This window comes from Gymnogyps californianus, unplaced genomic scaffold, assembly GCF_018139145.2.
Source record: "Gymnogyps californianus isolate 813 unplaced genomic scaffold, ASM1813914v2 HiC_scaffold_46, whole genome shotgun sequence".
Lineage (NCBI taxonomy): Eukaryota > Metazoa > Chordata > Aves > Accipitriformes > Cathartidae > Gymnogyps > Gymnogyps californianus.
In genome coordinates this window covers 326,416-398,504 of record NW_026114356.1, presented here as the reverse complement: position 1 = coordinate 398,504, position 72,089 = coordinate 326,416, and the positions used below count along the sequence as shown (strand labels likewise).

At 43.0% G+C, this 72,089-nt stretch overlaps 1 protein-coding gene across 2 annotated transcripts; it reads left to right on the top strand.

Annotated features, from left to right (window-relative positions):
* The first annotated feature begins 32,561 nt into the window (after nucleotides 1-32,561).
* LOC127028870 (nuclear factor interleukin-3-regulated protein-like) lies at nucleotides 32,562-52,967 on the top strand. 2 transcript variants are annotated; one of them, XM_050914526.1, is made up of 2 exons: nucleotides 32,562-32,620; nucleotides 50,949-52,967. In XM_050914526.1, the coding sequence occupies exon 2, from the start codon at nucleotides 51,134-51,136 to the stop codon at nucleotides 52,511-52,513; it is 1,380 nt and encodes a 459-aa protein (XP_050770483.1). In that variant the 5' UTR covers nucleotides 32,562-32,620; nucleotides 50,949-51,133; the 3' UTR covers nucleotides 52,514-52,967. The 2 variants fall into 2 exon arrangements, with proteins under 2 accessions (XP_050770483.1, XP_050770484.1); XM_050914527.1 differs by lacking the exon at nucleotides 32,562-32,620 and adding an exon at nucleotides 33,082-33,186.
* Nucleotides 52,968-72,089: the final 19,122 nt, after the last annotated feature.

Here is a 72,089-nt window from a genome sequence, read left to right as displayed (position 1 = left end):
CTGTCATAGTTAATCACTGATAAATATAGGCCAGATTTATATTGTATGTATATGCTGAATTTATTGGATGATCTTTATCATTCTGCCATCAGTTCAAGCAGTCCATTAAAACAGTTGTTGCAAATGTACTGTGTGCTGGAGTCAGAGCTGATCACATGCTGGCATTTGGTTTTCTTGATAAAGAACAGAGGAAATAATAATGTAATCAAGTATGCTTGATTACTTTCCCACCCCTGTCCATCCATTTCTGAATCATGTTGGATTAACAATACATTTGAGACAGATATTGAATTTTATTAGCATTGTGTGTTGGATTTGTGTAGCGGGGTAGGGGCTACAGGGGTGGCTCCTGTGAGAAGCTGCTAGAAGCTTCCCTGGCTCCAAGTCGGACCCGCCTCTGGCCACGGCCAAGCCAATCAGTGATGGTGGTAGTGCCTCTGTGATAGCATATTTAAGAAGGGGAAAAGACTGCTGAGGTAGAGAGAGGAGAAGGAGGAGAAGAAGAAGAAATTCTTCAGAAGATATCATTCCTCAGAAAATAACCAAAACCAAATTGTTTTGTGGCATACTGAAACATGAACCCATGCTGACCGTGCCTGATGATTGCATTATTCTTTAAATGCCTTTCAGTAGTACCCAGTATAATCTTCTCCATAGTTTTTCCAGGTACTGAGGTTAGACAAACAGGTCTGTAGTTTCCTGGGTCTTCCCTCTCGTCCTTTTTGTAAATTGGAATAACATTGGCTAGCTTCCAGTCAGCAGGGACCTCCCCAGACTCCCAAGACCTTTGGTAGATGATTGAGAGGGGTTCTGCTGTAACATCCGCTAGCTCCTTCAGTACTCTGGGATGAATCCCATCAGGCCCCATGGACTTATGAACATTCAGCTGATACAGCTGGTCCCTTACAATTTCAGTGTCCACAAATGGAAAGTCACTGTACCCACACTCATAGTCCTCTGACTCAGGGGACTGGGCAGCCCAAGGTCTATCAGTATTATTAAAGACTGAGGCAAAAAAAACATTGAATGCCTCTGCTTTTTCTTCATCCCTGTTTGTCAGGTGACCATCTTCATCAAGTATTGGTCCAATGTTTTCCTTAGGCCTCCTCTTGCTATTAACATACTTAAAAAAAGCCCTTCTTGTTGTCTGACACAACACTGGCCAGTTTCAACTCTAGTTGAGCTTTGGCCTTTCATGTCTTCTCCCTGCATGGACGAACCACAGCTCTAATCTTCCTGCGGAACCTGACCTTGCTTCCAGAGATCATACAATTTCTTTTTCCTCCTGAGCTCCATGAAGAGTTCCCTGTTCAGCCAAGCTGGTCTTCTGCCCCGCTTGCTTGACTTATGACACAGTGGAATTGCCTGCTCCTGTGCTTTTAAAAGGTGGTTCTTGAAAACTGACCAGCACTCATGGACTCTCTCAAAAGCCCTCAAAAGCAGATTCCCAGGGTACTCTACTAAATAGTTCCCCGAATAGCTTAAAGTTTGCTCTCCTGAAGTCCAGGGTAGCAACTCTGCTGTCCTTTTTTCTCATTACACTGAAAATTTTAAACTCAACCCTTTCATGATCACTGTGGCCAAGACAGCCACCTACCATCACATCTCCCACAAGTCCTTCTCTATTCACAAATAGCAAGTCTAGGAGGGCATCTTTCCTAGTTGGCTCACTGAGTACCTGTGACAAGAAGTTATCTCCTGCAAACTTCAAGAATTTCCAAGACCTGCTCGTCACAGCAGTATGATATTCCCAGTTGATGTCTGGGGAGTTGGAATCTCCCATAAGGACAAGGGCTACCGATCCAGAAATTTCTCCTAATTGCCTATAGAATAACTCATCAGTGCTAACATCCTGGCTGGGTGATTGATAGTAGACACTCACTACAACATCTCCTTTGTTTTCCATCCCCCTAATCCTCACCCAGAGGCTCTCAACCACATCATCCCTAACTGTGAGGGCTGTACAATCAAACCTCTCCCTTACATACAGTGCAACTCCTCCACCTCGCCTGCCCTGCCTATCCCTCCCGAACAGCCTGTAGCCCTCCATCCCAGCACTCCAGTTGTGGGACTCCTTCCACCAAGTCTCACTAATACCAATGATATCATAGTTCTGGGAACTGACCAATGCTTCCAGTTCACCCTGTTTGTTTCTCATACTGCGTGCATTGATGTACAAGCATTTCAGACATGCTCCTGAGCCCTCTGTGCTCCCAGGAGCAGAGTAAATGTTCCCACTAGCATTGCCACCCTCAGGCGATGCCATGCCAACCCTTGGCTTACCTACTGCAATCCTGATGGTATCCCCTTCCCCCACTGATTCTAGTTTAAAGCCCTCTCGAGCAGCCCTGCCAGCTTACGCCCAAAGACGTGTTTTCCCTATCGGGACAGGTGGATCTCGTCAGGCCCCAGCATACTTTGTCTCTACAAGGCCCTTTCATGGTTCAAAACCCCAAAGTTTTGGCACAGGTACCGCTCCTGGAGCCAAGTATTAATATCCTGGGCTCGCCTGTTTCTTCCAAAGTCTCCCTCCATTACTGGGAGGATTGAGGAAAACACTATCTGTGCTCCCGAATTTTTTAGCATTCTTCCCAGGGCTCTGAAGTCTCTTTTGATTGACCTCAGACTTTTTGTTGTGACATCATTTGTACCCACGTGAAAGAGTTCAATAATAGAAAGCTATTTGTCAGAATAATTAACATTTGATTTTGTATTTTTGTTTTGTGGCCCTTAATTAGGGGAAAACAATAAAACAAAATCATGAATTTCAGTATTTGAAATTAGGGATGTGTCGTGGTTTAACCCCAGTCAGTAGCCAAGCACCACACAGGCGCTCCCTCACTCCCTGCCCCACCCGCTCCCAGTGGGATGGGGAGGAGAATCAGGAAAGAAGGTAGAACTCGTGGGTTGAGATAAGAACAGTTTAATAACTAAAGTGAAATATAATACTACTAATAATAATGAAATATAATAATAATAATAGTAATGAAAAGGAATATAACCAAAAAAATAAGAGGAAAAAAAAGGAAAAAAACCTAGTGATGCACAATGCAATTGCTCACCACCCGCTGACCAATGCCAGAGCAGCGATCCGCCCCTCCCGGCCAACTCCCCCTGTTTATATACTGGGCATGACGTTCCATGGTATGGAATACCCCTTTGGCTAGTTCGGGTCAGCTGCCCCGGCTCTGCTCCCTCCCAGCTTCTTGCACACCTGCTTGCTGGCAGAGCATGGGAAACTGAAAAGTCCTTGGCTTAAGATAAGCGCTACTTAGCAACAGCTAAAACATCAGCATGATGAAGGAGAAGAAGAAGAAATCATTCTTCAGAAGATATCATTCCTCAGAAAATAACCAAAACCAAATTGTTTTGTGGCATACTGAAACCAGAGCTGACTTTATGCAGCAGATGTTCATCTAGCCATACATGTAGATGATTTCATAGATGGGGCAACTGTTCTCACCAGTCACACACATTGCTTTTTTTTCTCCAGCACTGAATCATCATCTCTCCTTGACTGCATTTTTTTTTAAATGGAGAAAGTAGAGCACTGTTTAAGAAACACAGATACCTAGAAATATTAAGCAGCTTGTGGTGCTGAAGGTCAAAATTACTATCTTCCTTGTTGTGGAGATGGGAGAACACACTGTGTCTGGTACACTGTGATATTGTGCTATCATGAAACGATACTTTCTACAATCCTCTCTTAAATTTCAGGCCTCATCTCTGTCATCTTATGGTGCTTTCCCCCACTACAGTTATTGCAGAGGTGTATAAAAATGGCACTTTAACATTGCAGGAGGTTCCTAAATCATTCATGCCATTATACCAGTAGCCGCCCACTGAAACTGTCTCTAAAATATTGGTTACTGACATGGTGGTTAGATTTGCAGAAAATACAATCAACTTAAACAGGCCATGGCTTGTGCATGTTCAAAGCTCCTTTGTATCGATATGAACTACTTCACAAGTTTGCTATAGGCCAAACTGTGAATAGAACCAGTGGAATTTGTATATATATAATATATAGATATGGTCTAAGCAAGGCTTGGTTTGGACAGGGTGTGTTGGCTTTGCAGCCAGATGTAGAAATCTATTTCCACCATCACAGCTGTTTCTTTTCTCCAACTTCTTCCCTCTGGTATGGACTACATGCTGGCTTTTTCCAGCTAAGCATTTCCTTGCAGTGCTTCGTTCCTAGTCAGCTGTGCCTTATTAAAAAATAAAGCTGTGTTGAGGATGCTGCTTGGCAGCATCGCATCTCGCTGCATGTCCGATGTGCCACTTCCAAGCCACAGTGTGGCACTCAGCAGGAAGTCCCATGACCCCCAGTACTGCACACCATTCAAAATCTGTAATTGTTCAGGCTTTAAAAAATAAAAATCTTCTGGCTAGTGCTCCTCGCACATGCCAAACAGCTTAGGCCTCCTCATAAAATTGTGTCCAAGACAATGTTCAGTTTTGTCTGTGCAGTAGCAGCTCTCTGCTCCATAACAGCAGCATGTTGCTCTCAAAGTGAACCCCATATGATTTTAGGAAACATATGTCAGTCCTTGACAAAGAGGAGCTTGTTTCTTGGAGACTTTTTTTGTCCAGCAATGTCCAATTGTGTATAGCACAAGTTACTGCAGCTTCAACAGCAAACACAGATGGATAGTAATGCCCAGTACATTGGTCTGAGCATTTTACAAAAGGAAATAGAAACCTCTGGCATCCATGCAAGGGTGATGATCAGATATTTAAATAGAACCACCCACCTGAATAGAAATGCTCACCTGATATTACCCTAAAGAGTGTATAAAGTTTTTTAATTCAAAAGTTTAAAACTATGTTATTCAGAGCTATGCATGTATTGTACAAAGGGACAAGATGTAGAAATATGTCAGGTAAACAAGTGTCATGGTTTAACTCCAGCCGGCAACTAAGCACCACACAGCCGCTCACTCCTCCCCCCTCCAGTGGGATGGGGAGGAGGATCGGGAAAAAAAGTAAAACTCGTGGGTTGAGATAAGAACAGTTTAATAACTAAAGTAAAATATAATGCTAACAATAATAATAATAATTTAAAAATATTATAATAATAATAAAAAATGTAATGAAAAGGAATATAACAAAAAAAAGAGAGAGAAATAAAACCCAAGAAAAGACAAGTGATGCACAATGCAATTGCTCACCACCCGCTGACCGATGCCAGAGCCGCGATCCACCCCTCCCGGCCAACTCCCCCCAGTTTATGTACTGGGCATGACGTTCCATGGTATGGAATAGCCCTTTGGCTAGTTCGGGTCAGCTGCCCCGGCTCTGCTCCCTCCCAGCTTCTCGCACACCTGCTTGCTGGCAGAGCATGGGAAACTGAAAAGCCCTTGGCTTAAGATAAGTGCTACTTAGCAACAACTAAAACATCAGAGTGTTATCAACAGTGTTCTCACACTAAATCCAAAACCCAGCACTGTACCAGCTACTAAGAAGAGAGTTAACTCTGTCCCAGCCAAAACCAGGACAACAAGCTCCCAGGGAACTTGTGCTGCTGGCCTCAAGTGCTATGGAGATTTTTCTAGCTGTGTATTGGCGGCTAATCTGCTGCTTCCTGAAGTCAAGGGGTGACTTGCAGGTTGCAGCCTTTGTGAAGTTTGCTGTGAACCTGCTAGGAAGCTGTATACAAGTGACTGCCTCAGATCTGGAGCAACATATAGATATTTTCATGATAACTGGCTAAGTTTCATGTCTGATTCCCTTTCCCTGAAAGCCCTGCTGGTGAGCCATGACAGTAACTACATATAGATCACCTTCAGACTTGCCTAAAAGATGAGTATGTGTTGAATTTGCAGTGAGGGATATCAGGAACAGAAATACAGAAATGTACTTCTTAAGAAGAAACTACAAATGCCAAATTGGCTTGGCTCCAAAGTTCAGTCTACAATAAATAAGAATACCAACAACTTCACCAGCAGTGAAGTAAGAGTAATCAAGAACTAGTTTATGGCTGCCCAACCCATAGAGTATCTGCTCTAATCAACCCATAATAAAAGCCTTGGTGCTGGGCTTCACAATAGAAAATTGGAACTCATTCTGTTCAAATGTGAAACACTCACTGGTTCAGCCCACAGCAAGTATTAAACACACATGATTTTCAAGTGGATGAGGCCTGGTCCTCTGCATAGATCATGACCATTTCAAATACTAATATAGAGCACCTCTGCTGCAACAGTTTATACTTGCATCTAATATAGTCCAGATGAGTAGAAAACAGTTTGTGCTGACACAGTGTTCACTATGTAAATCCCTATGAACAGCTAAAGTATGAAAACTGGCAATATTCTACAGACATGATCACCACAGGGATATGTATGGAGGGCAACTAAAACCACATCTCATTGACATGAAGTTAGTTTTCACAGGGTTTATTAGACTGAGATGTAAAGAGAGGTATACAATCTTGAAAAGATTATTCTTCGCTCTTCAACCATCAAGTGTCCTTGAAGTTAAACCCTGATATATGCTATGATACGGAGGAGCCTGATTTCAGTTCTTCCACTGAGAAAGTGTGGCCTTTGCTCTTTAGAGTCCAGGAATGAAGTAAAAGTTATTCACAAGTATGTGTGCTGAACAGTAGCAGAGCACATTCCTGGCTAACAGGTCATAGGGGAACCTGTGGATATCCCTCATCAAAAGATTTTACCTGTTGTAATAATGAAGTTCCCTGTAATGTATATTTCAGAGTTACTGAATTCTGCAAAGAGAAACATAAGCCCTTGTTTCTTTCTGCTGCACCCTGTATAGCATAAGGCACATAAAAAAGACTCCATATGAACAGTCAGTTAAATATTGGTTTGGTTTGTAGACTCAGTCAGGGCACAAGCTTTGACAGAGTTTGTTATGGAAAACTGTTCTGTGACAAACATTTGACTTTTATTTATTAAGATAGATTTATTCTTATTTGTTGCAAACAGAGAAAGAAAGAAGGAGATGGAACAGAACATGAGAAAAAAATCCTTTTATGCTGCTGTTAATCTGTAATTTTCACTAGAATAATACAGAAAATGGTATTTCTACATCTGGTGATATGGTTTATTACTAATGGTGATTTTTTTTTTTTTCAGAATGCCTATGGCTAATTCTTTTCAAATTACAGAAGGATATGGGCAAGACTTATGATTAGAATAAACTGAGTGAATTTGAGTCATGAAGCACAGCTGAGAAAAGTGCATATGAAAAGAATATCCCAATTCCATGCTGAGAAAATTTAACTGAAAACTAGATTATCTTGTCCCATCATCTGAGGTCAGGTTGTATGGTAAACACCCCTAGTGCTCGTCTGCCCACCGCTTGGTGGCATATGGATCTCCTATACACTGTCTTTGATATTTTTGCTCCAGGCTCTTCCTGCACTCCAAAGACTAAACTGGTTCTCACAGTCAACTTCTCTGTCTTCCGTAACTTGCCCAAAGTAGTGGCATTATTCAGTCTCATTTAGTCCAGCCCCATTAATCTGTGTGTCCAGTTTCCTTCTGGCACCTTTGCTGACCTTCATAATCTCTGTTTACTCATGCTCCTCCTATGCCTGTTTCCTTGTTTTACTACCATCAATTTGCTACTTCCTCTACTTTATTTTTAATTACCTCTTTGCCATGTCATCTTCATGCAGGAGTTCCTGCCCTCCTTTTCCCATTAGATTCTTCTGATGTGGGCTGTCAGTATACTGACCATAATAGCCTACAGTGTGATCTTTTAGATCAAAGAGGCTATGTTTCTATTTGAGTGACTATTTGCAGATCTACATAATGCATTTACTAGAGACACCTGTCTTTAGACCCTTCATAGTTCCCCATTGTCTTAGTGACCTTAATAATGTCACATCTCTCTAATAGAAATCCTGAAATTAACTAGTTGGTACTTCTCTATTAATACTAAATGACAAACATAACATCTTTCAAAAATGGACTCGCAGATGTGTGTTTTTTGAGAGTAATGATTGGAGAAGATATTACAGAGCAATACCCAAAATATGAAATAAAAAGGGTGAAGAGCTAGCAGAACTTGCACATTATATGATGACTTAGGATTCTACCCTCTTGCTGCACAAAACAACAAAACTAGAGGAAAACAGAGGAAAATCAGCCTTTGATGAAGTTGGAGCCTGATTCGCAAATCAACCAAATGCTTAAATTGGCATTAAAAGCTGAGTGGAAGCCATAGAAGGAACTTGAATGATAGCTTAATTTGATTATCTTGGCCTGAGTCAGAGAGAGGGTAGACAGCCATGATAGGTGTTAGAGCCCAAACACTATCTTCATATTACAGTGATCCAGCATAGAAATAACTACAATAAGAATCTCCTGATGGACAGGTTCCTCACAAACAGAAAGGGATGACTTTTTTTAGCACACTGAAGTTGGAAGAAGGCATTTTTGGGGTCCTTGTGTGGTATGCAGAATGCCAGGGTCTCCCACTGTTTTGATTGAGGGCTGCATGCCTTTCAGCTGAACCTCCTTCGAAGTATTTCTCCTGTCTGATTCAGCTCACACCAGTTGTTCTTCAGCCAAGACCCAATTTGCTGTAGGCAGGATAATGTTTTAGATGTGGTCATGATTAAATTAGTTGAAAATCTATAGGTGGACACTAAATCCATGCCACTCATATGAATATTGTGAGATGGTATACAGAGGTTGTCCTGATTTCGGCTAGGACAGAGTTAATTTTCTTCCTAGTAGCTGGTATAGTGCTGTGTTTTGGATTTAGTAGGAAAAGAATGTTGATAACACACTGATGTTTTTAGTTGTTGCTAAGTAGTGTTTATCCTAAGTCAAGGATTTCTCAGCTTCTCATGCCCAGCCAGCAAGAAGGCTGGAGGGGCACAAGAAGCTGGGAGGGGACACCGTCAGGACAGCTGACCCAAACTGGCCAAAGGGATATTCCATACCATATGACATCATGCCCAGTATATAAACTGGGGGGAGTTGGCTGGGAGGGGTGGATTGCGGCTCAGGAACTAACTGGGCATCGGTCGGTGAGTGGTGAGCAATTGCATTGGGCATCACTTGCTTTGTATAGTCTAATTCTTTTAGTATTACTATTGTCATATTATTATTATTATCATCATTATCATTGTTTTTCATTCCTTTCTGTCCTATTAAACTGTCTTTATCTCAACCCACGAGGTTTTTTTCCCTGATTCTCTCCCCCATCCCACTGGAGGGGGGAGTGAGCGAGCGGCTGCGTGGTGCTTAGTTGCCGGCTGGGGTTAAACCACGACAAGGTAGAACTTCAAAAGGAAGGACTTTTCAAGAGAGAAAGTTACCCTTGCTGTTCTCCCAGTCTTGTTGGAGAGAAAACATCAGAGTGACCCTGGTGTAGGGGTATCTACTTCCACTGCATCTTGCAGCTGTATCAAATTCAGCCCATGCAATGCTACAGCTGTGCACATCTGGACAATACTGATCTCAAAGACCAAGATGAAGAATTTGAGAACTAGGAACAAAACGTCCTCTGTTAAGTTATCTTGCTTGATGAGGAAAAGATGAGGAAAGCCTCAATTCTGACAGTCTTCAGAAACACAAACAACTCTCCTCATTGAGACAGCCATTTTTGTCATAAATGTTTCATTTCAAATACATCTGTCCTGGTTTCGGCTGGGACAGAGTTAACTTTCTTTTTAGTAGCTGGTACAGTGCTGTGTTTTGGATTTAGTGTGAGAATGATGTTGATAACACTCTGATGTTTTAGTTGTTGCTAAGTAGCGCTTATCTTCAGCCAAGGGCTTTTCAGTTTCCCATGCTCTGCCAGCAAGCAGGTGTGCAAGAAGCTGGGAGGGAGCACAGCCGGGGCAGCTGACCCGAACTAGCCAAAGGGGTATTCCATACCATGGAACGTCATGCCCAGTATATAAACAGGGGGGAGCTGGCCGGGCGGCGCGGATCGCGGTTCAGGAACTAACTGGGCATCGGTCAGCGGGTGGTGAGCAATTGCATTGTGCATCACTGGTTTTTTTTCCTCCCCCCCCCTTCTTTTTGTTGCATTCCTTTTCATTACTATTATTATTATATTTCATTATTACTATTGTTAGTATTATATTTTACTTTAGTTATTAAACTGTTCTTATCTCAACCCACGAGTTTTACTTTTTTTTTCCTTTGCTTTCCTCCTCCTCACCCCACTGGGAGGGGGAGGGGGAAACGGCTGCATGGTGCTGAGTTGCTGACTGGGGTTAAACCACGACAACATCTTTTCATTGACAAACTCTAAAAACTTCTTCTCTCCCCAACAAAATATTTCTGACCTGAAAAAAGAAGAGCCTGAAAATCCTGAGTCCTGCAGTCCATTAGGGATTTTGTTATTGCCACTGATGTTACCTGGGAGGTACTCAGATACTAGTGATAAGCAGCAATGCAAATAACTAGTTAGCCATGGATGACTGCAAGTGTGGGAAATATTACCATCAAGTGGAAGATTTCTGTTCCCCCCCACCCCAGCAGAGAGACAATGTAACAATGATCACTTTTTCATTCATTTTTCCAATCACAGCTAACACAATCAGTAAAATAAAATCGAAAGTGGTAAGAGTGGAAGGAAAGGGAGAGAGAAATGTGTCAAATTACTTAGCTAGGAACTGAATCCTTGTACATTCCTGAGATGGTCCAAATCCAAAACCTCAAATCTGAACACCCTCAGACCTTGGAAAAATAAGAATCTGTATGTGAACTTTGTGGCTTAGCCCCTCTCTAACACTCAGCCTACCTCATGAGTCACAGATGCAAGAAAGTACAGTAGAATCATAACATTGCCTACAATATCTTAAAAGAAAATAAATGAATCAGTTAAACTAAAAAGAAAAACAGGTGAGACAGACTTATTCTCTTCTGGGTTTCCTCTGTGTCAAATCTTGCTTTGAAATAAAGGGCATGAGAATAAGTTCAGTTTGTCAGAGCAAGCAGAACCTTGTTGTTATTCTCAAAAAGACAAGGATGCAAGCACATAACACTTTTTAAAAATGTATAGCAAATACCTTTTGGGGGAGTGGGTTATTTTTCAATGAGAAACAAGAACAAAGAAAGCAAATCACAGAATGCTGAGAGTTTCATTTCTTTAACCTGCATAATGTTTTCCATGACCTTATTTTCCTAATTCAAGAGTTCTGGTGCCCCTAATTCATAACATTAAATAGCAAACTGAGGGCAGGTTTGTGTGAGACAAACTAACTTGAGCAACATAACTCATAATTATGAATGTTTGTGAGATACTTTAATGCATGGGAAGGCCCTATTCTCTCTGCCTGCAAAGTATTCCTCTAATGTCAAATGGCCCAGGCCTGAAGTCTTTGCCCATGTTATACCCTGCCCTTATTCATGACAAGCACAATGAAGCTTAGCATTCCTGCAGGGTAAGAGTCAGTCTCTCGTCAGCACAAGCATTTTGAGTGGGAAGTACTAAACAATCATTGACGGTATTGCAACAGGGTGTGCTGTAAATGTGCAGTGGAGCTGGTCAGAAATTTTCTAGTGGAACATTATCTCCATCCTGAAATGCTGATTAATCAAAATCAGAACATTCTGTGGGAATGTGTCTGTTTTAACAAATCTTCTGACAAAACACAGGCATGTTTCCAAACTTGCCTGCCAGGCAGGTTTCAGTCAAAAGCCTGCCTGGTTTCATGCCAGCTTGACAACCTAGCTCCTTAGCAGTCTGCCCAGCAGTCTGCTGAAGAGACAAAATGCCAGGCCTTCAGACTTTCCATTGCTGGGGCAGTCTATTGAACAAAGTGCTTCAGCACTGGGGGACCCTGGACTTCCAGGCACTTCATCACAAAACTGCACTTATCAGACTCAACAGCAGGCAAGACCAGAGCTGCTACAAAGGAAGGGTAAGAAAGATGGTTGCCTGGGACCTCTGTAAGGGAAGCATTAAATAGGGGGTGAGGAGAAGACTTCAAGAAGGACAGCATAAGGTCCATTTCCTTTTGCCCTGGTTAGTCCTGGAACTAACCCTATTTTGGAGGAGTTTCAGTTCTGGATCTAATACATAGTGGGGGGGGAACACTAAATTGGCTCAATTATCTGAAGACTCCCATCCATCAAAATGTCTGGGTATGCATAGAAGTGTTTCAACTTTTTTTTCTAGACTCAGTTTAACTTCTTTCTGTGCTGAGGAGCCCCTTTTCTGTCACATAGTGGGCTTGTAACCATGCCCAGTTTACTGTGTGTGTATTGCAGAGTGGCTGTATTGCATGTGGATAGTAGACCAAGTTCTTCCCAGAAGCAGTGGGCTCACTGAGCACCTGCTACACTAGAAAGGTCTGCAATTGCCTGAGGAAACAGCATGAGTGTTGGTGACAATTCAAACAACCTGTTCCTAGCAGTCTTTTTTTCTCCAAAGGACAACTCAAGAATATACAAGGGAATAGGATGTATATTGGGTGAGACATTCTGGAAGTGGTAGTCTAACCTTATTTGCAACTTTGGGGCCTCCTTCATTGTGTAAAACGGATGTGTTTTTGTCATGTAACAGAAGAGAACCTGAAGAAACTCCATAAAAGCTGGTGGGTAGAAGTGGGCTTCTGTCAGTGCTCGAACTATTCACCTCCCCATCACCTGCTGCCAGCTTGTTCCCAAGTTGTCCCCAGGAAAGAGACCCTCTGGGAATACACCATCACAAATTGTGCTAGCAGGTCGTGTGTGGCCTGGGGAAGGAATGAAGGCTGAGTATCTGAGACTTAGAAAATGGTCCTGCTAAACACTTTTTGTCCTTTCTTTTTAGCAGGTTTTGTTGGGTTTTTTTCTATTCTGTAAGGGAACAGATTTTATTCTAACAATAATATCTGAGGAACAAGTACACAAAAATCATAATTTGGGGATTTGGATGAAAAGTGCTCTTAATTATTTTATTGTATTCCTGCTATTGGCCACTGTAACTAACACTAGTTCACCTCCATGAGAATGGTTGACAGAAATCTAAAAAAGTTTTTTAGTAGGGAATAATATCTAACTCTGGAAGGAATTATCTATGCCAATTCTCCTAACACTCAATAACTTTCTCATACAGCTAATTAGCCCAAGCAGAGTTTAGCTCAAGTACACTAGTAGGACTACAGCTGCACCCACTACCACTTAGTATCAAAACTGTCTTCATAAGCTAGCTCATATAGCTCAAGATGGTGTGTGTTGTGCTTTCTAGACATAGCCTCAGTTTTAATGGGAAAAGGTTCATGTTTGAGAAGATTATCTGTACCAATGAAATAACATTTTTCTTCTCACACATGCTTTGAGCCAAACACAAGTAAAAACATGGGGCCTTGCCCTTAAAACTCGCTATGGAGCCGAATTCTAGACTTATTTATACTAATTGCAAGGAGAGCATTTGAGATTTGGCCTAGTAAAGAGAAACAATCTCTTATTCTTTCCATGTTTATTCACTGTTAAATGTTCTCAGGGAATCTTGCTTCACCATCCCTTATTTTCCTCAGATTTTTCCTATGGGTATTTGATAGATGTGGTGGGTTGACCCTGGCTGGATGCCAGACACCCACCAAAGCTGCTCTATCACTCCCCCTCCTCAACTGGACAGGGGAGAGAAAATATAATGAAAGGCTCGTGGGTTGAGATAAGGACAGGGAGATCACTCACCAATTACCGTCACGGGCAAAACAGACTCAACTTGGGGAAAAATTAGTTTAATTTATTACTAGTCAAATCAGAGCAGGATAATGAGAAATAAAACCAAATCTTGAAACACCTTCCCCCCACCCCTCCCTTCTTCCCAGGCTTAACTTCACTCCCGATTTTCTCTACCTCCTCCCCCCGAGCGGCACAGGGGGACGGGGAATGGGGGTTGGGGTCAGTTCATCACACGTTGTTTCTGCCACTCCTTCCTCCTCAAGGGGAGGACTCCTCACACTCTTCCCCTGCTCCAGCGTGGGGTCCCTCCCATGGGAGACAGTCCTTCACGAACTTCTCCAACGTGAGTCCTTCCCACGGGCTACAGTTCTTCACGAACTGCTCCAGCATGGGCCCCTTCCACAGGGTGCAGTCCTTCAGGAACAGACTGCTCCAGCATGGGTCCCCCGTGGGGTCACAAGTCCTGCCAGCAAACCTGCTTCAGCATGGGCTCCTCTCTCCATGGGTCCACGGGTCCGCAGGTCCTGCCAGGAGCCTGCTCCAGCATGGGCTTCCCACGGGGTCACAGCGTCCTTCAGGCATCCACCTGCTCCGGCGTGGGGTCCTCCATGGGCTGCAGGTGGATATCTGCTCCACCGTGGACCTCCATGGGCTGCAGGGGGACAGCCTGCCTCACCATGGTCTTCACCAGGGGCTGCAGGGGAATCTCTCTGCTCCGGTGCCTGGAGCACCTCCTCCCCCTCCTTCTTCCCTGACCTTGGTGTCTGCAGAGTTGTTTCTCTCACATAGTCTCACTCCTCTCTCTGGCTGCAACTGCTACTCCCCTGTAACTTCTTCTCCCTTTCTTAAATATGTTATCCCAGAGGCGCTACCACTGTTGCTGATGGGCTCGGCCTTGGCCAGCGGCGGGTCATAGGGGAAGCTTCTAGCAGCTTCTCACAGAAGCCACCCCTGTAGCCCCCCCACTACCAAAACCTTGTCACGCAAACCCAATACAATAGAATATTCAATTTCTGGATCTCTTTTGTATTACTGGTCACTAGCAGTGAAAACCTGGTCCCCTTGACCTAATTCTGGACCACGGTTCTCTCATTGCTCTAAGAAGTTTGCAGTTAGTTTCACACCTCAAACAATCCCATGCAGCCAGCTCCCCTCAACTCTGTCCTCCCTATCTGATTTCTCCTTCTCTGTTTGAACATGAGGAGAGGCAGCTCAGGAGTTAATTTAACAAATCTCAAGAATGTTCTCCTATAGGATGTGTCATCACTAGTAGAGATAAGGGACAGATTCAGTCATGCTCTGAAGGGAAGTTGGGTGGCTTGCAAGGGTATGTGCCATGTGCAGGCAGTAATAATGGGGCAACAGGGAAAAAGCCTCAGTCCCTTTAGTTTGTTACCCCATTCCTCTTTGTCAGCTTTCAGAGTTAATTCAAATAATCTCTCAAGTTTTTCTAACATAAAATTATTTCACTGGAATATTGGATGACTAGCAACACTAGGTAAAGCTAGCTTGCCACTAACACTACAGGCTTTTTAAACCATCGTTTGACATAATGTACTATTTCAAACTTTTGCTCTGTGTTTCGGCAAGCTCAATTTAAGAACAAGATTACAGTCAAACAATGTTTTTCTGTGTTGCTATGACTTGTGTTAGCAGCAGTTCTGGAGAGAAGATACTTGTAACTCTTTAAGTGTTACAACCACATAGATATATGGAACACTCAATCAGGATTTGCTTTTCTCTAGTTCCACTTGAATTTCCTAATAGATTTTATCCATGCTTACCTGTTTTAACATAAGACGTGTACTGAATATTGTTTAGGAACTGGTGTTTATGCATGAAGAATATGAGTCTGGTAGTCAAAATAGATTAATGTACTATACTTCCATCTTCTGTCTGAAGGAAAGGCATAGGCATTAACAATTAGGATACCTCTAAAATAGCTTTGTTTGCAGACTACTGATGCTGACTGGCTTCATTGGACTACATATTCTCCAATTCCACTCTCTTACTACATTCGGATCTTTTTTGCATTTGATATTTGTTTCTTACATGAAAGGCAATGAAGAAAACAGTTACTGTGTAAGTCTCCATCATACTTATTTTTAAGGAACTATTTTTGAGCTAGCTAATAAGCACCTTTTTACATGTGATGCTGTATGAAGGAATCAGGGTTGATCAGGGCAGAATGAATACAACATGTTTCCACAAATTCACAACAGCTATCTATTCAACTCAGATAAGACAGAATGTTATTTAGGGTTGGGTCCAGTCTTCTCAATGCATAAACTATCTTTGAAGTAGTGAAACACAGATGTTCTGATCGCTTAGCTATATAAGGCAGGCTCACTTTTGCTCTTTTTTTCTGATCTGGTGATCTGGTGACTTTTTAATGCTTTTTCTGCATATTAAGTCACTTTCAATGCATCCTCTTGACACGTGTCAATTTTAGAACTTTGTAGCCCAAGAGTTAGAAAGTCTCCAGTCTCCAAATGAGAGTTTGTACCAATAGGTAGTTGGTAGAAATATTTCAAAATGTCTATCAGATAAAGCCCAGCTCAGGACTCAGGTAGAGGAATGCCGCATTTCTAGGGCCTACTTAGACTTATCTGCAAGAAGGGCACATCCCTGCTGCATGTACAGCAGAAAAACTTTGGTTGTCTGAGCATGTTAAGGAAAAAAAGAATGGTAGCAATGCTATTTCTGATCCTCTGAGGTTACCAAGTAGCTGAGCAGAGAATTTCAGGAGCACAAGTTTGAATTGAGCCATCTACATGACTTTAAATGATGAGGTCCATGTGAAAATTGCTGTTGAACAGCCAGAAGCATGCTTTTCTGCTTCCCTACTGTTTTTCACCAGGAGGTGCTGGTCTGTTATGATCCCAGTAAAAAAGGCACTCAGACTCTGTAAGGTATCATTTAAAATGCTGTTTATTAGAGCTAATACTATAAGGAGAGAATAGTATAGATAATCTTACGTCCCTTTAGATGCTGGGAACCCTGAGTGGTGTAGCATTGAATGGGCCTCCAATCCACATGCAGCACACCGGGCAGACCCTGTCCATATGTCCCGGTTTCGTCTGGGATAGAGTTAATTTTCTTCTTAGTAGCTGGTACAGTGCTGGGTTTTGGATTTAGTGTGAGAATAATGTTGATAACACTCTGATGTTTTAGTTGTTGCTAAGTAGCGCTTATCTTAAGCCAAGGGCTTTTCAGCTTCCCATGCTCTGCCAGCAAGCAGGTGTGCAAGAAGCTGGGAGGGAGCAGAGCCAGGGCAGCTGACCCGAACTAGCCAAAGGGGTATTCCATACCATGGAACGTCATGCCCAGTATATAAACAGGGGGGAGCTGGCCGGGAGGGGCGGATCGTGGCTCTGGCATTGGTCAGCAGGTGGTGAGCAATTGCATTGTGCATCACTGGTTTGTTTTTTTTTTTCCTTTTTTTCCCTCTTCTTTTTTTTGTTATATTCCTTTTCATTACTATTATTATTATTATTATATTTCATTATTATTATTGTTAGTATTATATTTTACTTTAGTTATTAAACCGTTCATATCTCAACCCACGAGTTCTGCCTTCTTTCCCGATTCTCCTCCCCATCCCACTGGAAGCGGGGGGGTGGGGAGTGAGGGAGCGGCTGCGTGGTGCTTAGCTGCTGGCTGGGGTTAAACCACGACACCACAGAAGAGGTTCTCCCATTTCAGTCATTCGAGCTATTATATAATTTTTCTTACAAGAAAAAAACCTCTATTCATAAAGGATGTTTGCCTGAGAACTTGTTGCTGCACTTTTAGATAAAGGCAAGGCCACGCAGGTGGCGTAGTCGCTGGTACCGAGTGGGAGCTGCCTGCAGGCTCCTCTGTGACAATGAGCTGGCTGAGTTTATCCTGTGGCCAAGGTATTTGTGCAGCACAACACAGGCCTGAAGGCTCACTCCCGTTAGATCGGGGAGTTAGACCACTAACTCCCCGATGTACAATGGTTTCTCAGTCAGGATCACTACACCTGCTAAGGGTGTTTTCCAAGCTGTCTACAGTCCTTGAGAGTGAGAGTCTAACACTAAGAATTAGACTCAGTTCTTTCACAAGGCTATAATTAGCCTGCCAACAGTGCATGCACCACTTCAACATACAATAACCATAAAAACGTCACACAAAGATCTCCTGCACGGAACAAAGATGACTTCTTGTCTTTCTGCTAATCATTGCTGTGTGACAATCTTTTTATTAATGTCTTTAAGTTTACTACTTAATTTTCACTTCAGTAGAACACATTTACAAAGTATTTTGCAAAGCATAGAGGCTTCAACAAATGACTGATAATTAGTGTCATAGAAGAGCCAATTGCTCAATATTTTAATACATATTTTACTATTCTTAGTTGTTATGGTGGCTGTACATCACATCATGTGATGTTTGCTCTCAGCATCATTCCTCAAAGCATAATGCCATAGGAAAATGTCTGTCCTCAGTGTCTGTCTGTCTTCAGTGGTCAAGCATAATAGGCTTCCAAACATTTTGGTGAAAATCAAGTGAGATATATTTATTATAGATTTTGTACTATCACTTGAGTAAGGATTACTCACAAATGTAATACCATAAAAGGCAATGGGAAGACTAATGTCAACAAAGATTAAATGGCACAATCACGTCTCAAATGTACGTAAGAAATTACTGCAAAAAACATCTCATTGGCTTTCTTTACACATCTCTCACCTTGGAGTATGACAAATGAAGTGGGAAAGTAAATGAATGGCCATATCTAAAAAACTGTATCTAAGATTTTCCTTTCCCTTGTCATGGCTTTGCAGGATACCAAGAGGTGAAGTTTTTGGCCTGTGTCGTCATTTTTGCATAATCCCATTTAGATGACTAATTGAATCAGGCATGTGTTAATGTTGTCATTTGAGTAACTTTCATGCAAGGCAATTTCATGTTGTTTTGGAGATAAGATCGCTCATATCCATGGGGACAGAAAACAGTATCTTAAAGGGAAAAATGTGAAAGTGTTTTTTTCTGCTTCAGTGTCAGAAAGCTTAATTTGCTGAGGCTTTAGACTAGAACCACTGTCAGTAATTGCTTCAGTTGCTGTAGACCAGGAGAGCCTCTAGTCACTAGGGACTTTCAGGCCCTCTATAGCAGAAACGGTCTGTCTTCTTCTCAAGAAATCATCATTTCACATCACAAATCCTGCAAATTATTAGCCTCATTTTATTAAAATTATTCAAATATCATCAATAAGGCAACTCTGAGTAACTAAAAATTTCAAATCTCCCTGGTCCTTGGAAACTTCTGAACAAGGTATAGGGAAGCTGGAACTCAGCGAAGCTGAAACTTAGCACACTGTCTGGTGAGCTCTTTTTGCCGGGAGCTGAAAATGGGTGTTCCTGATGATATTGTAAGGTCAGTTTTCTCCCTTCTGTGCTGTTGGCCATGAGAAATTGCTGATCTACCTGTGTACCTGTGTGTGATCTACCTTCTTTCAATCATGTTCAAGTGTAATGTGTGCTGTTCCTTTTTGAACGTTGCAGGGTGCCTATTGCTTTCCCTTCTCCAGTACTTTTATGTGGTGCACTCCAGATTTCCCACTCATCATTTCTCCTGCTCAGTCACATGTAGAGGAATGCCAGAAGTGATTTTTTCTTGTTGTTGTTGTTGCAGGGATATTCATAGCAGTTCTGCTGTCTATATACTTAATATACACTTCATTAAATGGCACATTTTTACATTCTTGAGGGCTTTCCAGTGATTTTTCAGTCTAATCTTAAAAATGAATGGTGATACATGTTTCTACTTTCCACAGTATTGGCAGCATTACCTCAGAGTTTCAGTAACTGCAGTGTTATTTACATTAGCGGCACGTGCTCATTAATTAAAAGAATCTTTTAGAAAATACTTCTCATCTTTATTGTGTTCAAAATATTCAGGTGAAATCAAATATTTACTTCAATCCTGATGATTTTTCTGTACTCTAGATTCTTTTTAAATCTAAGTAGGGTAATGTGCTAGTTTCCAGTACAGTTTCCACAAATGTTCCTATATGCATGGAAATATTTTGATTAATACTTTGAACTGCAGTCAAATGACCTGCCTCTTTCTTTACTGTATTTTATTTCTAGCTTAGATCTTTATAAAATCACAGCATCACGTATTTTATAGAACTTTCACTACTATTCATCTTGAGCAGGAAGCCCTGAAGGACTTGGTTAGTATTAAACATTTTTGAGTACTGATCACATTAAATATATAAAATGATTGGTGAATATAGTTTTCTCTGACTACATTGTTATGTACTAAATATCCTATGTATATAAAGAATGTAATGCAAGGAAACCAAGGATAATACTAGAAGTCACCATATCTCCAGTTAATTCCAGGGTGTGTATGTATATACATATGCATATGCATATGCATATGTATAAATTCATTAAAATATGTTTCATATATCATGATCTTAAAAAGTATTTTATTCTTATTTCCCTCCAAACTGTATGTTATTTGGAATATTATTTTGTATCGTATGTGGGCTATATTAAAGGCGAGGAATTAAAGCCTTTTCCCTGTGACTGGGACTTTTTTACTATTGACTTCAACTGATTCTGAATTTCAGACTGGGTCAGATTCAGAGCTTACATTACAGAAGACCCAAGATGTGTGGACACAAGTGAATGTAAAGGAGTCAAAGGATGTTAGAGATGACAGACATTGCTTCCTGTTATATTTTTGTTAAATACTTCTCAAATGCCCCTTTTCCAGACCCTCCATTTAGTACTGTGACTCAGTACAGGCTCAGTTATACAAAGCCAAAATCAGATAGCATTAAGAGGGTTTAAGTCATGTGCTAATAAATACAGATGAGTCTAAAGGAGTTGAAGTTAATAGCGTTGTCCAAAAGCAAGTATAAATCCTACCATACTAGAGTCAGCTGAGAATTTAGTTCAAGATCTCCATGACCTACTTCATCCCTCCAGTAGGAAAATTCAGAAGTAGATAATCACAGAAAGATTCTCTTTTTAGAGTTTTCCCTATGTCCTTAGACTCCCTTTGTGCAGAATGCTAACTACAGCTCTCAGCTGTGCTATTTTTTCTGTACCTCAGGAGAGTAGAAAAAATTATGAATATGTTCCTTCAGCCACATCAGCATTCTGCCCTCTATCTCACCTTACCCTTGGATTTACCAAGCACCCACCATAGGGTTTAGAGGGTAAGAGCAGATTTTTCTGCAGAAGGTGTTGACTCTCCTTACTTCTGTAGAGGTAACATGAAATACAGTAGCTTGTCTTTGTTGTGAATCTGGGAAAAAGATCAGGTCCAGATTTACAGCTGATTATAATTAGTAATGAAAGTATAAGCAAATAGGTGAGCAAACTCCATCTGGAGTATTATTTCCAGGACTATACACCCACATAGGAAGGATATTATTGCCTTGGAGACTTCTTTCTATATTTCAATAATCTAAGTTATGAAGGCAGATTTGAGGCACTTGCATTTATTCTTTCTAGAAATGAGATTTTAAGTTGCTAAAAGTATATGCCCAGGATTCATAAAAAATATTTTCCATAGTAAAAACAGAATGTACTTTTCAATTTTAAAAATTGTCTGCAATTTTGAGGTTTTGCTTTAATATTTTTGACAGTCCTGGGGACTCTCACTGCATTATATTAAATACAACATGTATAGTATGGGAAATAATGTGTGCAGGACAAGTTGCCTAAGACTCGACTTAAATAGACCGCCAATATTAATGAGCAAACAGATCTTCAAGCTCATTGCTAGCACTCACTTATGAAATTTCCAATAGCATGTCAATTGTCTTCATGTGTCCACTGGCAAGCAGAACTATGGCAAACAAATTGATCATGCAGCCCCCAAAGGGAGGCAACAGTTGATCTCTCTGACTTGGGCTGCTGATGAATCCCCTTTCTAGTAATGGTGGGCTCTGTAGTCTGTTACCATTATCAAGGCTCTATATTCTACATATTAGAAGATTAGGAGTGGAGAGGGGAAAATCAATGTGAGTAAAGTTTATTAGACTTGCAAAATGAATAACTAAAGGGCATAAATATAAATGAATTCATAGATTTATTGTGGAGAGAAGGTATAGATAAGTATGATAAAAGATCAGGGACAGATAAACTGGAAAGTATTCAATGAACTCATCTGGTTTCTGAATTTGCTTTCTGTTAGGAAAGAATCACAGAATCATACAGAATCACAGAATGGTTGAGGTTGGAAGGGACCTCTGGAGGTCATCTGGTCCAACTTCCCTGCTCAAGCACGGACACCTAGAGCCAGTTGCACAGGACCATGTCCAGGAGGCTTTTGAATATCTCCAAGGAGGGAGACGCCACAACTTCTCTGGGCAACCTATTCCAGTACTCAGTCACCTTCACAGTAAAAAAAGTGTTTCCTGATGCTCAGACAAAACAACCTCCTGCATTTCAGTTTGTGCCCATTGCCTCTTGTCCTGTCACTGGACACCACTGAAAAGAGCCTGGCTCCATCATCTTTACACCCTCCCTTCAGGTATTTATATACATTGATAAGATCCCCCCTGAGCCTTCTCTTCTCTAGGCTAAACAGTCCCAGCTCTCTAAGCCTTTCCTTATAGGAGAGATGCTCTAGTCCGTTTATCATCTTCGTGGCCCTTCACTGGACTCTCTCCAGTATGTCCATGTCTCTCTTGTACAGGGGAGCCCAGAACTGGACACAAGACTCCAGGTGTGGCCTCACCAGTGCTGAGCAGAGGGTAAGAATAACCTCCTTTGACCTGCTGGCAATACTTTGTCTAATGCAGCCCAGGATACCATTAGCTGCCTTTGCGGCAAGGGCACATTGCTGGCTCATGTTCACCTTGGTGTCCACCAGGACCCCCAGGTCCTTTTCTGCCAAGCTGCTTTCCAGCCGGTCAGCCTCCAGCATATACTGGTGCATGGGGTTGTTCCTCCTCAGGACTTTGTACTTCTCCTTGTTGAACTTCATGAGGTTCCTGTCAGCCCAAATACTTTGCTCCAGAGGGCTATCTCCATCGACATATAAATACAGGATGACAGAATAATATAACAGGGCTATCTTAGTGAGGACTGCTATTTTGGTAAGAGCGTTTAACAGGATGAAATCAGGAATCATTTCTGTTCTGGAACTAGAATTTAATAAAGAAAATTTTTCTGTTGTCTTCAGATATCTTATTTGTGGAAGAAAAAAAAGAGATTGATAAACCTGTGAAGAAAAAAATGAGGAAAACATATCACAAAATCAAATGTGTATACATTCAAACACATTCTGAGAGAGTTGGATTTCTTGCTGGCCATGTGTAATTTTCTAAAATGGAGGTTAAACAAGGGTCAAAGCAACACCAGACTCTTCTATTTAGTCTTCCTTTTTTGTAATACTCTGCAAAGAGAAGTATGGTTTGAGGGTTTGGGAGATGTTGAACTGCAGGCAGGCACTCAGTCCCTATCGAGGAATTACCTTGTTAGGGCGAGTAGGATTAAAAGCAATGTGAATGGGTTCTCCAAAATATTTCCTCACTTTTGAGCATTTCAGCACTGGGATGAGAGCAGCGATGAAGTCAGTGGAAGAAATATAGTAAAAACCTTCATCCTTGAAGATCACTAAAAGAAAACACTGGCTGTACTCTCTGATGCGTACAGCATAAGCTTTTGTATTGGCTTTGCGTGACAAGGTTTTGGTAGCGGGGAGGCTACAGGGGTGGCTTCTGTGAGAAGCTGCTAGAAGCTTCCCCTATGTCCGATAAAGTTAATGCCAGCGGGTTCCAAGACGGACCCGCCGCTGGCCAAGGCCGAGCCAATCAGCAACAGTGGTAGCACCTCTGTGGTAACATATTTAAGAAAGGGAAAAGAAGTTACAGGGGAGTAGCAGTTGCAGCCAGAGAGAGAGGAGTGAGAATATGTGAGAGGAACAACTCCGCAGACACCAAGGTCAGGGAAGAAGGAGGGGGAGGAGGTGCTCCAGGCGCCGGAGCAGAGATTCCCCTGCAGCCCATGGTGAAGACCATGGTGAGGCAGGCTGTCCCCCTGCAGCCCATGGAGGTCCACGGTGGAGCAGATATCCACCTGCAGCCCATGGAGGACCCCATGCCGGAGCAGGTGGATGCCTGAAGGACGCTGTGACCCTGTGGGAAGCCTGCGCTGGAGCAGGCTCCTGGCAGGACCTGCGGACCCGTGGACCCATGGAGAGAGGAGCCCACGCTGGAGCAGGTTTGCTGGCAGGACTTGTGACCCCACGGGGGACCCACGCTGGAGCAGTGTGTTCCTGAAGGACTGCACCCCGTGGATGGGACCCATGCTGGAGCAGTTCGTGAAGAACTGCAGCCCGTGGGAAGGACTCCCGTTGGAGAAGTTTCTGGAGGACTGTCTCCCATGGGAGGGACCCCACACTGGAGCAGGGGAAGAGTGTGAGGAGTCCTCCCCTTGAGGAGGAAGGAGCGGCAGAAACAACATGTGATGAACTGACCCAAACCCCCATTCCCTGTCCCCCTGCGCCGCTCAGGGCGGGAGGAGGTAGAGAAAATCGGGAGTAAAGTTAAGCCTGGGAAGAAGGGAGGGGTGGGGGGAAGGTGTTTTTCAAGATTTGGTTTTATTTCTCATTATCCTGCTCTGATTTGACTAGTAATAAATTAAACTAATTTTTCCCCAAGTCGAGTCTGTTTTGCCCGTGACGGTAATTGGTGAGTGATCTCCCTGTCCTTATCTCGACCCACGAGCCTTTCGTTTTATTTTCTCTCCCCCTGTCCAGTTGAGGAGGGGGAGTGATAGAGCGGCTTTGGTGGGCACCTGGCATCCAGCCAGGGTCAACCCACCACAGCTTTGTAGCTCATAGCACAAAATGTCAAGTGGCGTAACAGCAGGGAACACACCCAACACTGAGCCAGCATATCTTCAGCAAGCTTTTTTCTTTTTTTCTCTTTTATTTTTTTTGTTTGTGAGTCAAAGATTAAGTATAATTAATTAGAGGATTACCCATATGCCATGGCTAGATGGCAGATATGTGCCTTAGTGTCCTGGTTTCGGCTGGGACAGAGTTAACTCTCTTCTTAGTAGCTGGTACAGTGCTGGGTTTTGGATTTAGTGTGAGAATACTGTTGATGATAACACCCTGATGTGTTAGTTGTTGCTAAGTAGCGCTTATCTGAAGCCAAGGACTTTTCAGTTTCCCATGCTCTGCCAGCAAGCAGGTGTGCAAGAAGCTGGGAGGGAGCAGAGCCGGGGCAGCTGACCCGAACTAGCCAAAGGGATATTCCATACCATGGAACGTCATGCCCAGTACATAAACTGGGGGGAGTTGGCCGGGAGGGGTGGATCGCGGCTCTGGCATCGGTCAGCGGGTGGTGAGCAATTGCATTGTGCATCACTGGGTTTTTTTCCTTCCCCCCCTCCCCTTTTTTTTTGTTATATTCCTTTTCATTACTAGTAGTAATAGTAGTAGTAGTAGTATATTTCATTATCATTATTATTGTTAATTTCATATTTTACTTTAGTTATTAAACTGTTCTTATCTCAAGCCATGAGTTCTGCCTTCTTTCCCAGTTCTCCTCCCCATCCCACCGGGAGCAGGGGAAGGGGGACGGGGAGTGAGGGAGCGGCTGTGTGGTGCTTGGGGTTAAACCACGGCAGTCCTTTTTGGCGCCCAACGTGGGGCATAAAGGGTTGAGATAACAACAGATCTGACCAGTGCTTGTTAAAATGAATTTGTTATAAGCATTCATTATATTAGTTTAGTAGTCTGTGGTCACAATGTTGATTTATTGGCTCTTAGAGTTGTGGCGTTCGTTCTTAGAGTTGTGTTATGTAACACCTCACTTGCCGTATATAGTCCCTGTGCTGCTGCTTATCACCCACAAGGTGAGGTGGATTAAGGTTTTCACTTTGCTTTACTATGTAACACTGGCTTATGGTACGATAAAATTATCGGTCATGGGACTAATCCGGTATTTGTACTCAGCATTGCCGTTATCTCCGTACTTCGGGAGCTATCTAGCGGAAACTATTAATAATTACACCCTTTACCTTTTCTCGGGGAGCCAATCTATGGGGGAGACACCTTCCTTCACCTTCCCCTCCTCCTCCAGGCTAATTACAGTAGTGTTTGAGAATTTTGAAAATTTTGAATATCTTTGGAATGTTGAAATTAACATGGTCCTATTGCTAGGAACCAGCATATTCCTGAATGTGTTCCAGGTCTTGTTCAGGGTTAAACAACTATTTAAGAGGATCCCCCAGAGATCTGCCCCAAGGCTGGAGAGTTATGAATGGCAGGGTGTGTGGGGTAGCATGGGCAAATGCCTAGGACGGTGGGGACCTCCAGTGTTTTGGAACTTCACCCTTGAACAAGTGCAGAATCCTGAACAACTAGTAGAACATTTGGAAAAAGTATGCTGTCACCCGGACAATTCCAGGGAGACACAAATCACTGCAATGTGCTGGGGCCTGGCCCATGCCTACCGAGCCCTGTTTAACACTGTTCAGTACCCTCAAGAGGAAGGGAAGGTCTCTGGATCTGACAACAAAATGACAGGCACTGCAGCCACTCCAACCCCAGCAACAGGCACTGCAGCCCCTCCAGCCCCGGCGACAGGCATTGCAACCACTCCGACCCCAGCAACAGATGCTGCAGCCACTCCGACCCCCGTGACAGGCACTACGGTTACTGCAATGCCTGTGACAGGCACTGCAGCTGAACCAGAGAACCAACCCATGCCGGTATCAGTTGCCCCTGTACAGAAGAAGAAATACTCAAAAAAGACAGCTCGCTTAGCGAAGGATGAAGGTGAACCAGGGTCATCACGAGAACAGGAGGAAGAGGCAGAACCAGAGATAATCACCCGATCCCTATCCCCGAATGAGCTGCGAGATATGCGAAAAGATTTCAGCCGTCATCCAGGCGAGCACATTATCACCTGGCTGCTCCGATGCTGGGATAATGGGGCCGGTAGCTTGGAATTAGAGGGTGAGGAGGCCAAGCAGTTGGGATCCCTTTCTAGGGAAGGGGGCATTGACAAGGCAATTGGAAAAAAAACACAAGCCCTCAGCCTCTGGAGGCGACTTCTATCGGGCATGAGGGAAAGGTACCCCTTCAAGGAAGATGTTGTATGTCACCCAGGCAAGTGGACCACCATGGAGAAAGGTATCCAGTACCTGAGGGAATTAGCCGTGCGGGAGATGGTTTATTATGACCCAGACGATGGGCGGTTACCCACAGATCCAGATGAAGTCCAATGCGCACGACCCATGTGGCGGAAGTTTGTACGAAGCGCACCATCATCGTATGCCAATGTATTGGCAGTAATGGACCAGAAAGATGAAGAGGGACCAACAGTAGATGAATTGGCTCGCCGACTCTGGCAATACGAAGAAAGTCTCACTTCCTCCCTCGTCGCGGCTGTGGAGAAACTGCCAGACATGCTAGCCGAGAAATGGTCCCAAGAGTTCCAGCGATTTGAGGATAAGTTCTGCCTCCCACCTGTACGGACCAATATCTCAGCTATTAGGAATAAGCGTCCTTCTGCTCAAGAGAGAGGAGAGAGAAGGTACACACCTCGGGGTACCCCATCGTCACCTGCGTGAGCACAGAGAGGATATGAGGAAGTGGGATAAAAAACCTACCTCGGTCCTAGATGCACGGGTACAGGAATTGCGAGGAAAAACAATCACAAATGAGGGTTCTTCCAGGAAAATTGCTGCTTCAGGCTCCAGTGAGCACTGCGAGCGGTGTGGCCGACAGAGTGGAAGGGCTGATCTTACTCCTGATCCTATGAAAAGGAATTCTAATCCATTTTTACAGAAAGTGAGTGGAGAATCCTATGACCGGGACTAGAGGGGCCCTGCCTCCAGCCAGGCGGAGGAGAGGGACAACTGGGTTTACTGGACTGTGTGGATTCGATGGCCTGGCACATCAGACCCACAGGAGTATAAGGCTCTAGTGGACACCGGTGCACAGTGTACTCTAATGCCATCAAGCTATAAAGGGGTAGAAGCTATTTGTATTTCTGGGGTGACAGGGGGATCCCAACAGCTAACTGTATTGGAGGCTGAAGTGAGCCTAACTGGGAATGAGTGGCAGAAACACCCCATTGTGACTGGCCCAGAGGCCCCATGCATCCTTGGCATAGACTATCTCAGGAGAGGGTATTTCAAGGACCCAAAGGGGTACCAGTGGGCCTTTGGTATAGCTGCCTTGGAGATGGAGGAAATTAAACAGTTGTCCACCTTGCCCGGTCTCTCTGAGGACCCTTCGGTTGTGGGGTTGCTGAGGGTCGAAGAACAACAGGTGCCAATCGCTACCACAAGGGTGCACCGGTGGCAATATTGCACCAACCGAGACTCCCTGATTCCCATCCATACGCTGATTCGTCAACTGGAGAGCCAAGGAGTGATCAGCAGGACTCGCTCACCCTTTAACAGCCCCATTTGGCCAGTGTGAAAATCCAATGGAGAATGGAGACTAACAGTGGACTATCGTGGCCTGAATGAAGTCACACCACCGCTGAGTGCTGCCGTGCCAGACATGCTAGAACTTCAATATGAACTGGACTCAAAAGCAGCCAAGTGGTACGCCACAAGTGATATCGCTAATGCATTTTTCTCAATCCCTTTGGCAGCAGAGTGCCGGCCACAGTTTGCTTTCACTTGGAGGGGCGTCCAGTACACCTGGAATCGACTGCCCCAGGGGTGGAAACACAGCCCCACCATTTGCCATGGACTGATCCAGAATGCACTGGAAAAAGGTGAAGCTCCAGAACACCTGCAATACATTGATGACATCATCATATGGGGCAACACAGCAGAAGAAGTTTTTGAGAAAGGGGAGAAAATACTCCAAATCCTTCTGAAAGCTGGTTTTGCCATAAAACAGAGTAAGGTGAAGGGACCTGCACAGGAGATCCAGTTTTTAGGAATAAAATGGCAAGATGGATGTCATCACATCCCAATGGATGTGATCAACAAAATAGCATCTATGTCTCCACCAACTAATAAACAGCAAATGCAAGCTTTCTTAGGGGTTGTAGGTTTTTGGAGAATGCATATTACAAATTAGAGTCTGATTGTAAGCCCTCTCTATCAAGTGACCCAGAAGAAGAACGATTTTAAATGGGGCCCTGAGCAACAACAAGCCTTTGAACAGATTAAACGGGAGATAGTTCATGCAGTAGCCCTTGGGCCAGTCCGGGCAGGACCAGATGTTAAAAATGTGCTCTACACCACAGCCGGGGAGAATGGCCCTACCTGGAGTCTCTGGCAGAAAGCACCCGGGGAGACCCGAGGTCGACCTCTAGGGTTTTGGAGTCGGGGATATCGAGGATCTGAGGCCCACTATACTCCAACTGAAAAGGAGATATTAGCAGCATATGAAGGAGTTCGAGCTGCCTCAGAAGTGGTTGGTACTGAAACACAGCTCCTCTTAGCACCCCGACTGCCGGTGCTGGGCTGGATGTTCAAAGGGAAGGTCCCTTCTACACATCATGCAACTGATGCTACATGGAGTAAGGGGGTTGCACTGATCACACAACGAAGTCAAATAGGAAACCCCAGTCGCCCAGGAATTTTGGAAGTGATCACGGACTGGCCAGAAGGCAAAGATTTTGGAATATCACCAGAGGAGGAGGTGATGCGTGCAGAAGAGGCCCCACTGTATAATAAACTGCCAGAAAATGAGAGGCAGTATGCCCTGTTCACTGATGGGTCCTGTCGCATTGTAGGAAAGCATCGGAGGTGGAAGGCGGCTGTATGGAGTCCTGTACGACAAGTTGCAGAAACTGCTGAAGGAGAAGGTGAATCGAGTCAGTTTGCAGAGGTGAAAGCCATCCAGCTGGCTTTAGACATTGCTGAACGAGAAAAATGGCCAATACTTTATCTCTATACTGACTCATGGATGGTGGCAAATGCTCTGTGGGGGTGGCTGCAGCAATGGAAGCGGAGTAACTGGCAACGCAGAGGTAAACCCATCTGGGCTGCCCCATTGTGGCAAGATATTGCTGCCCGGCTAGAGAACCTGGTTGTGAAAGTATGTCATGTAGATGCCCATGTACCCAAGAGTCGGGCCACTGAAGAACATCAAAACAACCAACAGGTAGACAAGGCTGCTAGGATTGAAGTAGCTCAGGTGGATCTGGATTGGCAGCATAAGGGTGAATTATTCATGGCTCGGTGGGCCCATGACACCTCAGGCCATCAGGGAAGAGATGCAACATATAGATGGGCTCGTGATCGAGGGCTGGACCTGACCATGGACACTATCGCACAGGTTATACATGTATGTGAAACGTGCTGCAATTAAGCAAGCCAAGCAGTTAAAGCCTCTTTGGTATGGGGGACAATGGCTGAAATATAAATATGGAGAGGCCTGGCAGATTGACTATATCACACTCCCACAAACCCGCCAAGGCAAGCGCCATGTGCTTACAATGGTGGAAGCAACCACCGGCTGGCTGGAAACATATCCCGTGCCCCATGCCACCGCCCGGAACGCTATTCTGGGCCTTGAGAAGCAAATCTTATGGCGACACGGGACCCCAGGAAGAATTGAGTCAGACAACGGGACTCATTTCCGGAACAATCTCATAGACACCTGGGCCAAAGAGCATGGCATTGAGTGGGTGTATCACATCCCCTATCATGCACCAGCCTCTGGGAAAATCGAGCGATACAATGGATTGTTAAAGACTACATTGAGAGCAATGGGTGGTGGGACCTTCAAACATTGGGATACACATCTAGCAAAGGCCACCTGGTTAGTCAACACTAGAGGATCTGTCAATCGAGCTGGCCCTGCCCAATCAGAACTTTTACATACTGTAGAAGGGGATAAAGTCCCTGTAGTGCACATAAAAAATATGCTAGGGAAGACAGTCTGGGTTACTCCCGCCTCAGGCAAAGGCAAACCCATTCGTGGGATTGCTTTTGCTCAAGGGCCTGGGTGCACTTGGTGGGTGATGCGGAAGGATGGGGAAGTCCGATGTGTGCCTCAAGGGGATTTGATTTTAGGTGAGAACAGCCAATAGATTAAATTGTATGATATTAATTGCTATATAACCCTGCCACTGTGTGTCATCATTATTATAATTGTTATATGCTGTATTAATGGTATTACAGTAAGAATTACTTAGATTAATGAAGAATGAACTTTGACAAAACAGAGTGAAGTGCAGTAGTGATGGAACCAGGACTGACTTCAGCATGCAACAATCCAACACCACACACCATCCTCCTGCTGCGCCCAATGTCACCCGCCCGCCACATCACACCGAAGCCCAATCCTGTTCTGCCGACTGAGTGGACTTCACACCATCCCTCCTGCCCAGACAGACTGTTATGACAGATGGAGCCCAAAGTCATGGACTGAATGAACTCAACAGACATTTGATAGAGATGGCCCATCAACCGCAGGAATGATATCTGTGTGTGTATATATTAAAAGACAGGAAAGGTGATGGTGATTAATTGGAAATGTATTGGAAAGTGTGGGCTCTGGGCATGATGTAAATGGTATAGAATAAGGGGTGGATATTGTCCTAGTTTCGGCTGGGACAGAGTTAACTCTCTTCTTAGTAGCTGGTACAGTGCTGGGTTTTGGATTTAGTGTGAGAATGATGTTGATGATAACACCCTGATGTTTTAGTTGTTGCTAAGTAGCGCTTATCTTAAGCCAAGGACTTTTCAGTTTCCCATGCTCTGCCAGCAAGCAGGGGTGCAAGAAGCTGGGAGGGAGCATGGCCAGGACAGCTGACCCGAACTAGCCAAAGGGGTGTTCCATACCATGGAACGTCATGCCCAGTATATAAACAGGGGAGAGTTGGCTGGGAGGGGCGGATCGCTGCTCTGGCATCAGTCAGCGGGTGGTGAGCAATTGCATTGTGCATCACTGGGGGTTTTTTCCTCCCCCCCTCCCCTTTTTTTTTGTTATATTCCTTTTCATTACTAGTAGTAATAGTAGTAGTAGTAGTATATTTCATTATCATTATTATTGTTAATTTCATATTTTACTTTAGTTATTAAACTGTTCTTATCTCAACCCATGAGTTCTGCCTTCTTTCCCAGTTCTCCTCCCCATCCCACCGGGAGCAGGGGGAGGGGGACGGGGAGTGAGGGAGTGGCTGTGTGGTGCTTGGGGTTAAACCACGACACTTAGAGACACAGTTTTTCAGTCTTGTGCAATTACTTTGAAATGATGCTTCTGCCAGATCAGAGATTTTTGTTTTTACACTCTGGTCAGATACAATAGAATTACACTATATACCAAGTAAACAGTAAGGCTGTGAGAGCTACAGCTTAATTAATTTTTCCTGACAATAAAACCGACAGCACTCAAACCTCTGCATAAATCTTCCTCGGAATAAGGGCAGAGGCCCTCTCCACGCACGCACAAACACACGCACGTACATACGCACGCACGCACGTACATACGCACGCACGCAGCCGCGCACCAGCCCGCTGCGGCCCCCAAGGAGCACGGAGCCTTTCGCGGCCCTGGCCCAGCGGAAGCCCACCCTGTAGGCCCCACCGCTCCCGCAGAACGTTGGAAAGAAGACCCCCTTCCACGCTGCCCCAGCTCGCCAGGGGCGATTACGTAAATGTCAGCCTCTCCCCCCTTCCGCGCACTGCCCCCCGCCTGGAGGGTTATGCAATACCCAGCACATAGACCTACCGTACCACATACAGCCCCAGCAGCGCAAGGGGCGGGGTGTCCGGCCCCGTCCCCCGGCAGCCTCCATTGGCCACCCCCCGAGAGTGCTCGGCGTGGATTGGGGTGTTGCTGCTGTCACTTGCAGCTGACTGACAGGCCGGCCGGCCGGCCATGAGAGTGAGTGCGTGCGTGCGTGCGTTCGTGCGTAGTTCTGACCTACTAACATACATCCTTTCGTGTTGCTACGCGCTCCCTCACTCACTCTGGGTTGCTCTGCTCCCGGACAAGTGGGACGCTGTTGCTTGCCCGTCCTTACCCGCCTCGCCTCGGCCAGGTGCAGTGGATGCTCCGCTTACTGCGCTGCACTGAAGGTAGGAATGCGCGCTCAGAGTGGCGTCATGTGCGGGAGCCGGGGGGGGGGCGCGCGTGTGGGTGCGGAGCTGTTTGCTGTGTGCGTGTGTGCATAACGTTTTGCTGGCGTGTCAGTGCCGGGGCTCGGCGCCTGAAGGTAGCAGGCACGATGTGTGCGTGAGTATGAAAGGCCATGGTAATTTCGGTGCAGAGTTAAGGATTAGGTCGTTAATTACAACCCTTTTGTGCGTTTACGAGAAAAATCGGAGTTTTGTGCCGATGGATTGTCAGAGGCCGCCGGAGAGATCCCATTTTCACACGGTGTTGAGGGATGTTGTTTGTAGGCAAACTGAATTAATGGTAGCAGTCTGCCCCACAGCCCCCGTGTTTTGCTAGGCTGTGTTTGCCTAAGCCTTTTTCGTCACTTTTGTCGCTGTTTTTCAGACTCTACGGGACCGATCACAGTCCTGGAAATGTTGCATTATGTAACCACAGAATTTGCTGGCAGTCAGGCCAGGAAGAGGGAGCTAATTATGCGATTTTATAATCTTGCTACAAAGAAACTGGGACAATCGCGCTTAAAAATGTAAATAACAGATTTTGTTAAAGTACATTTAATAAGGAAAGTAGACAACTGGGTAAGTGGGGAGGTAACTCATGCTTGCTGACTGTGTGTTGTGTACCTTAAAATGAAATTTGTGTTAATCTATATTTAGCCCTATCACATTTTAGCAATTGTGGCTTCATGTGCTATTCCTGTTTTTTTCTCCAGAGCTGTGCATATAGACGTTCAAGGCCATTTGCTTGGATTTTTAACTCCATGCTTTCAGAGCCCTTTTGATAAGGCTGTATTTTTAGGAAGGCATTTTACCTAGACACTAAACAATTTCTTTGGTACTGGCTTTTACTTGTCACCCTTTTAAAAGAGGGGAACATGTAATTTAAGAGAGGAATGAATTTAAGAAAATGTCAACAGCGCTGAAGAAGTGAGATGGCCTGCCCGTGTCCTGACAGCTGCAGTGGGCTCGGGTGAAGAAGTAATGCCAGGCCCAGGGGGCAGAGGAGTACCCCAGTCCCATGAAATCGGGTATTTTAGTGTGGCACACAACAAAAGCAGAAGTAGGTCAGTATGACGTTTTCGGTAGCACTAATCTTCGGTTAGTTGATGCGTGATCACGACCGGAATGCACGCGCTGTGGGTCACGGGGAACACTACCGAAGGGAGTATCGCAGCAGTACTGGTATGGGGCGGGGGGGGGGTCCCGATCCCGCGCCCCGGCGGCTCCGACCGCCCCGAGGACTTGCACAACACGGGGCGCGGAGGTTGCTGTGTCCTTCTTCTGCTGGGGATGGCGGCGGGCTGGGACCGTTCGAACGTCCGCGCGGCAGCGGGCGAGGGCTGAGGGCGCTGCCGCGCCGCGCCGCGCCGCGCCCCGCCCCGCCGTTCTGGGGCTGGGGCAGGCACGGCGGCAGAGGCTTGCGAGGTCAGGAGAGGTGATAGTGCGGGGCCGCTTTGAACAGAGCGGGCCGGACGCCATGCACCGCCGGTCACGTAGGGGGGCGCCTCGCCGCCGCGCCCCGCCCGCCCGTCACCCCCTTGTAGGGGCGTCGGTGGGCCGCAGGGCGGGTAGCGGCGGGGCGGATGTCATGTCTGACCGCCGCTTTCAGTCAGGGCGAATCAGACAGAGAGCCCCGAGCTCCCTGCCCGAGGGTCTCTCCGTGGGCAGATGTCCCCTCCCACTACCCGCCCGGCGGCCCAGGGGCACCCCCCTCCCCCCCCCCGGATTTCGGCCGTGCCCCGCTGCCACAGGTTGGGTGCCACTGTAGGAAGGGTGCGGCTCACAGATAGGCAGTAGAAATCCTCCCTCCCCCCCCCCCCCCGATCTGAATATTTAGGATTTCTCCTTAAGTCACAAACAATGAAAACTGGCCATTGCCCAATTCTGTTGTTGGCAAGTCATTTCGACATTTCAGTGGCAAAAGCTGTGGCTGGAAGTCCCATGTTCTGGGGTCGTCTTGTGCTCTGTCCTTGACAGAAGGCTACTTTGAAAGTTGCTGATGATAACTTGTCTTTAAATATGAGGCAATTTGTGTGTGTGTGCACACCTAAAATGGTCTTCTAAGTAGACAAAACCAAAATTACCGTGTTTTTGACTAATCCTTCCAAAGTGAAAATTTAGTATCACAACCATGGTGGTATGTTCAGTATAACTGTTGTAGGTAGTAACAGTAAAATATTTTTTTTTAAAGGTGATATTTTTTATAAAATGCACAAACTTTTCTGCTACTTGATTGTTGGGGTCAAGTACAGTTTTGCCATAGTAAAGCTGTTTGGAGTAACTGTGTTTTTAAAAAAAAAAGATATTTTTTCCTTGTCCTTATAATTTGAATGATTGCACTCAGTTTCATTGTGTTCACTAGTATGTATGTAACCTACTTTGAGTCATCTTTGTTCTCCTCAGTAATTAATTCAGTCCAGAGCCTAGTTTAAAATATTGCTGTAGGCATTAGTTTTACCATCCTTATTCAATTAAAATGTTGACTTAGATAAGAAATTTGAATGAATAAGGCTTCAGGTTTTGGTCCAAAGACCTGATTTAAACCAACCAAATCAAGGATTACTGATTGAAGATCCTTAATATCATTGGCACTACCAAATATATCATTATGAGTTCTCACATTGCAGATGTCTTTATTTGACTGTTTGGAAAATAAAGGCAAATAATTTTGCATTCTTATTTATTTTCTATTTTTAACTCATTCTCTAAAGGACTGTTAACTAGCTTTCAAAATATCCAGCTTCCTGAATTTGACTTCAAGGCTTCAAGTTTCTTTTGGAATTTATTTATTTATTTTCAAGGACCTGATTTGAAAGGTGTCAAAAATCTTAGTGTCTTCTCATGAGCAATAGGAACTTACATGACCTCTTCACAGCTTATCTTATCCTAAGAAGGAACAGTATTTTCCATGCTTTGGCTGAAACTTGTAGAACATATGTGCATTCTATCTATTGCAATAAAAGGAATGCACAGTCTAGAAAAGATATCAGTACTTTGTTGCTTTTTTCAATCCTTTATCTTAAAATAAAGCTCATAAATAAAATAAACCTTTAGCTCATTCTAAATTGACTTATTTTAACAAATAGTTGTGCAAACTATGTTTATGCAATAGTTTCTTTTTCCAGACAGCAATCTTGCTGCTGTTATAACATCACTATGATGCAATAATGTGTACAATTGAGTCTTATTACACCCTGTTAAGCAATGTATCTGACTCCTCAGCTTAATTGACTCTTCTAGGTGACCTTGTCATGATTATTACAGTCAGTTATGAGATATAAATGTGCTTAGGATGTGTAATAGGAAAAAAACCCACAAGTTCCTGTGGCCCATTCTATGGCAAAATGACAGTTGATTTCAGTGTTAGTATTTTACAGTGTTTGGGGGGGAGGAATTTCAAACAAGATATTTGTAACTGTCTAATACTGATGGTGATGACTGTCAAAAATAAGATTGTGTAAATAAGGGCATACTTGGATGTGATTCAAAATGTAATAGAAGCAATGTTTCTGAAAACTTTTTGGTTTTAAAGGTATACCTGAAATAGATTAGTACGGGGACCTTGTTAAATATCCTGCTTTTTTTTTTTTCTAATTCACATGTTGAATTGATCCATGTCCAAGTTAGCATACTCTGAGACTGAATCTGGTCACAGATATTATATAAATCTATTTATTTTCTGTTGGAAAGAAAGCCTTATTTAAAATATTTTTCTTTTTTTTTGTAAGTTGCCACATCTTGGTGTGGCTTTCAGTTCTGTCCCCAAAGTATTTAAATAATAAACCAGTTTTTGCCATAGAGATGGCTTCACAGCAGTTAGCAATATAGATGCCAGTCCTGCAAGACCTCCTTTTATGATTAGAACCAAACACTTGGACTCTCAATAAAGAAAATGAGGCTTTGTGCATGCAGTAGTTTTCCTTTCTGGACTATCTTGCAGGATTAGAGCTCTGAAGATTGCTATTTCTCCGTTTCGTTTGCAGTGAGTGGCAGAGATCAAGATTTTTTACAGGCAATGTTTATTTTATATATTTGTACTTAAGTTTTTATATAATAAGATGCAAGGTTAGAGCATCAGCTGGGATTTACTGACATAATTCTACTGCCTTTTAATAGAGTTATATAAATTTAGATCAGCTGAAGGTCTGGTCTATGCTTGACATTTCTAAGACTACAGTTAAAGCATGTTATTAAGGGCATTGTCCAAATGCCTCTTAAACACTGACAGGCATGGGGCATCGACCACCTCTCTAGGAAGCCTGTTCCAGTGTTTGACTACCCTCTCGATAAAGAAATGCTTCCTAATGTCCAGTCTGAACCTCCCCTGGCGCAGCTTTGACCCATTCCCACGCATCCTGTCAGTGGATACCAGGGAGAAGAGCTCAGCACCTCCCTCTCCACTTCTCCTCCTCAGGAAGCTGTAGAGAGCAATGAGGTCGCCCCTCAGCCTCCTTTTCTCCAAACTAGACAAGCCCAAAGTCCTTAGCCACTCCTCACAGGACATGCCTTCCAGCCCTTTCACCAGCTTTGTTGCCCTCCTCTGGACACATTCAAGGACCTTCACACCCTTCTTAAATTGTGGGGCCCAGAACTGCACACAATACTCAAGGTGAGGCTGCACCACCGCTAAATACAGCGGGATAATCACCTCTTTTGACCGGCTGGTTATGCTGTGTTTGATGCACCCCAGGATGCAGTTTGCCCTCCTGGCTGCCAGGGCACACTGCTGACTCCTATTGAGCCTGCTGTCGACCAGCACCCCCAGATCCCTTTCTGCAGGGCTGCTCTCCAGCCACTCCTCTCCCAATTTATACTTGTGCCCGGCGTTACTCTGTCCCAGGTGCAGAATCTGGCATTAGTTCTTGTTAAATTTAATCCCATTAATCATTGCCCAATGCTCCAATCTATCTAGATCCCTCTGCAAGGCCTCTTGTCCCTCGAGAGAGTCACCAGCACCTCCCAGCTTGGTATCATCAGCAAACTTGCTAATGGTGCATTCAACTCCTGCATCCAGATTGTTGATAAATATATTGAACAGAACTGGTCCTAGAATTGATCCCTGAGGAACACCGCTCGTGACCGGTCGCCAGCCAGATGCAGCCCCATTCACTACAACCCTTTGAGCTCTGCCCTTCAGCCAGTTCTTCACCCAGCGCACCATGAACCTGCTCATCCCACAGTTGGACAACTTGTCCAGAAGGATGCTGTGAGGGACAGTATCAAAAGCCTTCCTAAAATCCAGAAAAACTACATCCACCGCCTTCCCTTCATCCGCTAGGCGGGTGACCTTATCATAGAAGGATATCAAATTAGTTAAACAGGACTTTCCCTTTGTGAACCCATGCTGACCGTGCCTGATGATTGCATTATTCTTTAAATGCCTTTCGATAGTACCCAGTATAATCTTCTCCATAGTTTTTCCAGGTACTGAGGTTAGACAAACAGGTCTGTAGTTTCCTGGGTCTTCCCTCTCGTCCTTTTTGTAAATTGGAATAACATTGGCTAGCTTCCAGTCAGCAGGGACCTCCCCAGACTCCCAAGACCTTTGGTAGATGATTGAGAGGGGTTCTGCTGTAACATCCGCTAGCTCCTTCAGTACTCTGGGATGAATCCCATCAGGCCCCATGGACTTATGAACATTCAGCTGATACAGCTGGTCCCTTACAATTTCAGTGTCCACAAATGGAAAGTCACTGTACCCACACTCATAGTCCTCTGACTCAGGGGACTGGGCAGCCCAAGGTCTATCAGTATTATTAAAGACTGAGGCAAAAAAAACATTGAATGCCTCTGCTTTTTCTTCATCCCTGTTTGTCAGGTGACCATCTTCATCAAGTATTGGTCCAATGTTTTCCTTAGGCCTCCTCTTGCTATTAACATACTTAAAAAAAGCCCTTCTTGTTGTCTGACACAACACTGGCCAGTTTCAACTCTAGTTGAGCTTTGGCCTTTCATGTCTTCTCCCTGCATGGACGAACCACAGCTCTAATCTTCCTGCGGAACCTGACCTTGCTTCCAGAGATCATACAATTTCTTTTTCCTCCTGAGCTCCATGAAGAGTTCCCTGTTCAGCCAAGCTGGTCTTCTGCCCCGCTTGCTTGACTTATGACACAGTGGAATTGCCTGCTCCTGTGCTTTTAAAAGGTGGTTCTTGAAAACTGACCAGCACTCATGGACTCTCTCAAAAGCCCTCAAAAGCAGATTCCCAGGGTACTCTACTAAATAGTTCCCCGAATAGCTTAAAGTTTGCTCTCCTGAAGTCCAGGGTAGCAACTCTGCTGTCCTTTTTTCTCATTACACTGAAAATTTTAAACTCAACCCTTTCATGATCACTGTGGCCAAGACAGCCACCTACCATCACATCTCCCACAAGTCCTTCTCTATTCACAAATAGCAAGTCTAGGAGGGCATCTTTCCTAGTTGGCTCACTGAGTACCTGTGACAAGAAGTTATCTCCTGCAAACTTCAAGAATTTCCAAGACCTGCTCGTCACAGCAGTATGATATTCCCAGTTGATGTCTGGGGAGTTGGAATCTCCCATAAGGACAAGGGCTACCGATCCAGAAATTTCTCCTAATTGCCTATAGAATAACTCATCAGTGCTAACATCCTGGCTGGGTGATTGATAGTAGACACTCACTACAACATCTCCTTTGTTTTCCATCCCCCTAATCCTCACCCAGAGGCTCTCAACCACATCATCCCTAACTGTGAGGGCTGTACAATCAAACCTCTCCCTTACATACAGTGCAACTCCTCCACCTCGCCTGCCCTGCCTATCCCTCCCGAACAGCCTGTAGCCCTCCATCCCAGCACTCCAGTTGTGGGACTCCTTCCACCAAGTCTCACTAATACCAATGATATCATAGTTCTGGGAACTGACCAATGCTTCCAGTTCACCCTGTTTGTTTCTCATACTGCGTGCATTGATGTACAAGCATTTCAGACATGCTCCTGAGCCCTCTGTGCTCCCAGGAGCAGAGTAAATGTTCCCACTAGCATTGCCACCCTCAGGCGATGCCATGCCAACCCTTGGCTTACCTACTGCAATCCTGATGGTATCCCCTTCCCCCACTGATTCTAGTTTAAAGCCCTCTCGAGCAGCCCTGCCAGCTTACGCCCAAAGACGTGTTTTCCCTATCGGGACAGGTGGATCTCGTCAGGCCCCAGCATACTTTGTCTCTACAAGGCCCTTTCATGGTTCAAAACCCCAAAGTTTTGGCACAGGTACCGCTCCTGGAGCCAAGTATTAATATCCTGGGCTCGCCTGTTTCTTCCAAAGTCTCCCTCCATTACTGGGAGGATTGAGGAAAACACTATCTGTGCTCCCGAATTTTTTAGCATTCTTCCCAGGGCTCTGAAGTCTCTTTTGATTGACCTCAGACTTTTTGTTGTGACATCATTTGTACCCACGTGAAAGAGTTCAATAATAGAAAGCTATTTGTCAGAATAATTAACATTTGATTTTGTATTTTTGTTTTGTGGCCCTTAATTAGGGGAAAACAATAAAACAAAATCATGAATTTCAGTATTTGAAATTAGGGATGTGTCGTGGTTTAACCCCAGTCAGTAGCCAAGCACCACACAGGCGCTCCCTCACTCCCTGCCCCACCCGCTCCCAGTGGGATGGGAGGAGAATCAGGAAAGAAGGTAGAACTCGTGGGTTGAGATAAGAACAGTTTAATAACTAAAGTGAAATATAATACTACTAATAATAATGAAATATAATAATAATAATAGTAATGAAAAGGAATATAACCAAAAAAATAAGAGGAAAAAAAAGGAAAAAAACCTAGTGATGCACAATGCAATTGCTCACCACCCGCTGACCAATGCCAGAGCAGCGATCCGCCCCTCCCGGCCAACTCCCCCTGTTTATATACTGGGCATGACGTTCCATGGTATGGAATACCCCTTTGGCTAGTTCGGGTCAGCTGCCCCGGCTCTGCTCCCTCCCAGCTTCTTGCACACCTGCTTGCTGGCAGAGCATGGGAAACTGAAAAGTCCTTGGCTTAAGATAAGCGCTACTTAGCAACAGCTAAAACATCAGCATGATGAAGGAGAAGAAGAAGAAATCATTCTTCAGAAGATATCATTCCTCAGAAAATAACCAAAACCAAATTGTTTTGTGGCATACTGAAACCAGAGCTGACTTTATGCAGCAGATGTTCATCTAGCCATACATGTAGATGATTTCATAGATGGGGCAACTGTTCTCACCAGTCACACACATTGCTTTTTTTTCTCCAGCACTGAATCATCATCTCTCCTTGACTGCATTTTTTTTTAAATGGAGAAAGTAGAGCACTGTTTAAGAAACACAGATACCTAGAAATATTAAGCAGCTTGTGGTGCTGAAGGTCAAAATTACTATCTTCCTTGTTGTGGAGATGGGAGAACACACTGTGTCTGGTACACTGTGATATTGTGCTATCATGAAACGATACTTTCTACAATCCTCTCTTAAATTTCAGGCCTCATCTCTGTCATCTTATGGTGCTTTCCCCCACTACAGTTATTGCAGAGGTGTATAAAAATGGCACTTTAACATTGCAGGAGGTTCCTAAATCATTCATGCCATTATACCAGTAGCCGCCCACTGAAACTGTCTCTAAAATATTGGTTACTGACATGGTGGTTAGATTTGCAGAAAATACAATCAACTTAAACAGGCCATGGCTTGTGCATGTTCAAAGCTCCTTTGTATCGATATGAACTACTTCACAAGTTTGCTATAGGCCAAACTGTGAATAGAACCAGTGGAATTTGTATATATATAATATATAGATATGGTCTAAGCAAGGCTTGGTTTGGACAGGGTGTGTTGGCTTTGCAGCCAGATGTAGAAATCTATTTCCACCATCACAGCTGTTTCTTTTCTCCAACTTCTTCCCTCTGGTATGGACTACATGCTGGCTTTTTCCAGCTAAGCATTTCCTTGCAGTGCTTCGTTCCTAGTCAGCTGTGCCTTATTAAAAAATAAAGCTGTGTTGAGGATGCTGCTTGGCAGCATCGCATCTCGCTGCATGTCCGATGTGCCACTTCCAAGCCACAGTGTGGCACTCAGCAGGAAGTCCCATGACCCCCAGTACTGCACACCATTCAAAATCTGTAATTGTTCAGGCTTTAAAAAATAAAAATCTTCTGGCTAGTGCTCCTCGCACATGCCAAACAGCTTAGGCCTCCTCATAAAATTGTGTCCAAGACAATGTTCAGTTTTGTCTGTGCAGTAGCAGCTCTCTGCTCCATAACAGCAGCATGTTGCTCTCAAAGTGAACCCCATATGATTTTAGGAAACATATGTCAGTCCTTGACAAAGAGGAGCTTGTTTCTTGGAGACTTTTTTTGTCCAGCAATGTCCAATTGTGTATAGCACAAGTTACTGCAGCTTCAACAGCAAACACAGATGGATAGTAATGCCCAGTACATTGGTCTGAGCATTTTACAAAAGGAAATAGAAACCTCTGGCATCCATGCAAGGGTGATGATCAGATATTTAAATAGAACCACCCACCTGAATAGAAATGCTCACCTGATATTACCCTAAAGAGTGTATAAAGTTTTTTAATTCAAAAGTTTAAAACTATGTTATTCAGAGCTATGCATGTATTGTACAAAGGGACAAGATGTAGAAATATGTCAGGTAAACAAGTGTCATGGTTTAACTCCAGCCGGCAACTAAGCACCACACAGCCGCTCACTCCTCCCCCTCCAGTGGGATGGGGAGGAGGATCGGGAAAAAAAGTAAAACTCGTGGGTTGAGATAAGAACAGTTTAATAACTAAAGTAAAATATAATGCTAACAATAATAATAATAATTTAAAAATATTATAATAATAATAAAAAATGTAATGAAAAGGAATATAACAAAAAAAAGAGAGAGAAATAAAACCCAAGAAAAGACAAGTGATGCACAATGCAATTGCTCACCACCCGCTGACCGATGCCAGAGCCGCGATCCACCCCTCCCGGCCAACTCCCCCCAGTTTATGTACTGGGCATGACGTTCCATGGTATGGAATAGCCCTTTGGCTAGTTCGGGTCAGCTGCCCCGGCTCTGCTCCCTCCCAGCTTCTCGCACACCTGCTTGCTGGCAGAGCATGGGAAACTGAAAAGCCCTTGGCTTAAGATAAGTGCTACTTAGCAACAACTAAAACATCAGAGTGTTATCAACAGTGTTCTCACACTAAATCCAAAACCCAGCACTGTACCAGCTACTAAGAAGAGAGTTAACTCTGTCCCAGCCAAAACCAGGACAACAAGCTCCCAGGGAACTTGTGCTGCTGGCCTCAAGTGCTATGGAGATTTTTCTAGCTGTGTATTGGCGGCTAATCTGCTGCTTCCTGAAGTCAAGGGGTGACTTGCAGGTTGCAGCCTTTGTGAAGTTTGCTGTGAACCTGCTAGGAAGCTGTATACAAGTGACTGCCTCAGATCTGGAGCAACATATAGATATTTTCATGATAACTGGCTAAGTTTCATGTCTGATTCCCTTTCCCTGAAAGCCCTGCTGGTGAGCCATGACAGTAACTACATATAGATCACCTTCAGACTTGCCTAAAAGATGAGTATGTGTTGAATTTGCAGTGAGGGATATCAGGAACAGAAATACAGAAATGTACTTCTTAAGAAGAAACTACAAATGCCAAATTGGCTTGGCTCCAAAGTTCAGTCTACAATAAATAAGAATACCAACAACTTCACCAGCAGTGAAGTAAGAGTAATCAAGAACTAGTTTATGGCTGCCCAACCCATAGAGTATCTGCTCTAATCAACCCATAATAAAAGCCTTGGTGCTGGGCTTCACAATAGAAAATTGGAACTCATTCTGTTCAAATGTGAAACACTCACTGGTTCAGCCCACAGCAAGTATTAAACACACATGATTTTCAAGTGGATGAGGCCTGGTCCTCTGCATAGATCATGACCATTTCAAATACTAATATAGAGCACCTCTGCTGCAACAGTTTATACTTGCATCTAATATAGTCCAGATGAGTAGAAAACAGTTTGTGCTGACACAGTGTTCACTATGTAAATCCCTATGAACAGCTAAAGTATGAAAACTGGCAATATTCTACAGACATGATCACCACAGGGATATGTATGGAGGGCAACTAAAACCACATCTCATTGACATGAAGTTAGTTTTCACAGGGTTTATTAGACTGAGATGTAAAGAGAGGTATACAATCTTGAAAAGATTATTCTTCGCTCTTCAACCATCAAGTGTCCTTGAAGTTAAACCCTGATATATGCTATGATACGGAGGAGCCTGATTTCAGTTCTTCCACTGAGAAAGTGTGGCCTTTGCTCTTTAGAGTCCAGGAATGAAGTAAAAGTTATTCACAAGTATGTGTGCTGAACAGTAGCAGAGCACATTCCTGGCTAACAGGTCATAGGGGAACCTGTGGATATCCCTCATCAAAAGATTTTACCTGTTGTAATAATGAAGTTCCCTGTAATGTATATTTCAGAGTTACTGAATTCTGCAAAGAGAAACATAAGCCCTTGTTTCTTTCTGCTGCACCCTGTATAGCATAAGGCACATAAAAAAGACTCCATATGAACAGTCAGTTAAATATTGGTTTGGTTTGTAGACTCAGTCAGGGCACAAGCTTTGACAGAGTTTGTTATGGAAAACTGTTCTGTGACAAACATTTGACTTTTATTTATTAAGATAGATTTATTCTTATTTGTTGCAAACAGAGAAAGAAAGAAGGAGATGGAACAGAACATGAGAAAAAAATCCTTTTATGCTGCTGTTAATCTGTAATTTTCACTAGAATAATACAGAAAATGGTATTTCTACATCTGGTGATATGGTTTATTACTAATGGTGATTTTTTTTTTTTTCAGAATGCCTATGGCTAATTCTTTTCAAATTACAGAAGGATATGGGCAAGACTTATGATTAGAATAAACTGAGTGAATTTGAGTCATGAAGCACAGCTGAGAAAAGTGCATATGAAAAGAATATCCCAATTCCATGCTGAGAAAATTTAACTGAAAACTAGATTATCTTGTCCCATCATCTGAGGTCAGGTTGTATGGTAAACACCCTAGTGCTCGTCTGCCCACCGCTTGGTGGCATATGGATCTCCTATACACTGTCTTTGATATTTTTGCTCCAGGCTCTTCCTGCACTCCAAAGACTAAACTGGTTCTCACAGTCAACTTCTCTGTCTTCCGTAACTTGCCCAAAGTAGTGGCATTATTCAGTCTCATTTAGTCCAGCCCCATTAATCTGTGTGTCCAGTTTCCTTCTGGCACCTTTGCTGACCTTCATAATCTCTGTTTACTCATGCTCCTCCTATGCCTGTTTCCTTGTTTTACTACCATCAATTTGCTACTTCCTCTACTTTATTTTTAATTACCTCTTTGCCATGTCATCTTCATGCAGGAGTTCCTGCCCTCCTTTTCCCATTAGATTCTTCTGATGTGGGCTGTCAGTATACTGACCATAATAGCCTACAGTGTGATCTTTTAGATCAAAGAGGCTATGTTTCTATTTGAGTGACTATTTGCAGATCTACATAATGCATTTACTAGAGACACCTGTCTTTAGACCCTTCATAGTTCCCCATTGTCTTAGTGACCTTAATAATGTCACATCTCTCTAATAGAAATCCTGAAATTAACTAGTTGGTACTTCTCTATTAATACTAAATGACAAACATAACATCTTTCAAAAATGGACTCGCAGATGTGTGTTTTTTGAGAGTAATGATTGGAGAAGATATTACAGAGCAATACCCAAAATATGAAATAAAAAGGGTGAAGAGCTAGCAGAACTTGCACATTATATGATGACTTAGGATTCTACCCTCTTGCTGCACAAAACAACAAAACTAGAGGAAAACAGAGGAAAATCAGCCTTTGATGAAGTTGGAGCCTGATTCGCAAATCAACTTCCGGCCAACTCCCCCCAGTTTATGTACTGGGCATGACGTTCCATGGTATGGAATACCCCTTTGGCTAGTTCGGGTCAGCTGCCCCGGCTCTGCTCCCTCCCAGCTTCTTGCACCCCTGCTTGCTGGCAGAGCATGGGAAACTGAAAAGTCCTTGGCTTAAGATAAGCGCTACTTAGCAACAACTAAAACATCAGGGTGTTATCATCAACATCATTCTCACACTAAATCCAAAACACAGCACTGTACCAGCTACTAAGAAGAGAGTTAACTCTGTCCCAGCCGAAATCAGGACAGGATGCTGAGATTTTATTTTCAGAACATTGTTACTATTAAGTTATTGCTTTGTGCAATCTAGTTTTTCCTACTGTCAAGTGATGTGATATTTAAATAAAATGGCATGATATATATGTATAATTAAAACTCAGAGAAGCAAAGGTAATTAATATATTACTTTATATAAATATTTAAAGTTTTTCCTGGTTTCGAACAAATTGAACATGTCCGATAGAATTATACTGACTTTCTAAGCAAGTTGAGGAAAATATAGGTTGAATTTGCACCTATTAACCTTGACTGACCTTTCTGAGGAACAGCTATTTTTAATATGTGTTTAGATCTCTCCAAATAATAATTTTACTTTCATAATTTGTGTATTTTACCTTTGGGAAGAAAACTATACTTTCATGAGTTAATTTGTAGTTATTAGGATAAACAGTGACTTATCTAATTTTCCTAACAATGAAAGTCTTTTACATAAATTACATATGACATCAACTTTCTGGATACAACATGGAGTTGGGTAATATGAAAGTGCAATAGTATTCCAAGTGCCATGGTGAGCTTATTCATTTTTTTAATATTTGATTGAAAAGTGTCATAATAAATGAATGATTCTTGATGTTTGCATAAATTATATTGTGTAGACACCTAGCATGATTTTCTTTCAATAAGACAAAGAAAATCAACATTTTGTCAAAAATGCTTCATCTTGTATGAAGCATCATCGTCAGTGTTCCACTGACCTAATTACATGTTGATCCTGGAACCATAAACACTTAAAATGCCTATTAAGTTGTAAGAAAAGGGAACCCTAATGCAGGAGCAATAGTTTTGTATTTCTCCATGTTGTTGTAATGGATTCAGCAGTAATTGGTGGTAACATTGGTACTGTAAATTTTGTTTCCTTCTTTGACCTTGGATAACCTATAATAGCATAACATCCAGTTACCCAGTGTTTCCAGAAAGTTTGAACTTCATTTGCTCCCCATTGCCTAGACCCTCTTGCCCACAAATCTGGGGATAATATCACTATTCCAGTGGAGTCGGCATCAAAGTTTTTCTTCAGCAGGAACAGAATTTCACTGAAGGTGCTAGATATAAGGCAAGAAAGAGTATATTGGATGATTTCAGTAGAGGTTGGTTTGGGCTTTGGAGGCCACATCCTCAGTTAAAGAGGATTTCTTAATTATTATAGACCTGAAGGTGCAGAATTTCATGGCATACTTTTTGTCTATGAAAAGCAATATTGGTAGAGTAGCTCCAAGATGTTTAAGCAGTGTTTAGTTAGGCTGTGTATCCATCAACTAAAATTAAACTCAGTTTCCTCCCCTGTATGTGCATAATATTATTTCTGTACCTCATTGTGGTGGGTTGACCCTGGCTGGATGCCAGGTGCCCACCAAAGCCGCTCTATCACTCCCCTCCTCAGCTGGACAGGGGAGAGAAAATATAATGAAAGGCTCGTGGGTCGAGATAAGGACAGGGAGATCACTCAGCAATTACCATCACGGGCAAAACAGACTTGGGGAAAAAAATTAATTTAATTTATTACCAGTCAAATCAGAGTAGGGTAATGAGAAATAAAGCCAAATCTTAAAAACACCTTCCCCCCACCCCTCCCTTCTTCCCGGGCTTAACTTTACTCCCGCCCCGAGCAGTGCGGGGGGACAGGGAATGGGGGTTGCAGTCAGTTCATCCCACATTGTCTCTGCTGCTCCTTCCTCCTCAGGGGGAGGACTCCTCACACTCTTCCCCTGCTCCAGCGTAGGGTCCCTCCCACGGGAGACAGTCCTTCATGAACTTCTCCAAGGTGAGTCCTTCCCACGGGCTGCAGTTCTTCATGAACTGCTCCAGCATGGGTCCTATCCACGGGGTCACAAGTCCTGCCAGCAAACCTGCTCCAGCATGGGCTGCTCTCTCCACGGGTCCACAGGTCCTGCCAGGAGCCTGCTCCAGCACGGGCTTCCCACGGGGTCACAGCTTCCTTCAGGCACATCCACCTGCTCCAGCGTGGGGTCCTCCATGAGCTGCAGATGGATATCTGCTCCACCGTGGACCTCCATGGGCTGCAGGGGGACAGCCTGCCTCACCATGGTCTTCACCATGGGCTGCAGGGGAATCTCTGCTCCGGCGCCTGGAGCACCTCCTCCCCCTCCTTCTTCCCTGACCTTGGTGTCTGCAGAGTTGTTTCTCTCACATATTCTCACTCCTCTCTCCGGCTGCAGTTTCTGTTGCACAGTAACTTTTTCCCCTTCTTAAATATGTTATCACAGAGGGACTACCACTGTCACTGATTGGCTCGGCCTTGGCCAGGGGCGGGTCCATCTTGGAGCCGGCTGGCATTGGCGCTATCGGACATAGGGGAAGCTTCTAGCAGCTTCTCACAGAAGCCACCCCTGTAGCCCCTCCACTACCAAAACCTTGCCGCACAAACCCTATACGCTCATAAAAGTCTTGATGTAGTTAGCAAATGTTTTTAAAATGCTTTGTAGATAGAAAGTACAAAATATATTCTTCAGTTTTTCAAATTACAGAGTACAAACTGGTCATGTTTGGGTATCTATGAGCAGGTTCTATACCAGCCCTGGTATGTGAACAAATTTTTAAAATACATATCCTTTGACAGAATGCTAGCAATAACATAATTAATGATACCTATGTGGAACATGGGAAACAGCAACTAGAAATATGTGCAGACATACCAATGTGAGCTTTTATTGTTTTTCAACACTTTGCTACATAGTGGTTTGAGCTGTTTGTTTATTAAAATGACAGTGATAAATGCATGGTTCTTCTTTAAAATGGGAAGTTATTTTGCATTTATTTTCCTTTTTTTTTTTAAGGACTGAGGTAAATTTTGTAGACAGCTTTACAAAAGTGAAGTTTGTTTGAAAGCATCTGACTGCTTGAAATGGGTTTTAATTTAGTTTTGTAGAATTGCTATCAAAACGTTAGAGCAACAGAATTAAATAATTAGATCTCATTACAGAATACGTTTTGAAAAATTAAGCTTGGAGATAATGTGAATTGTTTTGATAAATACAAATAATATGCAGTTACTCTGGAGAAACATATATGTGTGTGTGGAGACCTATATGTGTATTGTAAAGCAGAACTGACTGACTTAATTAAATTACAAAGAACAGAGGCAAGATTGAAGGACTGGGTCACAACCCTTTGACACATTTCAAGTATTACAATCTGAATATGCAAGTCCCCAGGGTCAAATTCTTAATGTCCTATTTTGACATGGATAAATTAAATTTTCCTGATTTCTGCATAGGTAATTTCTTGCTTAAATAGTATGAATTCTATGGAAGTCTCATTAATATTTGGATCTGGGATTGTATCCTGCTTCTGTTGAAGCCAATGGCAAAATTGCTGTGGGAGCAAGACTGGATTTGTAATTGTCACTGTCATTACACTGTTACATTGGCACTCAATGTCATTAGCATCAAGCAACAACAACAAAAAAATCTTTAATAATGACTAATGTAAGGTACTATTAAATGTTGGTTTTATAATACTTTATGAGGGGGTGATAAAGCAATTGAAAAATTAATCATAAGGGAAAATATTGGAGTTTGAAATATAATCAGAGGAATCATTACAGTTCATTAATTTATGTGTAAATACTGATGTTTTCCAGTGGAATTATAAAATGCAAGTGAAGTGAAATGGCCATTTTTATTGAAGGCATTTTACCCTTATCATCAGATGGAATTTAATTTGTTTACAGACTCAGTATTGGGCTGATCCACATGGAGAACTATTAACAAACTAGGGCTTTGAGTCCTGTTTGTAAAGCAGCAATTTCAGCTACCGGGATAAAAGTGTTCAGGGAATATGTGGAAAGAACTAGAGCTTTATTGTTGTTTTGTTAGCTGACTAAAGCAATGGCATTAGAACTAATTACATAAATATCAAACCAGTAAGACTGACATAAAACATGTTGCTTACACTTTTGTCTTGACTACTTTACTGATGTACTCTGGCTGAAAGCAGAGTTGAATGCTGCATGCAAAACCACTATTGTTTTGATACACACTTATATTTGCTGTAGACTTACAAGCTACCAGTTCTACATTCATTCTACTTGTGCCAGGAACAATGTGTACAGGAGGGAGACTGGCCAAAACAGGAGTTACCAGTGCTAAAACAAGCAGATTATGCCCTCGAATGCCCCAAACTGTAGAAGGCACATGAAGCAAGGGACATGAACTCTGCAGCTTGTTGGATTTTAAGTGTAGGTCAACACCAGTATCTGGCTGCATGAGACTGTTTGAAATTGCAATTGAATTTTCATTGATTAAATAGAAGATCATACTGATGAGCTATGCCCATGGTCTGCATGCGTTTAGAAAAAAACCTTTCTGCTCTTTATTATTACCAGTTACTATCATTACTAATATTTTCCCTAAATTGTAGTGTTGGACACACCAAAGTGGCATCACTTTGAGCTGGAGACCATACAGATAGATACAAAGACATAGTTTTTGTCCTGAAACAGTCTTATTTAAGAGAAAACATGTTGCTTCTGTATTTGCCAGAATTATGTGTGCATTTACTAGTTTGAATTGATATGATTGATCAAAAAGGGATTTTAAAACTTGAAGCGTGTGCATGTGTGTATACACACATGCACACAATGCACATTTTATATATATATATAAATTTACAGGATACAAAAGCAGTAGTTAAATGTTTAATAACTTTATGGATAGCAGTGTTATTTTAAGACAATAGAAAGCACTCTAGCTTCTCTAAATCAGCTTATGTTATTTTTAATCTGTGGAGGACCCAAATATATAGCATTGCCAAATCACGCACCAGAGCTGTTTTCTGAAGAGATGTTATATATTCAAATATATAATTTTTTTATTCATTTTCCTTGGATCATATTGTATTTGTTTTGGAAGCAAATCTGCTACCTAGGTATCATAAAGCTTAGAATATCAGTTGTTTCAGTGTCAAGCTTCCTTCATATTACAGCAGGTTTAATGAATCAAATGCTAGTCTAAGCTTTTTATTGAAAATTACTTTTGAATGTTCCAAACCAGCAATTCCTAAACAGAATTCAAATTCTCTATTTATTGAAGGTTATTTAGAAGATTCTCATCATCTCTGCCAAGAAAATTTGATCTAGACACTTCTGTTTGAGAATATGAAACAAAAGGAAGAATATGCGTGGATTTCAAAGTACTGCATTAAGTTGTGGTATGAGAAGTACTGGGGAAATAGTTTTCTCTGTTGCTCATTGTAGATCTATTACAAATTGTTTCTGATGCAGCTGAGAAAAATGCAGACCCTTAAAAAGGAACATGGACCTGTTGACACAAGTAGCAATGATGTGGACAAAATAATGGTACTTAAGTCTACTTTAGCAGAAGTGTCTGAAGAATTGTCTACAAATGAAGAGATACTACTCACTGAAGCAAGTAGTGGAAAAAGCAAATCTTCAGCTTGCCGGAGAAAGCGAGAATTCATTCCAGATGAAAAGAAAGATGCTATGTATTGGGAGAAAAGGCGGAAAAATAATGAAGCTGCTAAAAGATCTCGTGAAAAACGACGACTGAATGACCTTGTCTTAGAGAACAAACTAATTGCACTGGGAGAGGAGAATGCCACTTTGAAGGCAGAGCTGCTTTCTTTGAAGCTGAAGTTTGGTTTAATTACTTCTGCAGCCTATGCCCAAGAGATACAGAAACTCAGTAGCTCAACAGCTGTGTATTTCCAAGATTATCAAAGTTCCAAATCAAATATTAACTCATTTGTGGATGAACATGAACCATCTATAGTTGGTAGCAGTTGTATTTCTGTCATTAAACATTCTCCTCAAAGGTCTATGTCTGATATGTCTGAAATATCATCAGTAGAGCATACTCAATCAAGTTGTATGCAAAACAACTGCAGAAGTCCTGAAAATAAGTTCCAGATTATAAAACAGGAGCCCATGGAATTAGAGAGAGAGCCAAGAGATGACAGATGTTCACAGAAAGCATCCATATATCCACACTACATGGGAACTACCTTTAACATGTACTCACATTCTCCTCCTCTGTTCCAAGTCAATAGGTCCTCCAGTAATTCCCCCAGAACTTCAGAAACTGATGACAGTGCAGTTGGAAAGTCATCTGATGGAGAAGATGAACAGCAGGTTCCTAAGGGTCCAATCCATTCCCCAGTTGAACATAAAAATATTCATGCAACAGTTAAAGTTCCAGAAGTGAATTCTTCAGCTTTGCCTCACAAGCTTCGAATTAAAGCCAAAGCCATGCAAGTTAAAGTGGAAGCAGTAGATAATGACTATGATGCTGCACAGAAACTATCATCACCTATTGATATGTCATCAAAAAGACATGTTGAGCTTGAAAAACACACTGCACAAAACTTGGTGCATTCTTCTCACACTCCTTTCTCAGTTCAAGTGACTAATATCCGAGACTGGTCTCTCAAACCAGAACTCTGGCATCAAAAGGAACTCAATGTAAGAATTCAGAGTGGTTGCAAAACTGAAATTGTTGAAATAAAAGACAGTATCTTCAATGTCTCTGAGTCAGAGAACCTGTATTTGAAGCAGGGCATAACAAACTTATCTCCAGAGGTTGCTTCCCTTAAAAGACTTATAACTACACAACAAATCTCTGCATCAGACTCTGGTTAAGTTACTACTGAATAAAGGCTTATTGTTGTTTTTTAAAAACAATGTCATTTGCAGTAGACCAATATGTTTTGTATTATGCTGACTTATCACTGGACTTGTGATGTCATTTCACTGTAATGTTCACATAATGTCTGGTGTCTTTTTGTGCACAAATTATTATGGAGACTAGGCTGTGTTATGATCATTATGCCTTGTGTATAGTCAAGTAGCCGGTACGAAGGCTATATATAGTGAACTTTGTTTTCTTTTTCTTCTTCTAAAGCGTGCAAGTTACCAGTTACAATAAAATATTGATGACAAACACAAAACATCTACTCCAATTGATTTTTATGAACTTGTAAATATGTTGTTAATTAAAAAAAAAAAGGCTTGTTTCTTACACTGTGCTCAACTTAACTTATATGTTTGGTTTTTACAGCCAGACTTACACATATTTTAAATTGTATTTTTTCCTTAAGACCTCTTTTTAGAAGAGAATTGAAATAAAGTGGATATTTATAAATGAAACAGTATCCAATTCATAGCCTTAGTTTTCTTTAACTTACTTCTTAGTATAAATTAACCAAAAGCAACACAAATTCTAACACAGTAATTGTAATATCAAGGAACTTTTTCTTCTGTCTCAAATGAGAGAGGGAGTATTGGGTTTCCTGAATGGCTTACTATAACGAACTTTTTTCAGTATTATAACTTTGTGTTTTAGATGAAATTAGTTATGTTGGACTTGCGCATCTTCAAGTTTTAAGAGTCTTGAAGTGACAGAATTGGACAATGTTGTCTTTACCAAGGGCTGTGCTTATGCCTGTACAGGCATGGAAAGAAGTATGGTCAAAGGCTACTGGATCTGTAAACTCCGAGCTTAACTTGGCAAAATCTATATAAGGACAGGCAATAGTAAGTAGCAGCATTAGAGGAGATAATCTTCTATTTCAGCTCCCACTGTGGGACATAACAGAATTGTAAGTATGAAATAAGGCTTACAGCCAATATGGCTTTGGTTTAAATGGCTTAGTTAACTGAACTGGAATACCCTGGCTGACTACAAGGCATTTTGCCAGAAATTCTTAAATATAAAACAGAATATGTGGAGAACAATCCAGATAGTACTAGCTCCTTAAAATTTGCATAGACAAGGACTTCTTCATATGATGACTGGACAGGTTTTTAGTGTTCTTGTCTGAGAAGAGCCATTGGAGCATGGAGATTGTATTGCATCATACCCCCTTGGCTGGGCTTACCAAAGTCTTTCATTTAAAAAATAAAAATAATTTATAAATAGAACATAGATTTGGCAGCAGAAGTCCTTCTCAAGATAATTCCCCATTCTCTTAAAGTACTAATAAATCAGATGATTAACAAATAAGCACTTTCTGAAAAAGTTCTTTATGGAAATGTTCCATTATAGATCATGGAAATTAATAGACTTAAAATACTAATTAAGAAAACAGAATGGAGTTGTTAGTGATTTTTAATTACATATTTGACTAGAGTGAGAGGAAGTTTGTCGATTTATTTTTGGAATGAAGAGGAGTCTGAGTCTCTTCTGATAGCTCTGAAGTTTGGTCCAGCAGTCAGGGCAATGGCAAAACTCTCTGACGTTAGCAAGGCCAGGATTTTATTCTATATTTTTTTCAGGCACTGATGATTCACAGTCACATTCTGGGTAGACCTTGGCACAGAAATCACTGGTACAATTTGAACTTTTTTGAGCCTTTTAATTGCTGAGCTGTATTTGTGACATTGAGAGTTAATAACACACAGAGATTCCTTTCTCAAAAAATGCCTGTTATCCTTTTCTCATGCCTTAATAATACAATAGACCCCTATAGTCAGGCTCTATATATATTTGGTAATTAATATAGATGACATCTCAGTGTTACTGAAAATAAGATCAAGATTATTGCATGAAAAAAAAAAAATACATTGAATGATGGATATGAGACACCAGGCAGTGACTGCTACTGGCTTTTTGCTTACTAAATGTCTTCTGTAAGTAACCACAAAATTCTTTAAATATTTTGTATATTATTTATCACATGTAATGTGTTCAAGGAGAAGACTTAAAAATCTCAGTGTTGCTATGTGTGTAAGCCTAGATCTATTGTGTTTTGGGTTTTTTTTTTCAATTTATTGTTACTTACTGTTTGTCATAATTGAAGATTATTATCCTCCTTTTAGCTCATATTTTCCACTATTTTGTGTATTTCTTTTGTGCAATTAATACTTAAAAGCAATGATGTAGTTAATTTGTTGAAGGGTGTCATTGCAAGTAAGCTATAGCATGGAACTTAGGAGCACAATCAGATGCTATTTATGCCCCTTCCCACTTTAGTATTTGAAAAAAGAAATAATTTGTCTTTTGTTCAAAACTAGAACTAATTACAACATGATTTTCTATTATGTACATCATATTAGTCCAATACGTAGGTTAGTAGGTGTTATCTCTACAATTCTGCAGTTGATGACAAATCATTCTATGCTCAAGTTATTACTTCTATGGCTAAAATTTGGAGTATCTTCCGTAAACTGAAGTTATAAAATGCAGGAGTGTGGGTGGTTCATATAAAGCTAGATTTTTGTCTACAGTCTCATCCTTTAAACTGGACAACTGAAAAATAAATTTGGTGTAGCTGACCTCCTCACCCAGCCCCATCTTTAGCCTGCTTTCCTCCAGCATGTTGTATCAGGGAAGAGGAAGAATTGCCACTGATCAGTAGGAGGGAGAGAATGCAGTGGGACTCTGCTCCCATACTCTGACTTTCAGCAGCAGTGACTAATAAATTAGAACATAAATAGTAAGGATATATTTTCCTGTCCTATCTCACAGGAACACTTAAAAGATGGGTATGGTTACGGTTATGTGTAAGTTTACACTGCAGATTTATATTGTTACCCTTTCACATGTCTGGGTTTATATATGGCATATTTAAAAAACAGATAAGGATCTTTACATCCCCAAGAGTAAATTATTCACTGTTAAAAATGTATATAAGTGGTGATTTTGGCGTGTGGATATGCTTATTTTGGAAAAGGATATGTAACATGAATGCTCTTATACTCTGTCAAATCCTGTGGAAAACACTTAAATCAAACTTGAGAAGTGGGATAGACTTTTATTTTGGTCAAGTTAGGCATATACTAGAACTATAGTGACTGAAAAATGTCTGTAGGGTATGCTTTCAAATGAGAATGTTAAGAAAGGTCATATATGGAAACTGGAAACCCCATTGATTTATCAATGCAGAAATTGTCATTTTTCATGGGAACATAGGAATTATCATGCCAGATAAGTTTGATTAGTCCTGAATCTTGCCTCTGATAATTGTTAGTATGAAAGGCTTCACAGAAAATTTTAAGAAAGCCCATGGAAAATAACTGTTGATTAACAAGGTAAGTTTTTTCCTAGTGACATCAGGTAGTGGTTGATTGATACTGTGAAGCGTGTGTGTCAGTCCCTCTTTTAAATCTGCCTAACTTAATTATTTATAAATACAGTAATATTTTTTCATATTTCATCAGCATTATATTTTTGTAGATATAAAGATTGAATATAGATATGCTTTTCGGAATCCCTTCAAACTTCTGCCTTCAGTAAAGCTTATGTATTGCACAGGATAGTGATATATTTAAATCTTATTAGTATTATTCTGTATAGCCAAATATCCCCTCATTCATGAATAGGAGATGGGTAAATGGCAATACCTGATTTATCTTCTCTTATTATTTTGTATGTTTTCATTATGGCCCTTATGTCCACGTGAGCGGTTCATGAGAATACATAGTGTTCATTTTCTGTAGAACTTAACAGAAATGTACAATTGCACCATAAACACATTTCTGAAGTTATATTAAAATACCAAATTCTACAAATCTTTTCTACTTGCTAGTATACAAATATGCTTTTGAAAATAGGCGATGCACAATGAATTTAGCAGAAAACCCACAGAGAATGTAATTAAAATATGGCCTTTATTAACACCATATTGTTTTTAAAATACTTTTAGTTTATTGCACAATACAAGCTTGGTAACTACAAGAATACAGCAAAATAATTTTTAGTATTTATTGCATGAGAATGAGTAGCACATATTGTTTCATTACGGAATGCCAAGTTCAAAGTTAAAAATACTAGGCCAAATCCTGAGGCCTTTAACTTAGTGTCAGATTCTACTTTCCTTATTCAAGGGGACTTTTTTATGAGTGGAATAAGGGATTTACTCAAACTGAGTAAGATTACCAGGACATAATCTTTACTGTTCACTCATGCCACAGAGTCCTACTGATTTTCAGTATCTCTAAGGCTAACTCTCTTGTGACACAATAGTGATATGTGAGTCAATTAATATTACTGAAGTTACAGAGAACTTACTCATGTAGAAAGAGAAGGCAGCCAGGTCTTCAACTATTATTTATTCTATGTCAGCTCTAAAAGGGCTAGATGAATTATGAGCAAAAACTCAAAGTAAAGGCATAGTGTTTATTTGCTTGAAAGAGAAAGCAGCAGAAGACATTTACTCTTATAACTCCAAATATTGCAGGAACACATCTACGCTTTTTATGATTCTGCCAGCTATTATCTGTGTGCCAATCCTAATGTATGAAGTAGAGTTATGGTAATTCCTCCTCCTCATCTCTCCTCTTTAAACACTATGGAGCTCCACAAGATTACAAGACCAAATGCAGGGCCTGCAACTCTGCTATGATTTTATGTGGGTTTTCATCTCCTGTAAGCATCCTTCTTGCCTTTGCTACATCTGAGAGATCTGTTCTGAGAAAACCTGCATCAGCCCAAGAGGTTCTGGGGAAGCTACACGTGCATCTAATACTATTGACAGTCAGGTACCATGGTCAATTTTTCCTCCTCTCTCCCTTTTCCCCCTGCACAAATGTATACATAACTTAAAATGTCAAACAGCTATTATACTTTTCCATGCTACTCAGATTCTTGGATGTGCAAATGGCTGAATGGGCGTCTAAATGACTTATATATGTAAAAACCTAAATTTGTCCTGGTATCTCTATGTGCCAGAGTCAGCATCCATTATATCTACGTTTCTGAAGCATGACATTAAACCTCTGTCTCTTTCTAACAATTTGGACCTCTAAAAATTCTGTGTTGTATATAAATACACTGAGAACATATTCCATTGATTTCCATGGGATTTGTGTTATGCGGCCCTGAAAGCCAGAATGTTAATGGTATGTATAACAATCAGAAAGTACTAAAGCATAATACTATATCATATAAAATAGCTGAAAAGATGATAAAATGTGATGAGAACCATTGCAGCAGAACACAGTGTTCCTTTCTCTGGGCCCTGTTCCCATTAAGGATTTAGAAATACTGGAGGGATTTCAGAGGAGAGCAAAAATAAAATAATCAACTGTCAAGGACTGATCCATTAATTAAAAGTACACATTTAACTAGTCCCCAATATACATGTCAACATCATACGTACTTGACAATATACATGTTAACATAGATTGAAGTATTTAGTTCCCATTCTCAAAAAAGGCTTGGTGACACATTTTTTTTAAAAGTCTGTTAAAAATGTGAACATACAAACGTCAAAGATATTTATGTAAGAAAAGCTACATTGGACAAGAGACTGTGACAGTTGGACAACATATATTCTCTATAAATATTGTAGGGGGCTGGAAGGAATTGTTTATATTTTCTCATTTTTTGTAAGAATAGTGAGATTACTTTGAAAAGATTTTTAGCTTCTTTTATCACGAGATATTTATGACAGTGAAAACTAGAAAACTGGGAGAAAGACGAACAATCCTGATTTGATGGTATTGCAAGGTAGTGTTAACAGGCATGGAAGGGACAAATAGTCTCTCAGGTGATGCATTAATATAGATCAATTTCTAGACCAACAACAAATTTTACTGTAAATCCTAGCAAAACAGTGCAAGATAATAGAAATTAAGAAGAAAAATCCATGTCTTGTATCTTTTATTAGAATGGTGCAAGCGTGCTACTCATAGGCAGATGTGAGAACTTTTAAAATAACAAGAAACAGAATATAACAGCAAATGTCATATCAGAACCTCCTATAAATATAGTCATGGTGACACAAAAATATCTGAGGCTCCTCTGGAACTTTTTATGTCTGCATTAGATCCCTAGTATGTGGTTTATGTAATATCTATGTACTAGTCTTTTCAGGTATGGGGAAAATGTAAGTGTGGCCTGCAAATGACATCCAGAGGGAACACTAACTCATCTGCAGTCTGAATTCTTTATAAACCACTCTGTTTTGCCAGAAATGTCTCATCTTCTTAACAAGTGCAGGATTGTGGCTGAGAACAAAGTTGACTTATCTGCCTTAAAAAAAAAATTGCTACAAACTCCTCATCTATTTATGATTGTGTTTGATGTGATAAACAGTTAAGTAGCATGTCAGAATGTACAAAAAGTCAGCTGGCTCTTGTCACGGATGGAGTCACGTACTTCACTCATAAAACAGAAGTAGCAATATGTTTATTGATATAAATTAGTGAGTTAACAAAGTTTGATAGTAAATGCGACAGTGGTTTAACAAGATTCGATGGCAAGGTACACTTGATTATTTACTGCATAGAGGACAGGGTCAGACAAAACTGTCAGGGAGACCCTCCCGTTGAGTCATGAGGTTCAGAAAGGACCCCCTTGCGTTCTAAACTCCTTCTCAGAGGGAAGTTTAGGTGCAGCTGGATCCAGACTTAGTCCCAGACTTGGTCAACAGTTTATGTCTAAAGGATTATATATGCACAATCAATCCTTTATATCACTTAGGATTTCAAAGTTTAGCATGCTATTAATCACTTACTGAGAATCTGTTGTGGCAAGGACTCTCTCAGCCTCAAGGAGTAACCTTGAGAGGCATCCCTACTCAAGGGGAGATCCTGGCATGCATCCCGCTGCTGTGCAGGAGAGCTCAACGGGCCCTGGGCTGTCCACTATTTATGGAGTAAGATGATTGACATAGTCATATTTGCATACCAGCTGTATTTCGGTTGATGCATGCTCAACTAGCCCTTGGCTATTGTGTTGTTATCTGTCTCCCCCGAATCCACTTTGACCCTGATGCAGCCATCATGACCAGACACATCCATTACGACTGCCACTGGTGGTTATCACTTGAGCAGGGTTACGGGAATAAAGGTCAGTTTGGGGGGGGAGCACACTGTCACAGCTCTCAGAAGATTACTTTATATATACGAAGTGATATAATGAAGTTGAGTAGTAAGAAAAGTGAGAGCCTCCAGGAGCCATTTTACAACTAATCTATTACAATCTGTCCATGTGACAGTTGCTAATCTGATGCTTTCATCCATTAGCTTGCTTCCTTGCAAGTCTGCAGTGTTTGTTTATTTTTCTTCTGATAACTCTTCTCATATAAAACTCATGGGATAAAGCTCCTTAAGGAAGATACTCTCTTCCTGTTCATGTTTGACTTCAAGAGATCACAGAGAGACTCCAGAGACTCCATACTAGAGTCTCCTGTCTCTACACCACTTCTTTATAGTGTGGCTGGAGTGAAATCATGCTGCAACTTTCTCCCTCTGCATTTGATAGAATTTGTAACAATTGCATGGAAACTTTTTCCTAAAGGATCTCTGGAGTGTATCAGGATAACAATGGCTTAAAATATACTGCTGCTCAGGATGTGTATTGGGTCTGGCTGAGATGGAGTTAATTTTCCCCACAGCAGCCCTCATAGTGCTGTGCTCTGTATTGGTAGCTAGAAAGGTGTGGATAACACACCAGGGTTTTGGCTACTGCTGAGCACTGCTCCCACAGCATCAAGGCTGCCTCTCCAACATTGCCCCCCTCACCAGTAGGCTGGGGGTGGGCAAGATCTTGGGAGGGGACAGAGCCAGGACAGCTGACCCCAACTGACCAAAGGGATATTCCATACCATGTGACGTCTGCTCAGCATAAAAGCTAGGGGGAGGAGGAGGAAGGGGGGGCATTTGTTTATTTACGTTTGTCTTCCGGTGCAACCGCTACGCATACTGAAGCCCTGCTTCCCAGGAAGTGGCCGAACATCGCCTGCTGATGGGAAGTAGAGAATAAAATCTTTTGTTTTCTTTTGCTTTCACGTGCGACCTTTGCTTCTGCTTTATTAAACTGCCCTTATCTCGACCCACGAGCCTTTCGTTTTATTTTCTCCCCCTGTCCAGTTGAGGAGGGGGAGTGATAGAGCGGCTTTGGTGGGCACCTGGCATCCGGCCAGGGTCAACCCACTACAGTCCTTTTTGGCGCCCAACATGGGGCACGACAACGGCAGTTTTGTATTAAGCGTGCTATAGCTATAGTAGTTATTAAGTGGCAAGCTCCTGTGCGGGTCACGGAGTTTGTTGGCTGCACTGCTTATCTTTATTTTGCTGAGCTTGGGAACATGTTAATAGAAATAATGGCTCTGTGCTTTGCCCTGGCATTGATGGCCTTACTGTGCTGGGGGAGCTATCTTGTGGAGAAGATGAGGGAATACATCTCCCTCTCCCTACCTGGGATTGATGTGGATGGTTTTATTATGCAAGCTCCTGAGGTCCTTGTTCCCCCTTATGTGAGCTGTTTAATACTATTAATTAATACTATTGGCATATTATGGGTTTTGTGGAATCTGGTCTCATCCTGGTGTAAGAGAAGACAACTTTTGGGTGAGGCAATACTGAAATGTGCCCTGAGGCGGCCGGTCCCTGGGTGGCAGGGTGTGTGGAAGGACTTGGGCAGATTCCTAGGACGGTTATCACCTCCCATAGCCTGGGACTTTACACCTGAACAGGCAAGCAACCCTGGCAAACTGATGCGCCACCCGATAGAAGGGTGCCTTGCCTACCCCAATGAAAACCAGCAGCTTCTAGCACTGTACTGGGGCCTGGCCTGTGCCTATCGAGCCACAGTTCAGTACTATCAGAGGATTACGGTTGAGGCAGGGACCCAAACTGCATCTGAGGACACCATGGTTGAGATAGGCACCCAAACAACAACAACAACTACAGTAATTGCCCCAGTAGTGAAAAAGAAACAGTGGACAAGGAGAACAATGGGTCCATACCCTCGATTAGTAAGGGAGGAGGAAGAAGAGGAAAGGTTTGATCAAGAAGCCAGTCCTTCGACAAAGAAATGGGAGGAAGGAATGAGAGAACTTAGACAGGAAGCAGAAACTACCCAGCCCCTGACCTCATCAGAACTTCAAGACATGCAGAAAGATTACAGCCGCCAGCCAGGTGAGTGGATTGCTGCCTGGCTGCTCCGATGCTGGGATAGCGGGGCTGACAGTCAGCAATTGGAAGGTAAGGAAGCCCAACAGCTGGGATCCCTTGCTAGAAACCAGGGAATTGAGAGAGGAATTGGAAAAGAGGCAGCAATTTGCAGTCTCTGGAGACGGCTCCTCTCAAGTGTGAGGGCAAGATATCCATTCAAGGAAGATCTTGTGAACTCCCCAGGAAAGTGGACTACTGCAGATGAAGGCATCCAGTACCTGAGAGAATTAGTGGTGCTGGAAGTCATCTACAGTGGAAACTACAGTAAGACTGCTGTTAAGAAGGGGTCACCCAAGAAGGCTGTCAGCGTAGTTGCTGTAGAGACACAAGAAGGCAATCGGCGATCTCCCAGACATAGAAGAACTGAAATCACCTCCCTTGATCCTGGTGAGGGGACTTCTGGTCTGGCACTGCAAGGGTCAGACAGTGAATACTCTGACCAGGAACAGGAAGAGAGGGTCCCTGCCTTCGGCCAGGAGGAGGAAAGGGATGACCGGGTATACCAGACTGTGTGGATTCGATGGCCTGGCACATCAGACCCACCAAAGTATAAGGCTTTGGTAGACACTGGTGCACAGTGTACGCTGGTGCCATCAGGGTATAGGGGCATGGAACCCATCTGGATCTCTGGAGTGACAGGGGGATGCCAAGAATTGTCTGTATTGGAGGCTGAGGTGAGCTTAACAGGGGACAAGGGGCAAAAGCACCCCATTGTGACCGGCCCAGAGGCCCCTTGTATCCTTGGCATAGACTACCTCAGGAGAGGGTACTTCAAGGACCCAAAGGGGTACCCATGGGCTTTTGGTGTAGCCACTGTGAACACAGAGAAGATCAAACAGCTATCTACCCTGCCTGGCCTCTCAGAAGATCCCTTCGTTGTGGGATTGCTGCGAGTTGAAGAACAGCAGGTGCCAATTGCTACCAGGACGGTGCACCGGTGGCAATATCGCACAAACCAAGACTCCCTGGCTCCCATCCATGAGCTGATTCATCAACTGGAGAGCCAAGGAGAGTGAACAGCAAGACTCACTCACCTTTCAATAGTCCCATATGGCCAGTGCAAAAGTCTGACGGAGGGTGGAGGTTAACAGTAGACTATCGTGGCCTGAATGAAGTGACACCACCACTGAGTGCTGCTGTACCAGACATGTTAGAGCTCCAATATGAACTGCAGTCAAAGGCAGCCAAGTGGTATGCTACAATTGACATTGCCAATGCATTTTTCTCAATTCCTTTGGCAGCAGAGTGCAGGCCACAGTTTGCTTTCACTTGGAGAGGTGTTCAATACACCTGGAATCGACTGCCCCAGGGGTGGAAGCACAGCCCTACCATTTGTCATGGACTAATCCAAACTGCACTGGAACAGGGTGATGCCCCTGAACATTTGCAATACATCGATGACATCATTGTGTGGGGCAACAAGGCAGAAGAAGTGTTTGAGAAGGGAAAAAGAGTGATTCAGATTCTTCTGAAAGCTGGTTTCACCATAAAGAAAAGCAAGGTCAAGGGACCTGCACAGGAGACTCAGTTCTTGGGAATAAAATGGCAGGATGGACGCCGTCATGTGCCTATGGACGTGGTCAACAAGATAACAACTATGTCTCCACCAGCTAACAAGAAGGAAACACAAGCTTTCCTAGGCCTTGTGGGATTCTGGAGAATGCATATTCCAGGTTATAGTCAGCTTGTGAGCCCTCTCTATCGAGTAACCCGAAAGAAGAACTATTTTGAGTGGGGCCTTGAGCAACAAAAAGCCTTTGAGCATATCACACAGGAGATAGCTCGTGCGGTAGCTCTTGGGCCTGTCCGGACAGGACCAGCTGTGCAAAATGTACTCTACACTGCAGCTGGGGAGCATGGTCTCACCTGGAGCCTCTGGCAGAAAACACCAGGAGAAACCCAAGGTTGACCATTAGGGTTTTGGAGCCGGGGGTATTGAGGATCAGAAGCCCACTACACCCCAACTGAAAAAGAGATACTAGCAGCATATGAGGGGGTTCGAGCCGCTTCAGAAGTTGTTGGCACAGAAGCATATCTCCTCTTGGCACCACGATTGCCCATGCTCCACTGGATGTTCAAAGGAAACATCCCCTCTACACATCATGCAACCAGCGCTACGTGGAGTAAGTGGGTAGGGTTGATCACGCAACGAGCTCGACTGGGGAAACCCAACCGCCCAGGAATCCTGGAAGAGATCATGGACTGGCCAGAAGGCAGAGATTTTGGAGCATTGCCTGAGGAGGTGGCTTGTGCCCAAGAGGCACCACCATATAATGAGTTATCAGAAGATGAAAGGTGTTATGCTTTGTTTACTGATGGATCCTGTCATGTGGTAGGAAACCATCTGTGGTGGGTTGACCCTGGCTGGATGCCAGGTGCCCACCAAAGCCGCTCTATCACTCCCCCTCCTCAACTGGACAGGGGAGAGAAAATAAAACGAAAGGCTCGTGGGTCGAGATAAGGACAGGGAGATCACTCAGCAATTACCGTCATGGGCAAAACAGACTCGACTTGGGGAAAAATTAGTTTAATTTTTTACTAGTCAAATCAGAGCAGGATAATGAGAAATAAAACCAAATCTTAAAACACCTTCCCCCCACCCCTCCCTTCTTCCCGGGCTCAACTTTACTCCCGATTTTCTCTACCTCCTCCCCTCGAGCGGCGCAGGGGGACAGGGAATGGGGGTTTGGGTCAGTTCATCACACATTGTTTCTGTCGCTCCTTCCTCCTCAGGGGGAGGACTCCTCACACTCTTCCCCTGCTCCAGCGTGGGGTCCCTCCCACGGGAGACAGTCCTTCACGAACTTCTCCAACGTGTGTCCTTCCCACAGGCTACAGTTCTTCACGAACTGCTCCAGCATGGGTCCCATCCATGGGGTGCAGTCCTTCAGGAACACACTGCTCCACTGTGGGTCCCCCGCGGGGTCACAAGTCCTGCCGGCAAACCTGCTCCAGCGTGGGCTCCTCTCTCCATGGGGCCACGGGTCCGCAGGTCCTGCCAGGAGCCTGCTCCAGCGCGGGCTTCCCATGGGGTCACAGCGTCCTTCAGGCATCCCCCTGCTCTGGCGTGGGGTCCTCCACGGGCTGCAGGTGGATATCTGCTCCACCGTGGACCTCCATGGGCTGCAGGGGGACAGCCTGCCTCACCATGGTCTTCACCATGGGCTGCAGGGGAATCTCTGCTCCGGCGCCTGGAGCACCTCCTCCCCCTCCTTCTTCCCTGACCTTGGTGTCTGCAGAGTTGTTCCTCTCACATCTTCTCACTCCGCTCTCTCTGGCTGCAACTGCAACTCCCCTGTAACTTCTTTTCCCTTTCTTAAATATGTTATCCCAGAGGCGCTACCACTGTTGCTGATTGGCTCGGCCTTGGCTAGTGGCGGGTCCGTCTTGGAACTCGCTGGCATTAACTTTATCGGACATAGGGGCAGCTTCTAGCAGCTTCTCACAGAAGCCACCCCTGTAGCCCCCCCACTACCAAAACCTTGTCACGCAAACCCAATACACCATCGGAAGTGGAAAGCTGCTGTGTGGAGTCCCACACGACAAGTCGTTGAGGCCACTGAAGGAGAAGGTGAGTCAAGTCAATTTGCAGAAGTGAAAGCCATCCAATTAGCCCTAGAGATTGCTGAACAAGAAAAGCGGCCAGTACTCTATCTCTGTACTGACTCCTGGATGGTGGCTAATGCCCTATGGGGGTGGCTACAGCAGTGGAAGAAGACCACTTGGCAGCGCAGGGGTAAACCCATCTGGGCTGCTGCACTGTGGCAGGACATTGCTGCCTGGGTAGAAAACATGGCTCTAAAGGCACCTCATGTAGATGCTCACATGCCCAAAAGCCGTGCCACTGAAGAACATCGAAACAATGAACAGGTAGACAAGGCTGCCAAAATCGAAGTATCATCATCTCAGGTGGACCTGGACTGGGAGCGTAAGGGTGAGCTATTTGTAGCCCACAAAAAATCGGGACATCTAGGGAGAGATGCAACATACAGATGGGCTCGTGATCGAGGGGTGGACCTGACCATGGAGGCCATCACACAGGTCACTCATGAATGTGAAACATGTGGTGCAATCAAGCGAGCCACACGAGTAAAATCTCCCTGGAATAGAGGGCGGTGGCTGGGTTTTCGATATGGCGAGGCCTGGCAAATTGACTATATTGGACCACTGCCACAAACACGCCAAGGCAAGCGCTACATACTCACCATGGTGGAAGCAACTACTGGCTGGCTAGAGACATACCCTGTAAACCATGCCACTGCCCGAAACACCATCTTAGGCCTTGAAAGGCAAATTTTGTGGCGACATGGTACCCCAGAAAGAATTGAATCAGATAATGGGACTCATTTCCGGAATAACCTCCTAAACTCCTGGGCCAAGAAACACGGCATTGAGTGGGTGTATCACATCCCCTATCACCCACAAGCCTCTGGAAAGACTGAGAGATATAATGGACTGTTAAAGACTATGTTGAGAGCATTGGGCAATGGGGCATGGAAGCACTGGGATACAAATTTAGCAGAAGCCACTTGGCTGGTTAACCCCAGAGGATCTGCTAACCATCCTGGTCCTGCCCAAACAAAACCCCTACATACTGTGGGAGGAGATAAGGTCCCCGTAGTGCACATGGGGAAGTGGCTGGGGAAGGCGGTATGGATTGCTCCTCCCATGGGAAAAGGCAAACCCATTCGTGGGATTGTCTTTGCTCAAGGACCTGGGTGTACTTGGTGGGTGATGCGGAAGGATGGGGAGACCCGGTGTGTGCCTCAAGGAGATTTAACCTTGGGGGAAAAATAATCTGTGATGTGAGTTGTATGTTGTAGGAAGTAATGCAGCAGGAATGACCTGAACTAACGAAGAGCGAGTTTCACAAGGAACCAGATGAGTGCAATGATGACTGAAACCAAGCTGATGTTGGTGCCCAGCAATCAAACATACTGCTTCTCCTGTCCTGAACATCCATCTTGACAGATGGGGCCCAAGTCATAGCCTGTTTGTGAACATCTGGAGGAGTGCAAGAAGCCCATGGAATGGGAGAGTAATATCTCTCTGTTAAAGGACAGAGGATAGTAGTTAATGAGAATGTGTAAATCTGTATGTTGGGTATAAAGATGGTTTAAGTATGTAGTTTAAGTCGTAAGTGTTGGTAAGAAGGGATTTCAGTAATGAGAATTAAATACGATGGGATGGTTAGAAGATATATATATATATGTGTATTAAATTATGTGGGACCTGAGCATGATGCAAATGGTATGGAATAAGGGGTGGAGATTGTATTGGGTCTAGCTGGGATGGAGTTAATTTTCCCCATAGCAGCCCTCATAGTGCTGTGCTCTGTATTGGTAGCTAGAAAGGTGTGGATAACACACCAGGGTTTTGGCTACTGCTGAGCACTGCTCCCACAGCATCAAGGCTGCCTCTCCAACATTGCCCCCCTCACCAGTAGGCTGGGGGTGGGCAAGATCTTGGGAGGGGACAGAGCCAGGACAGCTGACCCAAACTGACCAAAGGGATATTCCATACCATAGGACGTCTGCTCAGCATAAAAGCTAGGGGGAGGAGGAGGAAGGGGGGGCATTTGTTTATTTACGTTTGTCTTCCGGTGCAACCACTATGCGTACTGAAGCCCTGCTTCCCGGGAAGTGGCTGAACATCGCCTGCTGATGGGAAGTAGAGAATAAAACTTTTTGTTTTCCTTTGCTTTCACGCACGACCTTTGCTTCTGCTTTATTAAACTGCCCTTATCTTGACCTATGAGCCTTTCGTTATATTTTCTCTCCCCTGTCCAGTTGAGGAGGGGGAGTGATAGAGCAGCTTTAGTGGGCACCTGGCATCCAGCCAGGGTCAACCCACCACAGGATGATTAATGCATGTCCCCCAATCCCTGACTAAGATCTTTTTTTCCTTCCTGTCCATTCACATGGCCATATCTTAGACTGCTTCCCTCAGTAACAGCAGCGATCCAATAGATCGCTGTTTCATTTTCCTATCCATTGCAGTTAGATCAGATTCCAGCTGCTCAAACTTTCCATAAGCTGCTGAAGCTATCTCCTAAAATAAGGAAATCGCAGGGTTATTAATTCAGTCCTTGGTCAGTTTGAAATGTTTCTTTCTCTAGTAACCTGTATCTTTGTTATATTTATCTGTATCTCCTCAAAAAGCATTTATGGGTATCTGAGCATAAAGGAGTATTCCTAATTAAAAAAAAAAATAAATATTTGGAGCTGAGCCTAAAGAAACTTGACCTCCTAGTTTATTACTGCACTCCAGACCATGCCTCTCAATATCAGTTTTTAATATTATGGTGTATTCCATATACAAAGGATATCTTCTAAATTTTTTCATGGCTCACATAGTAAACTAATCGCAATTCTATTATCTTACTGTAGCTTTAATATGACAAATTTTCTGACAACATTGAATTTACTTGATATTTACATCAAATGAAGGAATTGGAAACCAGCCTTCAGCAAGGATCTCATTTTATACAATATACAAAAAGATTCTGCCATAATAATATAATAGAGGTGTTGGCAACAGGAAGAATATAAAAAGGCAAATAAAAAGGCAAAGAAAACAAATATAATAGAGGTGTTGGCAACAGGAAGAATATAAAAAGGCAAATAAAAAGGCAAAGAAAACAACAGCATATTCTCAGTCATGTAGCTGTGGTTTGATCAGGCCATGTTGGTTATTTATTATACAAGTCTTTTTTACATAATGTGGTGTTATAACTGGTTTTCAGTATTATTTTCTTTGTCAGTTTCAGATTTGTTAAATGTTTCTTTACCATTTCTGAAAATGCTCAGCTCCAAAAACTGTAGTAATTATGCTTACTTCATGTAGACAAAGCATTTTTGTTGCCATTGTGAAAGCTGTAGAACAGGAAGCAAAATGTGCTCCTTAGAGAGGTAGGGAAGGGCTGGGACACCAGACAATCTATTTTTTTAAAGACTGCATACAATCACTTTTTTTTTTTTCCACTTACTCTCTTTCCAAGTATCCCTGAGTCAGCTGATGTCAGTCAGTCACTCCTAAAAAACATCCACAGTGTGGTGTCCTACATATGACAAATGAAGATTTTCCTGAACTGCAGCAGATTCTTTCATTTGAATTTCAGTCAGGACCATTCATGGTTATTAAAGCACTTTGGTAAAGGAAAAAAGAAACAAAACTACAGATGTCAGTAATTTTTATTTACATTTGAGAATGACTAAAGGTCCAAGGTCAGCTCGCAACTCAATAAAAAGATTACTAAATCTGAGATATGAGAAGAGGGACAGGTTTACTGGAATATGAAGTGTTTTTCTTGGAAATTATACAGTGTATGTGTTTGCTTATCTGTCTATTTATAACATGAAACATTACCGAAGCACATTTTTTCTGTGTAACATGAAGTGTTGCATGAATTTTTGAATGCATAGATAATAGCGAAATATGTTCAAAAGCAGCTGTTAAACTGACCCAGTTTTCTTTTAAAATCCTTAGGTAAGAATAACGATAATTAATAAACAGGTTTGTATAATAGGTTTCACACCAGAGTTGAAAAGAAAATGTTTTGCATGTGGTGCTGAGTAATTTTTTTAACACTTTAGTAGTATTTTTCTAGCACTGCAAGCTACTTTTTCACAGTTTAATACAAAACACAGTGTCTGTTCAAAACTTCTGGTAAATTTATACCTTAGTACATTTCTAAGTGTTCACTAGAGAAGTGGGAGCTCTAATGTTCTTGTGCATGACCATTTTACCACTCAAAGGTTATGGGAAAGAACATTAAAATGGGATAAAAAGCAATAGACTATGCAATGAAATCAAAATAATTTCTCTCAACATGGCTGATTAAGTACAGCATCAGACAGGAAGTTAAGTAAACATGCAGTCACAGAAAAAAAAATCCTACACTGGGGGAAAGACTCCTTTGGTTCTTTTTATAAGAATTGCTATACAGCAACTTTAATTCTCACAAGAACTTTGTTACAAACTTTGTACTCAACTTTTGTAGTTTAATCCTGTCAAGCAGAAAGTACAACCACGTGCAGCACGAGAGGAACATTTCCGTTTGTATGACAAATGTCACTTGAAAATGGGCTTTGCTTTTAATTTAGAACACTGTAAACACATCAGGAGAAACTAGTTTTGATCATTTGCCAAATATTGCACAAGTATTTAGACTAATTACTCTTATAGAACAGAAAGTGTACTGTGTATTTTATGTGTTCCCACAATTTTTAATAGTGTCGTGGTTTAGGCCCAGCCGGCAACAAAGCACCACGCAGCCGCTCGCTCACTCCTCCCCCTCCCGGCGGGATGGGGAGGAGAAAATACAACGAAAGGCTCGTGAGTCGAGACAAGGGCAGGGAGGGATCACTCACCAATTATGGTCACAGGCAAAACAGACTCGACTTGGGGAAAAAGAAATCAATTTAATTTGTTAACAACCAAATCAGAGTAGGATGATGAGAAATAGAACCATATCTTAAAAACACACCTTCCCCCCACCCCTCCCTTCTTCCCGGGCTCAGCTTTGCTCCCGATTTTCTCTACCTCCTCCCTCCCGAGCGGCGCAGGGGGACGGGGAATGGGGGTTTGGGTCAGTTCATCACACGTTGTTTCTGCCGCTCTTTCCTCCTCAGGGGGAGAGCTCCTCACACTCTTCCCCTGCTCCAGCGTGGGGTCCCTCCTGTCGGAGATATGCGAGAAACAAAAACAAAGGATGCTACTTAGTTAACGAGGCGCGACCTTGAGAAGAGAAACAAGATGACACCATAAGTCAGCCGGGTAAAGAAATACCAAGATAAGCACAAGGGCAACCAAAGAGCTACTGGAACTGTGAGTGAACTATCCTAATTAACATACTAGAAAACCCGCCCTCGGGTAGGGAGAGCCCCCTACCAACAGAAGCCCCTTCCTCACAGAACATGCGCAGTAAAAAAGGAGGACGCTGCGACTTTAAGTGGAGATGAGGCTTGCGAGAACCAATAGGAACGAGAGTAACTAAGCGGAACTGTAAAAATACTGATAACTGTTGCTCGAAAGGTATAAAATGCTTTACCGTGTGTTAACCAGGCGTGCTAGCTTTGTGGAGTTACCACCTAGCACCCATCTCTGAGCAGACATGAAATAAACAAATATCTCGGCTCTGTGTGTTAATCGGCTTTTTTGCACACCGGGTGAAAGAATCCTGATTTTTGGGACAACGCTCCCACGGGAGACAGTCCTCCATGAACTTCTCCAAGGTGAGTCCTTTCCACGAGCTGCAGTCCTCCACAAACTGCTGCAGCGTGGGCTTTCCCACGGAGTCACGGCCTTCTTCGGGCCCAGCCACCTGCTCCGGCGTGGGGTCCTCCACGGGCTGCAGGGGAATCTCTGCTCCACCGTTAACCCTCCATGGGCTGCAGGGGGACAGCCTGCCCTCTCACCACAGGCTGCAGGGGAATCTCTGCTCCGGCGCCTGGAGCACCTCCTCCCCCTCCTTCTTCACTGACCTTGGTGTCTGCAGGGTTGTTTCTCTCACATCCCACTCCTCTCTCTGCTGCAGGTCTTTTTTTTTTTTTTTTTTTTTTGGTAGTCTTTTTTCCCCTTCTTAAATATGCTATCATAGAGGCACTACCACCATCGCTGATTGGCTCAGCTTTGGCCAGAGGCGGGTCTGACTTGGAGCCGGGGAAGCTTCTAGCAGCTTCTCACAGAAGCCACCCCTGTAGCCCCTCCCCCGCTACCAAAACCCGGCCACACAAACCCAACACAAATAGAAAGTATCATCCCTTCTGTTTCACAGATGTTTCTGAAGAAAGAAAAAAAAACCCACTAGATAACATTGTATGTATTATTATCAAAAAGCATTTCAATCATCAGCTAAAGATTTAGGGAACATTAATAGTACAATATAAATAAGAGTACATTTTAATTAGAGGGTTCTGCTCACTGATTAATCTTTCAGACTGTTCTGGTTTTGGCTGGTATAGAGTTAATTTTCTTCACAGTAGGTAGTGTGGGGCTATGTTTTGGATTTGTGCTGAAAACACAGGGATGTTTTAGTTATTGCTGAGCAGCGCTTACACAGAGTCAGGGCCTTTTCTGCTTCTCACACTGCCCAGCCAGCGAGGAGGCTGGGGGTGCACAAGAAGTTGGGAGGGGACACCGCTGGGATAGCTGATCCCAACTGACCAAAGGGATATTCCAGACCATATGATGTCATGCTCAGCATATAAAGCTGGGGGAAGAAGGAGGAAGGGGGGGATGTTCAGAGTGATAGCATTTGTCTTCCCAAGTCACCATTACCATTGATGGAGCCCTGCTTTCCTGGGGATGGCTG

What these genes read in the sequence shown, in the direction of transcription:
- LOC127028870 (XM_050914526.1), top strand. Translation starts at nt 51,134, where the DNA reads ATGCAGCTGAGAAAAATGCAGACCCTTAAAAAGGAACATGGACCTGTT.